The sequence below is a fragment of the Phodopus roborovskii genome, unplaced genomic scaffold, assembly GCF_943737965.1.
Source record: "Phodopus roborovskii unplaced genomic scaffold, PHOROB, whole genome shotgun sequence".
In the NCBI taxonomy this organism is placed as follows: domain Eukaryota; kingdom Metazoa; phylum Chordata; class Mammalia; order Rodentia; family Cricetidae; genus Phodopus; species Phodopus roborovskii.
The window spans coordinates 392,718-464,806 of NW_026126433.1; the positions used below are offsets into that span (position 1 = coordinate 392,718).

The window sequence follows — 72,089 nt, forward strand, 5'->3', positions numbered from 1 at the left end:
CAAAAACAAACAAACAAAAAGCCCAAGGAGGCCAGTGCCAGAGAAACAATAACCATGGTTGTCCTTTGACTTCTGCACACATGTATACACATGCACATACACACACTCACTCACTGACTCACTTGAGAGTAAGAGAGAGGGCAGAGAGAAACAAGAGAGAGAAAGGGCATCACTCTTTACTATGTGGGGTGTGAAGGTTAGTTCTGGTGCAGTAACAGGACAGGAGGGTTGGGGGGTATTAGCCCAGGAGAGATGGGTGGGGTAATGTTAGCTCAGGAGAGGCTAGGGGATGTTAGCCCAGAAAAAGTCACAGGAGAGTTGATTTTTGGCAACTATGTAATTTTTTTTTCCTGCTGTAAAGTGAGCTCACTCCATCAGTAAAGGAGGAGAATGGAGTAATAAAATATCCTGAGCAGAAAAGGTTTTAAACAGATGAAAAATGGGTCAGGGCCTAATTGAGAAGTCTCATGAACAACAGGAACCCAGTGAATAACTGAGTGTCTTCACCCCACTGGAGACCTGGCTTATGAGCTGTTGGCTTTGTAATTAAAATATTGTTCATAATATTAATGGGGACTGTTTCAATACAGGTGAAAAGCAAGTTCTAATTAAATAAGGAGTAATGGAGTGGAGGAAGACAAGGTAGAGAGGGGCTCAGGAACCATAGCCCCAATTCCTTCATCCATGCCCCATTCTACTTCTGGGAATCTTTCCTGAAATCTTTCAGGACTTACCTCTCATTCAATTTCCTTTACAAGTTCTGAGCCTACAGTCAGACACACCTGTGGAGTCAACCATCCATGGATGGGAAACATCTGAAAATAGTTCCTTGTCATAAATGATGGGCAGTACATAGAATCTACACTTACTTACTAGTGCTGTGGTGATGGTAAGGCACATAAAGTATATGGTTCCACTCAGGTTATGTGAAAACGCTATGACACTTCCACAACTTTTCCTTAGAGTCACCTAGGTCCTGTGTAGGTTAGGCACACATTCTGCCCTTAGCTACATTTCCAGGCCTATCCCCAAACTTCAGTAGCTGCAAGTGGCTCAGGAGCAAATCCCCACAGATACTTAAGAATGATTGGGCTTACCTCGGAGGTGGCAAAGGAAATGGAAAACCCACTTCAGAGTTTATACCACATATGATGTGATTGCCAGCATATAACTGCTTAGTACCATCTCAGCAGGAGAGCCTGTTGACTGTGGTAGAAAAAAAAAAAAAGATAAGCAGGTCCCTAGCTAAGCCCTGAACATACACTCTGTTCATAGTACATCAGCGTGCTATTTGTTTTTCTTGTCAGTAGAAACCTGGTGAATAACAACACACTTCACAGAAGCAATTTGAGGGTGAAAGGGTTGTTTTAACTCATGGTTCTGGACATACAGTCTGTCATGATGGAGAAGGAAGGCTTGATGGTAGAACTACCTCTTGTTGATGATGGTGGGATGCTGCTTGCTCACATACGGGGAAGCAGGAAACAGAGACAGCGCTTTTCTTTCCATCCTTTGCACTCTGTCAGGTACCCCAGTCCACGGCATAGAGCTGCTCACATTTATGGGTAGGTCTTTTCACCTCCATTTTCCTCTGTGGAGGGGCCTACCTGACACAGTTGCAGGCATATTCAATGTGTGCTTCCTTAGCTGTCATTGCACTCACTGTACTGAGGACCACAACTTCAGGGAGGGGAGATTTCATTGGTTTTGATTTCAGACCAAAATTAGCACAATGTCTGACACAATGTATATTCACTATGTATTAATTAAAGAACTCCAGAGAGTCAGACAGTATGAGAAGGCCAAAAGACTAACAACCAACAAGGACACAGCACTGTCAACCATATTTCCTTACAGACCATGCCAGCATCTGCTCTGATTAGTCAATTTCTACGTGGTAGACATCATTTAATAGTTTTAATTTTTCCCTTGGAGCAACAGTTAAAGCATGAAGTATCTCCCACAGCTGCTTAAGTTGAACATGTGCTCTGGCATGTTCTAAGAGGTCATAGAAACGTCAGGAGCTCAAGTCTAGCTGGAAGATGCTGGTCCCAGGGAGTGCCGCTTCAATGGTAAACAGCCTGCAGGTCTCCTCTGCAGAGCATGGACTCTGCTTCCCTTCTCCTTCCCCATGATGGACCAGCACCTCAGAAACCACCAAACTCCTCCAGGAGTTAATCACATTAGTTACATCCATAATTCTTACATCTGCAAAGCAGGGCATAAACTGAGCATAACCTTAGTTCTAATGGGGAAACTAAGATAATAACTCAAAGATAATAAGACTTACAGAGCTTCTTAGTTCTCTAGAATTTTCTGAGTGCTTTTTGTCATCTATAGTGTGGGAGTCACAGATTAAAATGTTGCCTAACTTAATTTATGCTGGGCCATAAAATATATAAATTATGGTATTTCTTAATATGATGTATTTTACTACATGCAAAGTTGAGTATATTGGGGGGAACAGATATAAAAAAAAGAGAGAGAAAACTTAGTTTGCCTTCAGAGTAGAGATTTCAAGGGCATTGGAATAATAATCACTCAGTTATTCCCATCACTGAAAAAGACCATCAATATGTTTTAGGCTGCCATATTTCAAAAGCACAAAACGTTCCATGCATTTTAAGTTTTGTGAAGTAATTGTTTTAATCACAGTGTGGAATTCTACATATGCGTTTGTTTCTCTTCTTATCTTTTAACTCTAGAAGGAGAAATCTGGCTGTGGCTACTGGCTTATGGACCATAATTTTCATTCATGGTTACCCTCTGCCATGAATGAAGGCAATGGTTATTACCCCCTTTTCCTCCTTTAAAGGTGATTTGATAATCACTGGGAATTGAATAAAGTATGACTTAGTACTTGGCAGCAGCAAGGCTTGTCTTTCCTGTAATTCATATTCATTCATTCATCAAATTGTTGAGTGGCCATGTGGAATAACTAGATCCCAATAGAGGAAATGTGGAAGAAAATGCAGTGTGTATAAGTTCCAGACTGCAGGGTCTGAAGTGCTGAGTGGGTTAGTGCATGTACAGTACATAGCAGATGAAGAAAGCAAGATGGAGTGGTTACTGGGTGGTGTTTCATCACCATCATGGGGTGGGGGCTTTCCAAGGAGCTTCACACACACACACACACACACACACACACACACACCAAAGGCAGCTAATGGCAGTAATGACCATCAGTTAGAAGATCGCTCTGTAGTAGTAGTATAGGTGACAGTGAGGCGTGGATGATCTGAACTGGTCATAAAGATGCTTAGGCCAGCAAGGTGGCACATGTCTTTAATCTCAGACAGCATGAGGAGAAAGCAGGAAGATTCAGAGTTCAAGACCAGTCCGAGCTATGAGGTGAGAACCTGCCTCAAAATAGCAAAGGATGGGGTGGGATGAATGTTACCAAAATACATTGTATGAATCAAAAGTATTCTACTAAAAAAAAAAAAAACATCAAATAAAAGGTATTTCAGTGACTAGAAAGATTTCATAGGAACAATAAAGAGAAAGAACGGAACTGTGTGGGGCAATGCCTAGTCTTGTGATTTGAGCAGCCAAAGGGAGAATGTACCCAAACAGTGATCAAAATCCAAGAGCAAGAACAGATTTGTGTGGGATGAGAAGATATGTTCACTGAGATTAAAATGAAAACACCGTGATGTGGCTATGTTACATGAGCGTGTTTCTAGAAAAGCAACTCTGCGGAACTCTGGCTGGGCTAGGCAGAGCATGTTTATTGATTCAACACAAGTTAGTGAGGAATAATAATTCAGGGCACAAGAGCAGGGGTGGTGAAGAACCACAAACACATCTGGCCTCTGCCCTGAAGGAGCTCACAGAGTATGTGAAGTGGAAAATCACCCACACAATTCCTGTTGATTACAGAAGATGAGAGATCAGGTAAGGAAAGCTCATATTGTACCTGCTGGCTCCAGTTCTCAGGGGTGAAAGCATTTGCATATGCTGGTGGTTTGGGAACCTATGGTGGAACTATGGGGCATTGGAGGGAGCCTGTCATTCATCTCAATGGCAGGATTAGAATCATACAGACTTTTTGTACCCTCATTAGAATGGCTGACTTTATCCTCCTAATGACAGGGGTTTAATAAAACATCAGCACTTCTGAAAGTTCTGAATGGCATGGTCATGAACGAACACCCCTGTGGCTGATACATTGGAGAATGCTGGATAAGGAAGAAACATTTGCATGGTTGTGATTCCTTGATAGAAGTAGAAACTCCAAACAGGGCAATAATGCTGAAAGAGAATTAAATTTGGAAATGCTCAAGGAAATCAGGATTAAAACATGGCTGGACCGAGTGCTCAGGTATGCTCAAGAGACCAGGGAGGCACAGAAGCTAGGCATGAGGACAGGTGATGCTATTTGAACTATACAAGCTAAAGGAGCTAATAATGAAATGTCCAAAGGCATATGGTGTAGTATGGGGGAAAGGGGCTATAAGACTCACACACCCAAGGCCAGGAATTCTGGGGGGGAAAAGTATGTTTTTCATGACTGGAAAAAACAGGGGTACCTCAGAAGGTTTAAGTGGGGGTGGGGGCAAACAGACAGACAACTTAACCTTTCTTGTTCTGACTCCAGTTCTTTAAATGGTGCCAAACACATCTAGGTTGATTCCCCTCTCCACAGCCTGCCAACTCACGCACCAGTCTCCTCTGGATGCCCTGTCACAGACACACAGAAAGAGATCTCAACTGCCATACACATTAACAGATAAAATGTATTTGGCTTGGTGTGGTGGCATATGCCTTTCAACCTAGCACTGGAGAGGCAGAGGCAAGTGGATCTCTGTGTGTCCAAGGCCAGCCAGGGCTACACAGTGAGACCCTATCTTAAGACAAAAATCCAATCAACCCCCTTGGGCAACTAATTGGAGTTTCTGTTCTTCTGCCATGGCCAATTGCTAATTGGTGACATTAATAAAGATGGTGACCACAGTTGAAGGTGGAGGAGGGACAGTAGGCAGACATACAAGTGTCTCTAAACCACATTAAAAGTCTCTAAGACACTAGTAAGAGATTCATGAGGCTAAAGAGATATTTATGAAACTAATAAAAAAGAAATTGGCCGTTTCTCTGTGCCAATGTTTTCTGGTGGTTCTAAGGGGTTGATGCCTCTCCAGACCCAGCTGGCAGGAGCACCTAGTGGGGTCATAAGTCGCTGCAGCTCACCACTGCAGGGCCAGAGTGTAGAAGCAAAAGCAGCTTGACTTAACACTGTCAAGAAGACCAGGGAGGTTATTTTTACTAAAATCTTACAGTTGAGTGCACTTCCTGCTGCATACCTGTGTGAACCCATTGTCGTTGTAAATGTTCAGTGTGCTCTGAGCAGTCCTTTGAACTAAACTGCTCTCACGAACACTGCCTTTAACTGACAGGACATCAGGGAGTCACACTTCCATCTCTAGCCAGGGATGTGTAGTGTCAGGTTGTCAGCAATGAAAGACATGCCTATCACCTTCAGGGAAACAAGTAGCAATGTTTATTGCCAATGACAAAATGTAGGCTTTCAATGTACAATAAAAATCTTGGACTAGGGCTGGAAAGATGGCTCAGTGGGCAGGAGCACTTTTGCTCTTCCTGAGGACCTGGGTTTGATTCCCAGCACACACATGAAGGCTCACAGGGGTCAGTAACTCCAGTACTAGGGGAGCTGGTGCCCTCTTCAGTCCCCAGGCATGCACTTGGTGCATAAATATGTAGGCAGGCAAAACATACGCATTATATTTATCTTAGGATGCTAGTGGCCATCTTTGTCTACTTGGCCAATATTTTTAAATTGTTTTTAATAAAAGGCTTCATGCAAAGCAAGGTATGAAATATGAAATAGGGGGCTTCTTTCTGATGTATTTACATGTACATGCCTCCATGCCTTGTTTCTTAATCTTTTCCCTTCTTGTTCCCTTGGCCACTTCCCTCCCTGCTCATACAACCTCCCCCCACTCTCTTTTGAATGAGTTTTGTAGAGATCTCAAGAATTGGGTTTTGTGTCTTGCTAGAATGGGTATTCTAACTGTCTCAGTGAATATTTGCCAAGCCAAATTATAAAAATTCAGTGTTATGCAACCATGTCTGGGAAAAAAAAAGTCCTTTTGCCATTTAAAATAGACCAAGTGGATTTATTATAATATGCCAATAAAATATATTGCTATGGTGCAAGACAGACCAATGAGAATTAACTGAATCAGTCAATTAATTGACATGAACTCAGATCCCATTTTGAAACTTAATGTTTAAGATGCTGCTGTTTGCCAAAATTTGGTTCAATATGAAGCTGAACCATTGATTATTATATGAAAAAACTGTTATAATTCTATGCCTTTTTCTAACTACATGTTGTGCTTGGCTTGGCTGTTCCGTGTATATGAGCCAGAACAGGTCAACACAAGAGTGGATTTCCCAGCAGGCAAACATCCCAGCTGTCTCCTATTATATCTTACATTAAAGAGATTTGTCAAAGGGGAGTGCTGAAGTCTTCTCACAGTCTTTACTATTACTGCTTTGAAAAAAAAAGCTTTTATAAAATTACATTATTTGTATCAGGGTGTAATTGGCGTATGGCCATTTAAACATAATATATTTACAGTCATTGTTTTAATAGGGCAAGTACATTCCCATATGAGCACAGTCTGTAAGCTACACAGACATGATTATTTAAGAACTATTAAAGTATAAATGTATGTTGAGGCAAAAGTAAAAAAACAAAAGTAAAAACTCGATGACCTGATGTAAACAATGAAGAGAGAAAAGCAAGTGACTGGCCTTAAGAACTTGCTCTTTAGAGTTCACTTCAAAATGTCTGCAGGTGTTGCTTTGACCTGTCTCCCTGATGGAGGACTCATGTCGTAAGTCCTGCCCCAGTGGCTTCCAGCCAAGAGTATAACAAACCTAGGGGCTTCTCACACTGGCAGACATCCAATCCTCCAGTTTCTTCCTTGAGGATTCAGCATGCACTGTTTTGTTTCACTCTTCTTTATCTCTAGCAAGATTGCACTACAAAAGTATTTACCCCAATTCTAAGATGTGCATTATCTCCGTTCTAAATTTCCTCTATTTCAAAGTTATCCTTGGCAGTCAGTGCCTAAACACATGAAATTCCAAACCTCTGTGAAACCTAAGAGGAAGTTAGTGTGTCGGGGAGTGTAATCCAGAAGAGGTAGACTAGGCAGGCCTGCTCAAGGCCGCCTTTGATACAGACAGGAGCTGAGGTCGAACATTTGAATGTGACTGTGTCCAGAGAAAACGAGAACATCACACCGAAGGGACCATGCATGAAGTGGGGCCAAAAGAAGATTACAGGAGAAATCTGCTCCCCAACAAGGCTCCGAACTCCCCTTCTGTTTCCTGATTCATGCCTCTGTTACTATACTTTCCCTGCTATGATGGACTCTAACTGCGAGACAAAATAAGCCATTTGTTCCTTAAATTGCTTTGGTCAGGTATATCATTACAACCAGGAAAGTAGCTAATATAAAGGCATCGTTTGTGACATCAAGACAAACTGAAAGAGGCCTAAAGATTGGCACAGGTCTTTAGAGACATCACTGATCGAAGTTTTTATCAGAAGTATAGCAGGGAAAGCTAGATGGCAAACTAAGGAGAACTTGAAAGCTGCAAACACTGAACTTGCCTTTCCCAAGTTTTTAAGTTAAGGGGGAAAGCCTGAAATCTTGTCCTCACAGGTCCAGCTGCACTTGTGAGTGTTTGATGATTTTGGTGTAGAATTTATTCTGTTACTGAGAGATAGCAGATGATCTGTGCAAGAAGAGCTGTGCAGTCCTTGAATTCCTTTACTAGGACTGCCACCAGAGAAAGCAGCAGACTGTGATATGACCTCAGAAATGCATCTTCTTATGGTTCTGGAAAGAGACTTGGGCACCAGCAGGCTTGGAATGTGGCCAGGCCTCAGCTTTTGGTTTGCCAACAATGGCCATGTTGGCCTGTGCCCTCACTTAGTCGTCCTCTGTCAAGCATCCCTGCCTCTTCTTTTGAGTCTTTAGCCCTACTGGATCAGAGCTTATAAACACATTTAACTTGAGTCACCACCTACAGCCTTATCTCCAAATACAGTTGGACATCAGGGCTCCAGATGAATGCATTTGGGAGTGAGGGAAAAAAATGCCATGTATAAGGACACCCAGTATTAAATGTAGTGTCAAAGGTGTGCCCTTCAGATTTCTAACCACAGAAAGAGCACAAGAGAAAATCCTCAGAGGAAGTTGGAGCTCAAGTCAGAGGAATGATGAACAATATGAGAAGACACCAGTTTTCCTGAGGGTCAGAGAGCTTTTTATGTTTGTGTGTGAATATGACTGAGTGTATGTGTATGCAGATGCCCTTGGAGGCCACAAGATGGTGTTGGATCCCCTGGAGCTATGGGACACTCTTTTCAAATGCTTTACATCATCATAGGTGTGGCAGGTTGTTATAGGGCAATTACAAACTGATTCAAACTGGGCATGGTGGCACACACCTGTAATCCCAAAAGCTAAGCTGGAGGAAGTTGATGAGTTAGAAGCCGACCTGGGCTACATAGTGAGAGCTTGTTTCAGAAAAAAAAAGAAAAGAAAGAAAGAAAGAAAGCGAGCCAGAGGAAGGGAGGGAGGGAGATGAGATAAGGAGAAGGGGGAGGGGGAAGAGGAATAATAGAGTTATAAACATCTTATCTAAAATTGGCAAGCTTAGAATGATTTAAAACAAAACCTATCTGGGAAAGGGCTGGGAACATCCTTTGTGGTTTTGGTCCAGACCCTCCAGAATGGAATCTTCACTCTGACCTTCTTCCTCTTCCATGAAAGGCGATTTGTGTCAGAGGCTAAGTGGTTCTGGTGGCCCTGACATCCTGCTGGGGTCTATGCCATTGTATAAAGCCTCTGTCCCTTTTAGGCGCAGGTGGATAACAAGTTCTCAAGCACTTACTGGGCTTCCTGTAGACGTCCCCAAATTTACTCCACTCTATGAGACACAAAGCTGTGCCCATCTTTCTGAGACAGACTCCTCTACTATCTAGGGGTGAGTGCTTGGGTTGGACAGGAGGCTACCTTCAGTCTCTGATGTTAAAGTCCTCTGAGGTCTTGCTCTTTCTGGTTTTCCCAAAGGGTACATCAACCACATGTTCAGTCTTTTTCTGAGGCCTAGTTCTGAAGCTGGGGAATTCCCAAGCTATGATGTCTGTGTTTGTCTCTCATAGCTCTCTCTCTCTCTCTCTCTCTCTCTCTCTCTCTCTCTCTCTCTCTCTCTCTCTCTCTCTCTCTCTCTCTCTACTAAAGCAAAGGACAAGGCTTCACCTTTGACACAGCAAGCTCCTCTGTTCTGCATTGAAGCTTACTGTGTCAAGGCTCATATTCTAAACAGCCACTGGGATTAATGTCCCTGAGCTGCCCCCTCCCTGAAGCAAGAATGTTCCTTCTTCCAGTCCTGATAACATGTTCCTCCTCAGGCCTAAGGCCTTCAGAGAACTTCTCTGGCAATGTTTTTTGTTTCTTTGTTTTTAATCTGTGTTTCTAGTAACCACTCTAAGGTTCTAACCCTTGTCTATTATTCTTAAAATTCTAGTGATTTTGGTTCACCCCGAGACAGCCAAAACCTCAGACATATCTGAGAATTTTCTGCGATGACCTTGTGGTACAGAGATCTATCAGTTTTCTTTGGCTAGCAAACAAGTTACCATAGACTCAGACTCCCAACATCTGCTTATCACCCCGTCCCCCACCCCAGTATCTTCACAGCAGAAAGGAAGGCAGACTCAGACGACTCTAGCCGGTGAGCCTAGGTTTAAGGTATCACAAAGTCCCAACCATGGCGCTAGCTATGGACCTCCAACTTCTGCTCCAGCCTCCTGCCTTCTGACTAGGAGACTTTGGTATCCTACAGCCTTTGCCTTCAGGTCCCATTTTCTGCTGGTAGCTAGCCGGGCTTCATTTCACATCTAGCTCCCTAAGTCATTGTCCCATCCCTTTCTGTGTCTATTGCTGTTTCCAAGCTCCTTCTGCAAATTAAGTTACTGTGTACCCAGAAGAGTACAGAATCAGAGAGGCTTTGTGAACTTGGGCTTCTATGACTGAAACCCCCTTGATGGGCACTCATTTGGTAACTCCTGTGATGGCTAATCTTGGACGATCATCCTCTTAACACACCTGGGAAGAGGGGACTTCAACTGCCTCCATCAGACTGGCCTGTGGCCGTAACTGCAGGGCATTTCTTGATTGCTCATTGATAAAAGAGGACCCAACCTACCATGCACAATACCATTCCAAGGCCGGGGGACCTGGGCTACATATAAGAGAGCTAAGTGAGGGCTGGAGAGGTGTTCAGAGAGGAAGAACATTGATTGCTCTTCTAGAGGATCTGGGTTCAATCCATAGCACGAACAGTTCCAAGGGATCTGATGCCCTCTTCTGGCTTTCTACCTGGGCTCTGCACAAACATGGTGAACAGACATACATGCAGGTAAACAGTCATACACATTAAAAAGAAAAAAAAATGAAGATTTATTTGAGAGAAACTAAATAGAACCAGAAATCAAATTAGTAAAAAGTGTTCCTCCATGGTTTCTGCCTCCAGGTTTTAGATTTCCCTGACTTCCCTTTGGAATGGTCTGTATGAAGTTATAAGTCATAAGCCGAATAAACCCTCCCCTCTCTAAACTGCTTTCGTTCAGTGTTTACCACAGCATCAGAAAGCAAATTAGTACAGTTCCCTGCAGTGAACTTTTGGTTTCTGCTTTGTCCTCAGGGCACAGTTTGACTGCAGTTTTCTCTCGCAGCTCAGGCTTGCCTTATCAAGTGGTAGCACCTTGCTCTTCTGGACATTCAGGAACTGTGTGAGAGTTTCTAGTCTGTGCTGTGTGGACACATGCAAAGCACAGCTTGTATCTTATCAATCACAGAAAGTGCCAGTCGTTTGTGCAAGTGACTTTTCTAAGATCTTCCGGAAACAAATAATGAAGGCATATACGGATATAAAGAATAAAATACTCTTCATTCATTTCACTTGAAACTCAGCCAAATTAAACTACCATGTGTTATAATACATGCTCACAGTACCAAGATCATATCAAATAACAAACTTCTCCGAACAAGATACAGTCAGTGCCAACAATTATGTCATATAGTAAATTACCTTTGGGAAACATTCATCTTAAGATAGGTTTCAGCACACACTGTTTAATTTTTAACAATATAAATTAAGAATCTGACTTTCGTGTTTTGGGGAATACCCCCTGTTCAATCAAAGCCTGTTGCAGGCTGTCTCTGTCATCTGCATCATCATCAGAGTGGACTTCTATCTGCATCAGCATCACAGCTCTCCTCCATGAGCTCTCGGTGTTGTGTAGCACAGGGACTGTAGGACCCACAGGAGCCTCTGAGACCTTAGGGAATTGTCTGCTTTAAGTTTTATCTTCTAATTGTGTAAGTGTGTGTGTGTGTGTGTGTGTGTGTGTGTAGGTATGTGCGTGTGACTGCAGGTGTCCCCAGAGGTGAGAGGTAAGATCCACTTGGAACTGGAGGTTATGGGCCAACCAATGTGGGTGTTAGAAACCAAACTCTGTTTCTCTACAAGCACTCTTAGCTCTTAACCTCAGAGCCATCTATCTCTGCAGCTCTTGAGGAGCATGTCTAATTAGATTTGTGACTTCCATAGTTTACCTTTGTGCTTTCTAGCACATGACATTAGTCTTCGCACTGAAGGTAAGCTACCAACCCGAAGTTATCAATGTGGCTCAGCAGATAAGAGTGGTTTGGAGAAAAAAGAAGTAAGGTGTGCTGTTGGGAGTGCAGACAGCCCGAGGACAAGTGATTAAACAGTGTCTTTCATTTCCCTGGGAACCTTCAAGTTAACAAATTTTATGCAAGCTAATGAAGTGATTAATTTAGCCAATGTTTCCTTGCCATCTCACTGGAGGATGTGTAGCAGACATAATAAAGTTACAAAAGCTCACCTTGACAGATGACATTTAACATCAGTTCCAAATTGGTGTAATTCTATGTGATCATTGCTTTGATTGCATATGAACATATGGCACAGACCATATATAAGGACTCATGAAGGTCACTTGTTACTAAGTTGGCTTCCAAGGTTCTCAGCTATTTACAGTGTGATTCACAGAACACCTGCTTCAAGTTCAATGACATTGTCAGAGGACCCTAACTTGCTGTTTATAAGTTCCTTTCTGTCTCTAGGAGTTAGACAAGGGTATAATTTGAAATTCATGCTACTAAGTCTATTGCCAGTGTAACACTGGAGTCTATTGACAATTTATGTTGTATCTCAAAGCCTAGAGAATAAAGGGAAAACATTGCAATCAGCAACTTAACCATAGCTTGGGCTGGCATTCTGCAAAACACAACTTATCTGGTGTTTCCCCTATCCTTTGAGAGAAAACACCTGTGCCTCATATGTTTTATAAGAAAAGACTATTGAAGGAATTTTTTCTAGAACAGAGAAGGTGATAAGTGCCTTCCATATGAAAAGCTCAAACAGGCACTCCTCCAAAAGGCACTAAAGAGGACAGGCACAACAAGATGTGCCCCATAGTCTCTCCCTGTCTTGGTCCTTTGAGGCAGGATCCTACGAAGCAGTCTAGACTGGCCTTGGACACTCAGTAATTCTCCTGTCTAGAGTTTTGGAGTGCTGGAATTCTAGGCGTGAGCTACCATATTCTTATATGGTAAAAATCTTTTCTATGCTCTCCATTTCTGTTAAGTTCAGTCAGTATAAGCAGCATGTCTCCTGTTTGTGTAAACAATGCCTGTATACTAATAGCACTTCATTACTGTGGCACCTTCATTACTTTCTGCTTCTGCCCTATTGAGTGGTGTGTGGCATAATCTGTGTAGAATTCTTTAAATTTGTGGGGAAATGGAAAAGGCCACCAAAGGCAACTTCTTCCCTAGCCCTTCCAGATGAAAAGCAAGCACTTTTCTTTCTAGGATGGTGATCTATCTCAAAACTCAAAATATAGCTTTATGGGAGTGACCAGTGTATTCTCTCTCTCTCTCTCTCTCTCTCTCTCTCTCTCTCTCTCTCTCTCTCTCTCTCTCTCTCTCTCTGCAGAGAAACAGGCAGAGTGGCTAGATACTTGTAGACTTGGTTCTGTGTGGTGGTTAGTCACTGCCTCCCACACTTAAGACCCCTGCAATATGTGCCTTCCTGAAATTCAGTGGGAATCAAATGTAAGCTCTCTGGAATATGTGCAGTGAAGACCATGTCATCTAGCAAGGAAGCACACAGCAAACAGAATTCTTGAAAGTCATGGCATAATTTGAAGATACTCAAGGCCTTAAAGTTTGGCTTTGTGAGCAAACCCAAGGTTGGCAGGAGTCCTCTACATTTCAAAGCGTCTTAAAATCCCTAGTCTCAGTTTTTGATGTTTGTAGCCTCTGCCTACTAAGTTGTACATAGAAATGGATATTTTTCTTTGTCAAAGGAGAGAACACACATCCTTTAATACCCCATTTTGAAATTTTATTTGTGCTTTTTAATACCTTTGTGGGGTGATTATTTTGGTTGGAGGTGCTGTTTCTAACTGGATGAAACTATTTTATACATAAATGATTAAAGTAAAAAAATATAACTTCGCAGTGTATAAATCTTAAAACATAAACATAAATTTTAGAAGTGTGATGCGTTTTCAACCATATTTGTTGAAAGATGTAGCCCTGAATATGAATCAAAAACGATCTAAGAAACTATATATACAGGATAAATTAAAACAAAGAAGCCTACATGCAAATTAAAATCTCTTCACGTACCGTCTTGCCCTATGCTGTAGGAGACACAGGCAAAGTAATGACTAAAGCTGTATACCCAAACTATAGCTTTATAAAAATCTGCTTTCAGGCAGCTCTGGAATATGTACTCATTTCTGCAGGTTTGCTGGCGACCTGGACAAGGTGCGTGGCACTACCGACAGGTGCAGGAGTTCAGCGTGCTCGAGATAACGCCCCGCCCCTCACTTTGGGCGGGCCTAACTAAGCCATCTCAGCTAGGCACTGGAGGCCAACGACAAGGCTTTCCACTGGAGAGCCCCAGGACCCACAGCACAAAGGCGGCCACCGAGCCGAGCTTGGGGACCAGGACGCCGCCCCACCCCAAGTCACCCGCCGCAGCACCGCCCGCTCTAACTCGAGTCGGTGCAGAGGACGGTGGGCGGGGTGGGGCGGGGCCGTGGCTCGTGGGTCTGTGGGGAATGGCTGAGCATATGGGGCGGGGCTATGAGGTGGGCGGGCCCTGTGGGGAAAGAAAGGTTGGGCAGGGCCTGCGATTGACGGGCCAATGGAGTGGGGCTTGAGTGGGAGGGGCGGGGCCTATGCGGGACGTGACCTATCGAGAGGGGTGTGGTCCGTGGAGGGCGTGGTCTGCGTGCAGCGGGGCGGGGCTGGGCGTGTCTTGCGGGGCGGGCCCTGCGCGGCGGGCGGGGCGGTGGCGCTGGCTGAGACAGTCTTTGCGCCGGCGGCGGTGGCGGCTGTGGGGGCTGGGCGGAGCGCCGCGGTGCGGGGCGGCCGGGCTGGCGGCGGCCGGGAGCCGCAGGCGGGAGCGAGGCGGAGAGCACCGGGAGCTGAGGCGGCGGAACGGCTGTTGGAGACCCCGGAGCGTGGAGCTGAAATGACTGAGGTAACGGCGGGCAGCGGGCCCAAAGAAGCGGCCTCTGCAAGCGGAGCGCTCGGGCCGGGCGGGTCAGACCCTCTCTGGATTCCCGGGGCTGGCGGCGGCGCCCGCGGCGGGACCTGGGCCGCGCCCTGCCCGCGCCGCACCGGGCTGCACCTCGTTCCGAGCCTTTGTCTGTCAGCCGAGCCGGGGCCGGAGCTGCGGTCGCGAGCTCGAAAGGAAGCTGGCGTCCTCCTGGGCCCGAGGGCTGACTGCCTGCCCCGAGCTCAGCAGACATTCTGCGGGAGCAGGTCCGGTGCAGCCTCAGTCCCGAGCTTCCCCTAGGGTCTGCAAACTATCAACAAAGAAGCCCCGTCGGACGGGGCAAGCCGGAGCTGCCTCAGTGGCGCTCTTGCAACAGCTACGCTGTGAGGGCTTTCGGGCTGAAATCCAGGGTGTTCTGTAGGTGGCATAAAGTACCATTTTGTTTCCGTTTCGACAGTGCGGCTTTCAAAATCTGGGTTAATTCTATTAAAGTCTGTCTCGGAAGCATACTCATAGGGGAAGGAAAAAAGTATAAAAAGGAAAATGGGTTTATTAAAGGGGTAATCATGTAACTTTTTGAAAGTGCTTTATGGGGTGAGTTGTAACAAATAGGTTTTAACGCGGTGTTTTGCACTAAAGATATTTTTGTTTGCTTCGTTTTAGTTTTGGGAATTGTTGACTGCCTGGACATGGGAACGGCAAGGAACCTACAAACAGGTCTATTAAGAATCTGTCATCTCGAAAATTTTATTCTATGAATGTTTTCCATTAAGAAGGTGTCAACAGAGGTTTGTGATTTCTGCCACATAAGAGGCTAATTTGAAACAGTTCCCTGGCAGTGGTCAGATGTCTGAAACTGGCAAGAACTAGACTCTAGGCTCGGAATGCTCATCCTTCATCGAGAGAGACACAGCGCTACCTACATACTGTCTAAATGCAATCTCTCTGGTGCCACTTAACATAATGGATGGCTTGTCTGCATCTCATTTTCAGATAGAGCACTGAGGCTTGCAGTGCTGTGGGGGCGTTTCCTACAGATCCAAGCACTGGCCATTCGCTTCTGTTTCCAGATGTGTTTTCTCATTTGTGTACTTGAAACATCTACCATCACATGAACTCCAGATTGAGCCACAGAGTTCTGTGAACAGGAAAGGTCCAGGAATGGTGTTGCCCAGCTTCGGGACAAGCCAGTTTTACATCTGCTTAACAATTAAATAAATAAATCCTTCGCTAATTAAGGCTATGGAACCAAATAAAGACATGCACATTCCTTTGCCAAATGAACTCTAGGGATGTTGAATTTCACTGTAACTGGTCATTCCCAGTTAACTAACATATAAGTTATGCACAAATGGACGTGATGCCCGTGGCACTATATCCGGGTTCTAGCTCATACTGAAGATCAAAAAAAACAAAAAACAAAACCTATTATGACTAATCCTTGGGAAGAGAAAGTCTGCAAAATGGCCCAAACGAGTCTACTGCAAGGGAAGCAGTTTTACTGTCGGGAATGGGTTTTCCACAAGCTTCAGCACTGCCTCCAGGAGAAGTCGAGCTGCTGTACTAGTGTAGCCAATGCACAGTCCCTGGTCGGGAATGCTGGGAATAATGCTAGTGCCATCTCTGGGAAGGGGGCCTCCTGGGGTGTGCTGCTGGTGGGAGGGCCTGGCAGTGGGAAAACAGCCCTGTGCACCGAGCTTTTGTGGCCCAGCTCACCAGCCAGCCTACAGAGAGGTCTGCATCGCCAGGCTTTGGCTTTCCACTTCTGCAAAGCCCAGGACTCAGACACTTTGTGTGTTGGAGGATTTATCAGAGGTCTGGTAGCCCAGATCTGCCAAAGTGGACTCCTTCAAGGTTATGAGGACAAGCTAAGAGATCCAGCCGTCCAAAGTCTCCTAGAGCCTGGAGAGTGTGAAAGAAACCCAGCGGAAGCATTTAAAAGGTAACCACTAGAAGGTAGCCATGCCTGCTCATCTCTGTATCCAAGTCATAGATACCTTGGCTACACTGCTCAGTTGTTGGATGTAAATCACTGTTCCTCACTATACCTCCTTAGTTTTAATAGAAAATTGAGGCTTTGCATTATTGCCTAGTGTGTGGCTTAGATGTGAAGCTTAATTTTAGGAAAAGAGAGCTCCTTTTGTCTATGGTATTGTTTATCGTTTCTGTAAATTCGAAAGGTACATTCTCTAAAACAGACACCTCAGGAAATTTGCTCATGTTGTGGGGTGTGTTCTGCTAACTGGCAGAAAAGTTGAGTGATCTATGGTGGTATTCAACAGCTAACATCTGAAGCATCTTAGTGCTTTGAATGATGAAGACATTGTTGAACTCGTTTAAGAATCTAAGATAGAAGGGTTGGTGCAAGGGAGCACGTTGCTTTTAAATGGTTTCAGATGCAAAACTGCATTCCAGGAAACACCATTCCTTGGAGAGAAGTTGTTTGTCAGTCTCTGCTCATGTATGCAGCAGCAGTCATCCTAGCTCATGTACCTGTTTCTCAGGTGCTCTCTGTGTACCTATTCCTCCTCCACACTATCTAGTTCCTCCACAACCTAGTCTGTATAAAGCATTGCACTATATCATACCTAAGAGGTTTGTGTGTCTGGAGGAGGGATTTGCAAAGGATGACAAAAGCAGTGTTTGTTTTCTGTCCCAAAATCTAAAACTTTTGCAGGTGACATTGAAAGTATTTCATAGTGATAGCAAACACTGTGGGAATTAAGTGTGTTACAGATATTAAACCATGTAATTTTTTTTTAGGAATTCTGTGACACAGGAACCTTTTTTTCAGTTTTCTTGGTGAGGAAACTGAAGGATTAGATAGCAGACGGAAATTACTTAAGGTTGAACCAGTTGGGACGTTGCATACTTGACATTTGAAATCTATCTATATAATTGTAACTAGAGGAGTCATTTGATGAACTTCAGAATAATAGAAGTTGTGAGTTGTGAAGGTGGAGAGCTGGGAGGTGCTGGCATGTGTTTAGTACCGTGTTCAGATGGCCCACAGAATGACTGACAGTAGGAGTGGTGTTTAAATGGGAGATGTTCCATAGACTCATGTGTTTGAAGCTTGGGCCACAGTTAGGTGCAGCCCTAGAGGTGGGGACCAACTGAAGGAAGTGGGTCCCTAGGGGCAGGCCTTGAAGTTCTTAGCCCCACCCCATATCCTGTCTGCTCTCTGCTTCCTGACTGTGACCATCTGCCTCAGGCTTCTGCCACCATGACATTCCCAGTCCAGTGGACTGTGTGCCCTCAAACTGTGTACCCAAAGCCCTCTTGTGAGGCATTTAGTCATAGTAATGGAAATTAGTCATATAGGTAGAGTCGCCTGAGGGTTGAAGGTGAATAGTTTAAATATGGCAGTCATCTTGGGGTAGGGCTTGAAAGACATGACATTCTTCTACACTTGTTAATGTATAAATACAGTCCAGTAAACACTGGACAAATCTTCTGTTTTGTTAGCCATCAATTTCAGGGCTACTGCCTGTAAGCCAGTGAGGAAATCAGTACAAGCATGTGGCACAGACTCAGGCGGGTGGCAGGTTTGGTGGAGGGCACCCTGTTTGGAAGCCCTGCATGCCTTACAGATGGTACATAAACACCCCCTCTTCTCCCTTACTGCCTGTTCTGAAGGAACTTAATAATTAAGGAGCCAGGTTTTAAATTATTCTGTAAGCTATCTGGGTGACATCTTAATTACTTCTAGAGTATCTCATCTAATATCTAAGAGTTCAAACTCTTGTTTGGTAATTGGTTTTCTTTCTCCCCCCCCCCCCCCGATATATTCTCATCCCAAGCAATTCGTTCTTCATAGTGTCATTAATTTTCCTTAAAAATTTCAGGAAATTTTCTCCTTTTCAGGCTTTAGTCTCTGTTTTTCTGCCTGATTTGAAGTTATTAACTAATGGAAGGGAAGGAAGCCAAGTTAGGGCCAAGGGTGAAAACTACACCCACTCTGTTCTTCTGATTGACAGAAGTGCCAGTCCCTTGGTGGTCTCTCCTGTACTTTCATGTGTCTGCTTGCTTGACTTTCCATTCAGTTGTTTAACAAGAAGTCCCTCCTGAACTGAGGCTCCATCTTGGCTTTCTCACCCTTTAGAACCTTAAGAACCCCCATAAGCTTATTGTTTATACCCATCCCACTCTGGTATTTTATTACAGCAGTGCAAAGTGGACTCAGGCAACCCACTTTAAGTGAGTTCTTCAGAAAAATTTATTAGGAACGTGTTTCATTTGAACATGAATAGACACCATTCAATAGGTCACCCAGGAGAGGGCTATTGTTTCCAAGTTGCTAGTTTATTTAGGGAGACAGTAGTAGACAGTTAAGGGGGTGTGTCCTACTTAGAGTTACTAGTGAGAGTTTCTGGGATGAAACACTATGATCAATGGCAACCTGGGGAGGAGAGGGTTTATTTGATTATGCTTTCACATCACTGTTCATCATCAAAGGAAGTCAAGCAGGGCAGGAACCTGGAGCTAATGCAGAGGCCATGGAGGGTGATGCTTACAGACTTGCTCCTCCTGGCTTGCTCAGCCTGCTTTCTTATAGAACCCTGGACCACCAGCCCAGGGGTGGCACCACTCACATTGAACTGTGCCCTTGCACATCAATCACTAATTAAGAAAATGTTCTACAGGCTTGCTTACAACCATCTTATGGAGGCATCTTCTTCTTCTCCTCCTCTTCCTCCTTCTCCTTCTCCTCCTTCTCCTCCTTCTTCTCCTTCTTTTTTAATTTTTTTCTTATTTTACATATCGATCCCAGTTCCCCTTCCCTCCAACCCTCCCATGCCTCCCCTCCCCCATCCTCCCCTATTTCCCATTCACTCCCCAGGGATGGTGAGGCCTTCCAGGAGGGATCATCAAAATCTGTCAAGTCATTTGGGATAGGCCCTCATGTCTCTAGGCTAAGGGGGTATCCCTCCACTGTCAGAGGGCCTCTAGATTGCCTAGGCCTTCTAACTGAGACCCACGTTAAAGGGGTCTGGGTTGGCCCTATGTTGTTTCCTAGGTATCAGTCTAGGGTCCATGAGCTCCCCCTTGTTCAGGTCAGCAGTTTCTATGGGTTTCTGTAGCCTGGTCTTGACCCCTCAATTCATCACTTCTCCCTCTCTGCAACTTGGTTCCAGGAGTTTGACTCAGTGTTTATTGAGGGTGTGGGTGTCTGCTTCTGCTTCCATTAGCTACTGGATGAGGGCTCTAGGATGGCATATAAGGTAGTCATCAATCTCATTATCAGGAAAGGGCATTTAAGGTAGCCTCTCAATTACTGCTCAGATTGTTAGTTGGGGTTATCCTTATAGGTCTCTGGACATTTCCCTACTGCCAGATTTCTGTTCAAACCTTTAATGGCTTCCTCTATTATGGTATCTCTTTTCTTGTTCTCCTCTATTCTGGAGGTATTTTCTTAATTGAAGTTCCTTCCTCTCAAATGACTATAGCTTGTGTCAAGTGGGCATAAAACAAGCCAGCACAGTGTGAGATTAGATAATTGATGCTGGATTAAATAAAATATAAATGTAAGCCTAGAAAAATAAATTCATCCTTTTTCCTTTCTATAATAATTTCAAACCAGCTTTGGTAGCATTACTTTTTTTAACATGTAAATCCTGATAATATTAGTGGTATTGTGAATACCATGGGAAACATCAGGGCAGCAGTCTATATTTGGTGAAGAAAAATCTTAGCTGGGGAACTGGCTGAGGGGAAATTCGATCACATCTTTTTCATCCACTTAACTTCCCCCCCTCAGTTTTATTTTTCAACTTCTTCCTTATGTTTCACTCTTAGACCATGGTAGACTGTGTAGTACCACTAGTTATATTCTTACATGACATGATGTTTGGCTGAGTTTATTGGAGTAACTTTTAATCTAGTTATACACAGCAGCCCTTTTCCCCTCAGAGGTGGCATGCTGCTTCTCAGAGGTAGTTGTCCAAAGTTCCCCGTTGAGCAGACAGTGAGAGTTGTGCTACTTCTGAGTCAAGGTGAGCTGAAGATAGAGCAGTGTGGGGGGCAACTGCAACCCTGCTGTCAGAGAGACTAGATTCTAAGTAATACCCATCCTGTTCCTATGAAGTGAGGTTAAGGATGGAAATGCATTAGAGTGTTCATGTGACACGTGAGCACTGTGCCATGCACACCATTATTTCACTTACTGAAGGACATAAAAATACACAATTGCTTGTTTCTTTTCAATTCCATTCAGTTTTCAATTAATTCTATACTTACAGGGTTTTAAAAACACATTTCTGTTACTCAAAGGAACTAAGTTTATAATGCTCTTTGTTTTATTTGTGCTGAGAACAGATGACTGATTTCTTTCTTTCTGTTCCCTCACATCCCCAGGTTTTCATTACAAAGCTGTGTGTTTTGTCTTCAACATGGCTTCTTCTCTAGTTAGAAAAAGAGTGGCAGGGCTTCCTGTCAGCCCTGTGACCACTAGCAAACCCCAGTTATTTCTGAGCAAATGATAACTGTGTCTGTGGTGAGGTGTTTGTGTCTGTAGTGAGGTGTTGGGGGCAGTGGCTTCAGATCTCTTGTGTGATTTAGAAGCAGGTCAGAAGATGCCGTTTAACTAGGCTACAAACTAGAACTTCCAGGTCCCTTTGATTGAGGTGGACACAGTGCCCAGAAACCCTCATCTCTATCCCTGCCTTTATTTCTGGATAACAGGTTTCCCTTTCCCTCTGGTATTAAGTTTAAGTGGAATAGAATTGTGATGAAATATTAAAGATGGGTGAATGGCTGTAGGGTACTGAGAGTTTAGCAGATAGTGTGTTATTGACAAGGGCAGTGGATTCAAAAAAGATGTCAAGCTGAGCGATCAATCCCCACCCCCCACTTAGCAGAACAGGAATCTGGGAAGGTCTGAATCTATGTGTTGATCGAGTCTGCCATCTCCTTGTTCTTACCTAGGGTCTCTTCCTCACAGGCATCCTTGGTTCCCACCACTCTTCACCATCTTCATGATGTCATTCATGCCCGAGGAGCTTTTCCTGCCTACTGTAGTGCTTAGTTAGCACATTGCATGATGTCAACAGCCGCTAAGTAATTATTATCATTTAATGAATGCATAATGTTCCTTGCCTATCTAAAATATTCCCTAACATAACTAAAAGGGCTTTAAATGAGTTAAAAAAAAAAAAAAAGAAAGAAAAGAAAAGAAAAAGAAAGAAAGAAAGAAAAGAAAATACTGTATTGTTAAGGCTAGTTTTAAATGTAGAACAGACTAATGTAGTGATTCTTAATTTATTAACATTCTATGTGAATTGGCATCAGGTAATTTAGTGGCTAGATACCCATTCTCCTCCTCTTTTGAGAACTCAGGGCACAAGGCCCACCTTTTTGTTCCCTTGTGTGTGCTCATGGCAGAATATTCTGTTTCTACTATGTAGGATAACTGTCATTTTCCATTCTTAAAATTCAAGAAAGTATTTTTGAAAATTAAGAATGTGTACATGTATTTGTGCATTGAAATAAGTCATCAAGTCTTTGGAGCTAGAGTAATAGATGCTCATGAACCACTAGATATGATGCTGAGAGTCAAACTTGGTTTCTCTGCAGAAACAGTAGTGTTCTAACTGCTGTGCCGTCCCTCCACCCTCTTCATTTTTCATCCTTAAGTATTTTTAAATTGAAGATCCCTATAAAAATGTTTAAACTCAGCAAAAACTATATTGCAGGTGTTTTTCAGGCCAAGACCATTTTCATTCAAAACACGTATTTATTTTTAAATGCATTTTATATATATATATATATATATATATATATATATATATATATATGGGTTTGTGAGTGCAGGTGTCCACAGAGACCAGAAGAGGGAGTTGGATCCTGTTGGGCTGGACTGACAGATGGTTGTAAACTGTCATGTAGGTGCTGGGAACTGAACTCAGGTCCTCTGGAAGATCAGTGAGTATCCTAACCCTTGAGCTATCTCTCCAGTCCCACTCTATGATTTTCCTCCAGGATGGGTTTCCATTCTTCGAGCCTCCTACTTTCTGTCCCTCTGCTCTGTTCTCTTGCTTCAAAAGGGTCTCTGAGAGCTGAACACCTGAAGTGGGGCTCTGTGTAGCTGCTAGCTGCTCTGCATCTTTGGCCTTCCAGCACTCTTGTAACACTGACACAACATACTGCTTCTGCATCCATATTTTTAATCCACTTTAGATAGCTTTTATTTTCCTTTCAGACCAGAGAGAAGAAAATCACATGCTCTACAAGATGGGATATTTTTACCCACTTCCGGAATTTAACATTTACATCCAGACTGTTGTTCATTCCTAGGGAAGGATCTCTCACAGTGATATGGAGACTGAGCCAGCTGCTGCCTGCATGTGAGCTGACATGCTCTGATTGATTCTGTCTGTACTGTTTTACATGCAGGCAGTTTCATTTGTTTGCATATGTCAGAAACACCCTGAGTGTTCGCTACAAGGTTGCACTCAGGTTGTCTTGAATTTGTGCCTCTAACTTGGCACTTGAACTTGGCACATCCTCCTCCTCTGTGTCAGTCAGTTCTTACTGAAATGTGACTTCTGTCAGGCATTCTCACAGGGAGGTTTGGGTGTATGATTGGTGCCCTCTGAGCTCGTAGCTCAGCCTGCCTTTTGCAGAGCTAATGTCATTGAGCAGTTTTCTTTACTTTTCTAGTGGAGTTCTACTTTGACTGTTCTTTGGTGGCTCTTCATCTGGTTTCTCTCGGATTTGCCCTACAAAGTACATTGTTCTATCTTATCTAGTGCCATGGTCAACAGTGCAAATCTACTTATCCTGATCTATACCTACCATTTCTCTTGGCCATCCCTCACTAACCTTTGTTCAAAATTACTTCTCTTCCAAGGTGTCTTTCCTTTTTCTTCTTTTTTTTTAACACTGTGTATATGTGTATTTGTGTGCACACTCATGCGTGTGCATACACATGCACATGTGTCACATACTTGTCACACATTTTTTTAACTAAATAAAAAAAAAATGGAAAAGATGTTGCAAATACAATCCAGAGATATCCTGACTTGATGCTTACACGCCAAGGAATGAAGTAGAAAAGCATGGAAAGACTTTGTTTTCCAAGTTGATGCAAGGTGATTGATTCATAATGCAAGTCCCAAATCTAAGCTGAAGTGTTTCAGGCCTTGGGTCTCACTGTGTGCTGTGTGGAGTATCCATGTGCCATGTTCAAAGCCAAGACTACAGCGAAGTCCTGTGACACAACAGAGGCCAGCTGCCAGACACAACCTGGATTCATTCCACATTTTATGTTGACCTAATTTTGGGTCTTGGTGTATTTGGAAATCTTAACTGTTGCAAAGTTATTTTTCAAAAGTTATGGGACCCCATATAGTGTTGCAACCCACAGTTGAAGCAGCCGAAGTCTCGAGCCATGTCTGTCTCTGATTTTCTCGAGATTGAGGCCTGAGCCGTGGTGGTAGATGTGGCCTTAACAGAGGCTTCATTGCGGCTTTTCCTCTGATATTTCTTGCCATCACCATGGTAACGGAACTGTGGCGAGAATGTGCTCTAGTTGGCCTGCTGGTCCAGAGATGATAACAGTTAAGGAGAGATAGGCCAGCTGCAACCTGACCCCAAGCCTGGAGTAGATAAAACAAGCACATAGACAAAAGGAGAGTATATGTAATTGTTATTGGGGGCAGGGTGTGTGATATAGACCACAGTTATGAAAATAACTGTAAAACTAAGAAAGGAATATTTCAAATGGGAAGTCATTGTTTTCATTGGGAATCTGGGAGTCATAGGTTAATCAGTTTCACTCATCCATATACTCATTCTGTCAGCAGCTTGTTTTACCTCCAAAATTAAGCCAACACCTCCTGTTTTCACTTCCCACCATGGCTAAATCCTTCTGTGTTGCCAGAACCATGGCAGACTTCCCTGGACCATCAGAGAAAGTGTCAGATCATGTTATCCCCCCCATTTATACCTGGCAGCACCTTTTACACCTTGAGAGGAAAACCTGAACTCTCCATGGTCTCCTGTTGGCCTTGGCCTTTGACCTTGCCCTGCAATGCTTTGATCCTCTTCCTTGCCTTTGAGTCACACTATCTTTATCCCATCCTGGAAGCACAGTGTCTATGGCTTTACCTTCTTAGAGACTTCAAGCAGCCTTTCTGCTCAGTTCTCCTGCATTCTTATTTACTCTGGTACTAGAGCTCACACTTAGGGGGCCATCACACAAGTTAGTAAGCAGCCCTCCCACTGTACTATGCTTCCCATCCTCAGTTGCCCCATATAGCTTATTCTTCTCTCTGTTTCTTACTGATCACGATCTAGAATTATTCTGTATATTTTTAACTGACGTTTTGCCTTCCTTTTTGAGCAAGTAGAGTATGTGATTGTTAGAGATAGACTATAGTAGAAGCAGTTACTATTAAACTAATAGCTAACTACTTAGTTTAATATAAAACTTTCTAATTTTGTCAGCATCGATATAATTTTTGTTGTTTTAACCACATTTGATTCTGAAATACCCCATATTCTTGTAAGAAACAGTTTACACATATATGTATTACAGAGTTGTATATGAGCAAATCTCTTTTATATCATCTCCCTGCCGTAGTCAGATTGCTCCCATATTCAGAGGGCCTAAAAGTGCGAACAACTAAGGAGGTCCTCCTTCATTTCACTGTGCCTCTCTAAGAGGTCCCAAGTTCTGGGATATCTGGAGTCCCAGAGAGATACTGTAAAGATAACATTGTACAGCCAGCATCATCGCTAGGCAACATTTTCCTGTGACATTTTTATTTTAAAGATTTACTTTATTTTTTTATGTATATGTGTTTTTGTCTGTGCGTGTATGTGCCACATGAGTGTAGATGTCCTAAAAGGCCAGAAGAGCAAGTCAGATCTCTTGGAGCTGGAATTACAGTAGTAAAACAGTTGATATGGATACTGGGAACTAAACTCGGGTCCTCTTGAGGTGTGCAGTGTTGCTGAGGCCACTTTGGTGCTTTGGTTCTTCCTTTGTTTGAATGCAGATTAGGGGTGAGGAATGCACCAGATGCACCAGGTCTTGTCTAGGATGTACAGTAAGCAGATGTGGCAAACATCCTGTGTGTTTATTGGCTTTGTTTGTTTGTTTTGATAGCTAGAGGAGGTGGTTGGTACAGACGTTAAGATGGCAGGTAACAGAGTTTTATAGAAAACTAAAACAGGTCAGGAGCAAGGGCTTGGAAAGTAGAGGGAGGGGTGCTCTTTCATGTAGGACTACTTAGGTTGTTTAGAAGGAAATTTGACAAGAGCCCTTCAGACCCAGGAGATACCAAGTACAAGATCATGGGAGTTGGTTTAAAGTCTAGGGACAGAGGTGTGCTTATGTGACAGGGACAGAGCTCCCAGTGGGAGGCATAGCTAGCCAGGAGCCTGAAAGAGCCTTAGATAGTTGTAAGGACATTCATTCTTTTCCTTGAGTAGACTGGAAGCCCTTGAAGCTCTTTAGACAAAGATAATCTGACTTCTGGTTTCATAAGGTCACGGTGACTGATGTCCTGAGAAGAGGGTGGATGAGCTAACACAAGTAAAGCAGTAAATAGCCAATGCAGTCATCTGTGTGCAGGTGCTTGGACTTGGAGAAGTAAAGGACCCAGTAGAAGTGTCTTCCGAGTTTGTTTTCAAATTGACATGAGAGCTTGCTGGATGTGAGTTATGTCAGAAATAAAGCAAGATTTGGCTCTTGGGATCTTGGCTGGGAAACTAGGAGGCTGGAGTTTTTGAGTTTACTGCAAAATAGAAGCTGAAGGGAAGAGCCCAGCGAGGCCTGAACAATGGAGGGTGAGTCCTGAAAAGCTGAACTCCCAACATCTAAGCATAGAAGGTGAGCAGGTGATTGAGATCCAGCCAAGGCTTGCATGGGACATTGCTGGCATCAACACCCACACATGAGTAGGCAGAGTAGGGACATGGGGCTCAGAACCTGGTGGGTTTCCTGATTAAGGGGTTTTTAAGGCACAAAGAAGGAATTGCTGCAATAGGAAGACCGGACCATGCACAGAGGTGTCGGTTGTAAAGCATTCCTTCGAGTTGAGGATGCTGTGTGGCAGCAAGTGACAAGTCTTGGGAATAGCCACAACATGATAAAGCTGGAGTCACTGGCATCATGAATGAATACTAGGGTTATGTACTTGGGAGACTGAAGCCTTTACTGTGATGCAGGAGGGTTGTCTAGCAGAAGCTGGAGAAGTTGTGGGCTTGTGGATGTTTGCAGAAGACAGGGTCAAAGTGGGGAGTAATAGAGAAGAGACACAAAGTCCCTTTCAAGGGAGACAGCAGAGTGTTGGGACTGTTGTTAAGGTGGGTGGAACCTGATGAATAAGCTGCCAGGATAAGGCAGCAAAGGGGACATCCCCAGTGAGAGAGTGAATTTGCCTCCCATGACCATGGTTAGAGGAAGCTGGAGCTGTGAGCTAGACTTGGTTAATGTGGGAGACTGTAATGATGATGTCTTCTGACACATGCCCATGTTTATATGGTATGCCATGAAGAATGGTATGGGAAATGACCAAAACCTGGAATTCTGAAAATACTTGGATTATCTAGCTATCTATTGTTTCTAGTAGGTTCCCAATCCATATTCCTAATTTTTAAAGCATGTATTTGTGTGTGTGTGTGTGTGTGTGCGCGCGCGTGCATGGCCATGCCCTGACACCTGGAATCAGGTCTTCAGACTTGGCTGCAGATGCATTTGCCCACTAGGCCATCTTTCCAGTTCCCATAATAATTATTTTAAATATCTTATCATGCTAAAGACATGACTCAGCAGCCAAGTGGTGGTTATGCATACCTTTAATCCCAGCACTTGGGAAGCAGAGGCAGGATGATTTCTGTGAAGCCAGCCTGGTCTATAAAGCTACGCAGAGAAATCCTGCCTCAAAAAACAAAAACAAAAAAAAAAAGGAAAGAAAAAAAAGATGACTCAGCAGTTGAGAGTTGAGCATACTCTCTGTGCTTTTAGAGGACTGTGATTCAATTCCCAGCATCCACCTGGCAGCTCACAACCATCTGTGACTCCAGTTCCAGGTGATCCAACACCCGAAACACACTCAATATGTGTGCTAGACCTGAACTCAGGTCCTTTGCAAGAGCAACAAGCACTTTTAACCACTGAGCCATCCCTTCAGCAACCCCCCCCCATAATACAATTTTAAGTGTGTGTCAGTGAGATAGCAGTGTCCTGATGGAGTCTCATCAGTGAGGACCTGTCCTTCCTTGGGGCCAGCAATGCCAATGGGAGGCTATCATCGGGACTTTGTGGTCTTTGCCAAACCCCTGATCCACTTGACAACTTTGGTATAGTGTGCCACCCTTTTGACCAGGTCCTGGAGACATCTCTGCTGCAGGGGATCAGAGGTTCAGTTCTTCCTTGGCCATGCTTAGATTAGCTCTGTCATGTCCTGTCCTTTTCAGCCTCAGATTCAGCCAGCTCTCTAGAGTTTTGTTTGTGTTTAAAGTAAGCAGAGTTCTCTTTTCAACATGCTGGCTGAGAGCTGGCCTGCTGGCCTGCAGACACACTTGGCCTACTTTCCCCAGCCTTGTAAACACCGGCCTGGACTTAGCAAACACACCTGGAGAAAACCAATCTGTGTGCAGACACTTCAGACTTGCTGCTCTGTAAAGCGGCCTGGCTGACCTCTACCAGGCCCTGTGGGCTTGCTTCCTGGCAATCAGGTGGTGGGCCCAGCTGCTTCCTGGTCTACACCTGTGACCACTCACACCTCCGGATCATCAGATGATCCTGAAATCAGCAGGCCTGCCTTTGAAAACACCCCTGTTCCCTGGAGTGTTGGTTCATCTAGGCTTCTTGTTGCCTGTCTTGATAGTTGCAGGTGTTGTAATCAGACAGTGATTTTTTTTTTTTCTGGTGGCCCAGGCAGCCCTGTGCTGTTGTCTGACTCTGCAAGTTACCATGGATGGAATGCCCTGGAACTTTCCCATTTATAGATTTGTGCTTTGTGTTGTTTCTTTAAAAATAAATCCATCCCTGCTTTTATTCCTGTGAATATTAATGTGGCTTTTCTAAGTCCTTGGCCTGGGTTGTGAATTATCAGTATTAGTTCTGGTCTAGAGTGGCCATTCTGGTCACCTGTCTTTTACACCCTGTTTCTATCTAGATCCCCAGACTCTCCATTCTGCTTGCTGCCTGACCTCCTGTCCATGCCTCACCACCACCATTACCTTTAAATGAGGATAGCAATGTGATACTTAAAGTCACTACCCCGAGTAGATGTTTTTTCTGTTCAGTTCCTGCCTTCTTGAGATTGTGTGTGTGTGCTCTCTGCATGTCTGGCAGGTTTCTGGCCATTATTGCACACCTTTAGGCAAGTTAGATCACTTAGTTCACTCGGGGCTAAACTTCTGGAGTGGCTTTTGCCTGCTGTATGTTTTTCTTTGTGTTATCATATTCTATGTTTGCTTTGGTTAAGATTTCAGAATCAGGGATTGGCCATACTCTGACCTTGTTTTAATTACCATCTGGTTGTTACTTTTGGTTAGGTGAACAAATAGATATAGCTACCATATCTTCCCCCCCCTCTTAAAAGTGCTTTAATTTATTGGATGGTTGATTTTCTTTTTAAGAAAAGAAAACACAGTGTAAGTTTGTTGTTCCAGGTGAAAACAAGATAAAAATTATTAGTATTTTAATCTTGTGTAAAAACCAAATAAACCCCCCAAAGAAAAAATGCTTTTATTAAAGCCTGGGTTTGTTGTTGTTGTTGGTTGTTTGTTTGTTTTGAATCATTTATTAATAAAATGACTGACAGATCTATCAGTGTATACTCTGAGATAATTTCAAGGATGCTAAATTTGGCATTGACCTTCAAGGTAAATGACCTTCACACGTGAGAGAATGGAAAGTGAGGCAGGCAAAAACTTTGGAGCTCACCCACCTAAGAGCAAGCTGTGTCTCAGTGTTAACTCTGCTTCCTATGTAATAGTATTACTGGCTTCTACTACATAAATATGCACTTCTGTTGTGGGCTCAGGCCTGTGGAGAAAACATGAAAAAGAAAAGGGATGAAGACAGGAATTGCCAGTGAGGTCCTGTGGATTATGAACATCATGCCTCTGTACTCTTTGTTACCTGCTGGTTTCACTGTGAGAATGTGCACATCTGTCTCTCTAAATACACGCATCCGAGCCATCCTTTCTCTGGGCTTCAGCATAGTATTCCTTCAGTGATGAGTGGTGCATGACTGAGGTTTTACAGATACTGTCCCACTTCTGTTTTAAATGTTACGGTCATAAATTCTGACTAATAGGGCTGAAGGGATAGCTCAATGGGAAAAGTACTTGCTGCACAGGTTGAGGCCCACAGTCAGAAACCCTGGAAACCAGTTAAAGTGTGTATCTTGAAACCCAAAACTCCCAATGAGAAATGGGATGTGAAGATAGGAGAATAAGTTCAAAGGCCAGCTAGTCTGGAGTGCTCAGTGGCAAACAAGAGGAAAACGAAAACAGACACCAAGGGTGTCCACTACCCTTCACATGCACAGCATGGTATCCATAACTTCTAAGCAGGCACTTAGCCACCTTGTTCTGATTCCAGGGGAGTGTAAAGAACCAAGATCCTCAAATATTTAACACTCAAAATCTCACACAAGACACGGAATTCAGGGCTGAAAGGTTTTCAGGTCACCGGGGCATGGATGCCCTTGAAGCCTCAGTATCTATTCATTCCAGTTCAGTAGAGGATTCTGGTATCCTATTGTGAATAAAAATACCAGGAATTGTTTAGCAGCACCAGGGCTGTGGGGATGAGGAGTGCCCTGGTTATGGTTACTATTGCTGTGATATAATACCATGGCCAAAGCCACTTGGGGAGGGAAGGGTTTATGTCAGCTTACACTTCCAGGTAACAGTCCATCACTGAGGGAAGTCAGGGCAGGAACCTGGAGGCAGGAGCTAATGCAGAGGCTATAGAGGGATGCTGCTCACTGGCTTGTTCACTGAGGCTTGCTCAGCCTGCTTTCCTACAGAACTCAGAACCACCAGCCCAGAGATAGTACTACCACATTGGGCTGGACCCTCCCTTGTCATTACTAATTTCCTACAGCCATCTTATGGAAGTATTTTTCTTAGTTGAGGTTCTTTCTTTTCAGATGACATTAGCTTGTGTCAAGTTGACATAAACTGTCCAGCACAGGGAGCCTTTGGTAGGTCACTGTTGGACTTGCCCTTTTTAAAATGTAATTGCAGTTAATGTAACCTACTGGAAATTGTTGTATTTTAGGTTTTTGTTTGCTTGTTTTGTTTCTTTGGTTGTTTGTTTGTCTTATCCCATTTTTAGGTTCTGCTGTTTTTTCACTTACTAGTTTTGAGTATGTATTTTTTTTTAAATGTCCTTTAAACTAAGTGTTTAAACAGGCAAGCTCATGTGTGTACACACATTCTCTCTCTCTCTCTCTCTCTCTCTCTCTCTCTCTCTCTCTCTCTCTCTTCCGGAATTTGCATTTCCCTCCTCAGCAGTGGGGCAGCGGGACTACTCAAGGTCGTGCCAGCCAAGGTTTGCACCAGCAGCCATGTCCTAACAGTGAGAATATGTGTTTATTTGTCAGAAATGGAGGGATCAGGTCACGCTGCTTCTACTTTATTGAGACTACACTCCCAGAGTTGGCATCAGGTATTCCTCAGGACATTTCTGGTGTCTGAGAAGGTTCAAGTCCCCACTGTTACATGGACTATAACAGCCCTACTGAATTTATGGATTACAGATGTCCTGCAGCTGGGTTACCTTCTTGTAATACGTGACACTGTGTATCTTTATAGGTCCAGTGTGTTCTCAGAATAGTTTCATTTGTTTATTCCAAGAACCTAAACCTAAAAGAAATCACAAAATGAGCCCTTCTTCAGTATGGTGGAATGAAGTGCCTTCCCAGCACCCTGTAGAAAGGGGCAGGTGGCAAAATGTGCTGTGTAGATCCAAGGTAAGGAATCTACATAGAAATCCTCAGAGTACATAGAAAGTAACATGTAAGCCCTCAAAATGTTCCATAGAAGTTGTAGTAAATGGATTAATTCTAAGGAAATTGCTTCCATGGTGATGTATGCTGAGAACTACAAGGTGTGAGTGTGCAGTTAGCAGTCTGGGGACCTAGGAAAGCTGACCTGAATCAGGGCAGTGAGTGGTGCAAGTTCTCAGTGCAAAGCTCATGTTCTCAAGACCCAAACAGCTGATGCTTTTGAACTTGAAGAAAAGAATAAACTGATGTCCCAACTCAGGCAGTTAGCTTCTGGCTGACTGGGTGAGAGCCACTCTTTTGAACCTTAGAAACACCCAGAAGAACAGAAGACCACATGTGGGTATTCTGTAGCCCAGTCAGGTTAACACATAAAGCCAATCACCACAAGCCCACAGGAGCCGAGTGGAAGCCAACAGTGAGTCGTTTATGTTCACTTTTGGGAATGAAGAACACTGTCCTGGCCGTACTGGAGTTGTAGTATTCCTATTCTTGAGTGTTGTGAATTTTTTATGTATTTGGGATAAAAATCTTTATATATCAGACCACTCATCCATTCACCCAGCAAACATAAGTAACTCTTAACAGGGTCCTGGGTGAGCTGTTGGTAGGGAAAAGGTGAGTTTTCCTGGCAACTCCTCCTCTTCCCTTAGAGATCAGGAAGGTAGATGCTATGCTACCACTTCCTTGGTGGTTTGATGAGTCCCAGTTATTGAGGGCTTTTGAGCAGTGTATGTTTGCAGCACTCTTCCTGTGTCGTGTTGCAGAGTGAGCAGTGCAATCCCACTCTTCTCTGGGTGTATTTGAACTGAGCTCTGAGGATGGAGAGGAGAGTGAGCATGGTAGCAGGCGTACAAGGAGGGTTCTGGCATGAGAGGGGGTCTGTTCAAAGGCCCACAGGCAGGCCCACAAAGTTGGGGGGAATGGATAAGTAACAATTATTGGTTAGAGCCTGGAAACAGAAACCTGTAGTTGACTCAGCATGCTGCCAGGGCAGGGTGGACCTTGGTAGCTTGAGGAGTAATGATGGGATTGAAGGTCCTGGCCAGGCTAGCCCATGAACAAAGGCTTTCTGTGTAATGGCTTGCTCAGCATTAGTGTGTAAAAAGCAGAGTCAGGCTACTGAGAATTCATACTCCCACACCAAGGGACACATTACCAGGAGAGGCTTACTATATTTTTCTTGAATATCTTATTATATACTGTGTTAATAACTTTAGTTTTCATGCAATAATAGTGGCTTTTGTACTTTTGTACAGTTCTATGATTTTGACAAATGTAGAATCAGTGATAATATGTAGTAGGACCTTCTTGTGTTGAACTTTTTCTTGGGAACTGCCAGCTCCCAAATAATGACACACGGAGACTTACTAATTATGAAAGCTTGGCTTTTAGCTTAGGCTTGTTCCCAACTAGCTCTTATAATTTTATAATCTACGTTTTGCCGCATGGCTTGTTACCTTTTTTTCCATAATGTGTGTCTGCTTTCCTTCATATCTCACTGGCGTCTCTTGACTCTTTTTCCCAGAGTTTCTTTCTTTCTCTGGATGTACCACCTATTCTCTCCTGCCTAGCTGTTGGACATTCAGCTCTATTAAACCAGGCAGGTGCCTTTGGCAGGCAAGATAAAACAATATTTCTTTACACAGTTTGAGGATCCTGTCACTCCTAGAATTACCCTCTGCACTCTTTATTGGGTACACTTTCCCACAGTCAGGTTCTAGATCACATCCCTGTAATCCTGCTTTCTTGGGAAACCATTTTGATACACTCAGACACAAAACTTTTTTAATCTTGGTCCATTCTCTTGGAAGGGAGGCTGTGTTAATCTCTTAGCCTGTTGTTTTCAGTTTTCCTTTCTGTTGCTGTGGCAGCCTCTTGTGTGATATGTGCAGTTTGTTCATCTAAGGTGGCATGCATCTTAGTGTTTCTATTATGGGTTCTAGATGAAACTGCAAACACTGAAGTTCATTCAAACTCATCTAGCTGTGAGTGGTAGCTACCAAGAACAGGGCTCTTTGGTTCATGTAAGAGATGTGTGTTTGGGGAATGCTGGACTAACCTGTGTAACTAGTCACTTGCTTGGTTGCTTGGTTGGTGGGTGGATGGGTGGGTTGGTTTGAATCAACCTTTGTGTTCACAGCAGACAAAATACTACGTAGGGTAAGGTGCAGTAGTAGGCGTACAGTAGGCTTGTTGAATGTCACTATTTTGTTTTCTCTTTGGAGTATAAGCATCAGGAGAACTGGGACTTTGTTCTTAACATCCCCCAAAGCCTGGCAGATGATTCCCCCAAATCTAAATAAATACAACATAGATAGAAAACAGATGGCTTCATTGTGGTGTGTGCTGTACAATGAAAAGTGGCAAAATTACTACTTCACAGTCTTTTAAAGTGAATATGGTTTAGACCTTCTCTATGTGCAGGTCCCCTGTGAGAAATGTTCATAAAACACTTGTAAATTCTGTAAAGCATTTGATAGGTCTATTAGCTGTTTTTCTGTTGCTGTGCTAAAAGTCCATAACCAAAGGCAGCCTAAGAAAGAAAGGGATTATTTCAGCCTACATTGTAGTTCATCATAGAGGGAACTCAGGGCAGGAATGGAAGCAATAGTGCAGCTTACTGGCTTGCTCAGTTTGCTTTCTCCCTGGACTACTGGGGCCTGGCCCAGGGGTAATACCTCTCACAGTGCTCTAGACTCTTTCACATGGCAATGGTAACCCTAACTAAGATAATCTATTAACTGTAGGTATGTGTAAAATTAAAAATAAGTTAGATACTTTCTTACCCCAAGAGGGAAGAATTAGGGCACAATCACAGGTCAAAACAAAGCCAACCTCCAGCAGTGCAGACAACTTAAAGTTCATCTGGGACTTGCAGTGTCCTAGGCTCCAGAGAGTGTAGGCATCTCCACTTTTCCAGCTCTGCCATGCACAGCACACCCAGCTTGTCCCCTCCTATAGCTGCTGCTGTCCTTGGTGGTCATCTCATGGTACTGGCATTTCAAAAAATGCTGAGGTCTCCATTGCAATTGGACTATCCTTTACTAGTAACCTCTGCTCTGCTCTGCTCTTTTCAGGGCCTTTGGCCCTGCCACATTGTACCAAGCCTCATCTCTACATGACCCCTTTAATCCTGGTGCAGCTGAGGCTGTATCTTCACCACTGGTCTCTCCTGGCCATACACAGTGCCAAGTCTCATCTGCTTTCCATGACCCCTTCATGCCTTCAAAACTAAAACCACACCAGTACCACTTGGGAAACTCTTACACATCACATAGTTCAACTGCCAGCACAAGGTACAGACTTGGCATCTCTGGACCACAGCTTCTGTGTGTCAATCCTGAGGAAATATTTTGTGGATTTCACCTCTTTATCAGAGCAGATTCTTCAGCCCCAGTTGACCAGTGTTGGTTGTCCCAGCAAAGTGAAGATTTCACTTGAGTAGTTATGCTCTCTTGTTAATCATGGCTGAGTATTTGGCTCCAGCTGACCACACAACAGATTTTTAATACAAAGTATCACACCATTGCCCCAGTAGAGTCTTTGCTTCCCTCTGAAACTTCACAAGGCAGGCCTCCATTGTCTGCACTGCTCTCTGTGTTATCTTCCAACTTCCCACAACAGTTCATTAAGCTCTGGGCACTCTGGTGTTTCCAGTCCATAGTTCCAAGCATTTCTACAATCCTCCCTAAAACAATATGGTCAGATCTAACACCACAGTACCCCACTCTTAGTGCTAATTTCTGACCTACTGAAGTTTGTATCATGACCATGACCAAAAGCAACTTGAAGAGGAAAGGGTTTATTTTATCTTATCTTATATTTCCAGGTAGCATCACTGAGGGGAATCAGGCTAGAACTCAAGGCAGGAACCTCGAAGCAGGACCTGACTCAGACCATAAAAGAGCTCTGCTTATTGGCTTGTTCATCATGGCTTTCTCAGCCTACTTTCTTATACGTCCCAGGACCACCTGCTCAGGGTGGCATTATTCACAGTGGGCTGGATCCTCCCACATCAGTGATTATCAAGAAAATGCAGTCCAGACTAGACTTGCCCACAGACCTGTATAATGGAGTCATTATTTTGAGCTGAAGCTCTTTCTTCCCAGATGACCCTAACTTGTGTCAAGTTGATCAAAAACCAAACCTAGACATTAGGTTTCTTCATGCTATTGTGTCCTCCAAGTTTGTATGTTTTCACCACATGGTCAGTCTAAGCATTTTATAAGTGACAAAGAACACTAGGAAGAGTGTTGAAACCTAGCTTCATGCAGTTCCTATGACCCTTAATTACATTGAGTCACAGCACATACACAGGCAAGTGCACAATACTCATTGTACTGTGGAAGTTGATACTATTGAGGAATAAGCTACTTAGAAGATACATTTTTTTTTATCTGAAGTGTCTTCATTTTTATAACATTATAACTAATAATGCCAACATGCAGACTGTGAATTCCAATGCTCTGTTGGTGACATTGACCTGCTCTGTGGCTGTCTTACAGGTGTGTGCTGCTCCCACTCCTGGGGATGAAGCCGCCCTCACAGAGCCTCTACCTGCTGGTTGACTCGGTGGACGAAGGCTGCAATTTGATGGAAGGGGAGCAGACATCGCCCAGCCTCTCTGGGACTGTGGCAGAGCTCTTGGCTGGTCACCACGAGTTCTTCCCCCCGTGGCTACTGCTTCTCTGCTCTGCCCGGAAACAGAGTAGGGCTGTCACTAAAATGTTCACTGGTAAGCAAGATTGTGATGCCCAGAGTGTTGTGTGCTCCAGAACTGGCTGGGTTTCTTCTAGGGAGCAGAATACGTGGGTGGAGGCCTAACTGCTGCATAAACCCTCTTAGCCTCTGGCCACCATACCTTAAGATCATATTAAAAATAAAACGTGGTGTGTTTTAAAAAATCACTTACATTGGCTTTTTCCCAAAATTCTTTCCGTGGACTCAGGCAGACAGATAGGCATAGAATTTGTCCCAAAGAAAATGGTGAATTGCTCTGAGAAAAAGAGTGATAGCCAAAGTTATTCCTTGGCCTCCAACACACATGAATGTGTGCACATAGAAAAACGATCTTTCCCTCTTCCCATGTAAGACTCAGTGATTAATTAGCTGTGTTCTTTTTCAGTACGTCCATTCACTTTACTGCTCATTAGTCATTAGTCAGGATCTCTCCCATGGCTCCTGAAGTCCTGCAAGAGGTTCTCATGTGCATTCCTTTCATCATGACAGGGCTAAGTAGAGCACTTCATATAATCTAAGGCCACACAGAAAGGTTCTGGTGTGACCATAGCCAGTGCTATGTGGCAGCCCCTGTGTATGGTATAGTCTCTTTTCTCCCTATCCAAGTTATCCAGTATCATCAGCTTGTTTTGTGTTCTGTATACATTATGAACTTTTACATTTCATTTTTAAGTGTGTGTGCATGTGTACACTTGAGTTCCACATATCCTCTAACTGGAGTTACAGACAGTTGTGAGCTGCCCAGTGGAGATGCTGGGAACCAAACTCAGCTCACTTGCAAAAGTAGCACATGCTATAACCCCTGAGCATCTCTCCAGCCCCAAGCTATAGTCTTCTGTTTGCATAAATGAGTCATTACAACGGGTACACATTGTACCCACTGTCTTTGTGACCTCAGGCAGCTTGCCTAACCTCCTGTTTCCTGTCTGTAAAATGGGGTCCTATGAGGTTAGATGTGCCTGAGGCATGGTAAGGGCTTCATACACATTGCTCTAATTCTAGTCATCTCATTTGTAAATAAAATTCCATTTTGACCTGAATTCCTATTGTTGCTGGGTCTTTGGTCTCATCCGCTGGGTAGTCTTTCTTATGAACAAGTGTGCTGGCTAGAGACACTCAGAAAGATGGAACCTCAGTTGTGAACAAGATTGGCCTGTGTGCAAGCCTGTGTGGCAGTTTCTTGAGTGACAATTGATGTTGGAGGTCCTAGCCCACTGTGGGCGGTGCCATTCCAGGCAGATGACCCTGGGTTGTATAAAGAAAGCAGGCTGAACAAACCAGGAAGAGCAAAGTAGCAAACAGTGTTGTTTGTTGATCTTTTGAGTCAGCCCCTGCCTCCAGCTTCCTACCCTAAGTTTCCTTGGATGACGGAGAACAAGATATACTATGAAATAAACCCTTTCCTTCCCAAGTTGCTTTTGGTCATAGTGTTTCATCACAGCAATAAGAACCCAAAGTAAGATGACAGGCCTCCTCTTCATCCTTTATTTTCCTTGTCCCTTGGCATCTAGATTATCCTTATGCTTTCATCTCAGACCTAAAACCCTAAATGCTCCAAAATCCAAAAACTGAGTTATCCAAGAACAATTCCGAGTCCAGATTTTGTTTTGTGAGATATTTAAAAGATCACCTGCGATTCCAGGCTGTGTGCATAATGTACATATGATACAGACGGGCTCTGTGCTTGGCGGTGGTTTCTGTTTTCCATATGTCTATACAGATATTACAGAATCTTCCCATTCCAGACATTTTGGATGAGATACTTAGCCTCAGTTGCCAGAATGGCATGGTCAACGATCCTCTGTCCTCCAGTCCACTTGGACTTGCTGAGTTAGGAATTGTGTCCATCATGGACCTGGGTTACTTCTACTTACAGTCTTTGTGCATGAGTGATTTCCATGCCTGCCTCAGCATGAGGGCTCCCTCTGCATCCTCTTCAGCCAGCGTTTGCAAAGTCAGGTTGCTTCATCTGGTTTACGGGTTTGCACATGATGTTCTGCTAAAGTGTTCATCTCCTGAACTTCTTGCCATCTTCCCACTTAGGTCACTACCCAAATAGGACATTCACACATAGACTGTTTCCCATTCTTGTTTATATGTGGCTCCCTCCTTCATAGTCACACACTCACCCCATCTGGTTTTATTGTCTTCATGGATCTAGCATCACTTAAATTTTGTCTGGATTTCATGTGAGTGTTTACTGACCATCCTCTCAATTATGATGCAGTCTCTGTGAAAACAGGGTGCTGACAGTGTGAGCACGTGTCTGTAAGCATGGGGTCAGGCCCTGTCAGGGTATGACTATGTGCCCTGATATGTGAGCAGAGACTCAAACCTGTTTGTTTAGGCAGCACCAGGAGTATCATACCCATTGAAATATTTTACTGAAATTAGAAAAGTGGTTCAGTGGGTCTGGGGAGATGGTCCGTTTGTCAGAGCACCTGCTCCAGGACCCACATAAAAAGCTGGGTGTGATAGGCTCCTTGGTAGAGAGGCAGACATGAGTGGTCCTCGGACTCCTTGGCCAGGCAGCCCAGCCTACGTGGTGAGTTCCAGGCCAGTGAGAGACCTGAACTCAAAGAGAAGGCTCTGTGGGAACTTCCCCATGTGAGTGTGGAGCTCAGTTCCAATATGAGTAACCCAATAAATAGTTATTGTCAGTGTTTAAGGTTGTTGGTCAGTGGATAATTCAGTTCTGTGCACGCCCGTGCCTGTGTGCGTGCATGTGTGTACTTGTGTGCGTGTATGTACTTTCTTCCTTAGGTGCTGCAGCTCAGTCCAGAGCTTTGTACTACTGTGCTAAACTAAACCTCTGCTCTTATTTCGGTTTTGTTTTTGCCACTAAGTCTTGCTCTGGCTGGAACAGGCCTTACTATGTGTACCTTAAACCTGTAACAGTCTTCCTGCTTCTGCCTCCCTAGGATTGTTGGCACAAGCTGCCTACCCTCTGCCCTAATCCTATCTTATTGAACATAACTGTTACAGGTGCTAAATATCAATTCTTCTTAAATCCACATCACTCTAGATTTGGGGAGAGATTGTGTTTCAAGTTGTAACCATTTTGTATCCATCTGCATAGTATGCATTCTGTGTTCCACCTCCTCCTCCTTCCATCTCACACAAAGCCTTGATGCTGACCCCTTCAGTCACATTGGGTGACTCGGGCAGTAATCTGTGCTTGGACTTGACTCATTTAATTAGGTAGGAAAACCTCCTTCACAGTGCACACGACAGGTGTGTGAGTGAAGACTTACAGTGCATGTAGCCAATGGGTAAGAGCCCTTTCCCAGCATTCAGTCCCCAGTACTACACACACACACAAGGAGAGCTGACTCAATACATTTTCTTTATCCCACTTTGAAGGCATCAGGCCTGGCCCTGTGGAGGCTTAGCCCAATTCTGTTTTTGTTATCTCAAGTTTTCATCAGATGATCTTAGTTAATTAGCTTAAATTATAGATATTTATGCATAATGGTTGTATAATCTTTCACATAGATCAGTCTGTGTGCACACAATCTTGGAAACTTTAAAACACTATTACATACCACTTTAGAGTTGTTTTATTTATTAGCCACAAGCCTAGACCTTGCTGTGTACCCTGGCCTGGCCTCAAATTCATAACCCTCCTGCCTCAGCTTCCTAATACTGGGATTACAGGCATGCACCACCTCCCTAAACTGTTTTAATGACTTTGTAAATCAAAAAGGAAATGAACATACAGGAAGAGGCCAGTCATCTCAAATGGCTGGGATCTGTGGAAAGTCAGACATTCCTAGGGGTTTGCTCAGCCTTTCTTTATGTTGTGAGGGTTTATTTTATGTTATCAAATTAAAATAATTAAATCTCCACTTATCGGTAAACAGCCCAAATCGAAGATGCCACTGGCCAAATTATGCTTATAAAACTTTTAGCACTTAAAATACAGCCATTAAATGAAAGCAAAATAAAGTGTGGCCTTTTGAGTCTTTTTGATTTCGGTTTTCAAGACAAGAGTTTTTCTGTATAACCCTGGCTATTCTGGTACTCTGGCTGTAGACCAGGCTGACCTCAAACTCATAGAATCCACCTGCCTCTGCCTCCCAAGTGCTGGGATTAAAGGTTCACACCACTGCCCAGCTTTTCCTTTTCTAATGTGCTTTGGTTGAAGTGTGTTTTCTAAAGGAACACAGCGTGAGGCACACACATGAATTCATTAGGCAGCTGAGTATTCACCTTATGGAAGAAAAGCTCAAGTGAATGCACACTAGGCAGTAACACGGCTAAGGCAGTGCTACGAAGTACATTTTAACATGGTCAAGAATGCAAGAGAGGCCAGACTCAATTCTAAACCTTCCTTTCAGAGTTCAGATAAACTTCTTTCAGAGTTTATCTTGTGATGTGGAGGATTGTGTGTGTGTGTGTGTGTGTGTGTGTGTGTGTGTGTGTGTGTGTGTGTGTTTATAGATTCTACTCTATAAAAGGGCTTGTATATGAGTTATTTCATCTTGTTGGTTGTTGGAAGATTGTGCTTTTTAAAAAAAATTTCTTCAGGTATTTCAAGCTTGGGTTCAGATAGTTGAAGTGGTCAGTCTTCTTCTGAGACATACTGCTTGTTTTTCAATGACGCCTTTTCAGTCCTGTTGGTCAAGACAGATGTCAGAATCACCTTTGACTTATCCACACTCACCAAGTGACCCACTGTTTATTCATAATCCCCAGCACAGCATGGGACTCTACCTGAGGCTGCTGCTGATGTCAAACACTCCGTGATCCTTTCTGGAGTGCCTTTTCTCTAAAGGTTACCTGCAGTCTTGCCTTGTGCTGCTCTTGAGTGATTTTGGGATGGCTGTTCCACACACACACCAGCCTTAATAAGTTTATTTGTAGCTTTTACTTCCATGAGACAAGTAGTTGTCTAACAAATCCAGGTCTGTACATTGATGTCCCTTTATAACAGTGGTTCTCAACTTCTCTAATGCTGTATTGTGACTCTTTAAAATAGTTCTTTGTGTTGTGATGACCCCCAACCATAAAATTATTTTATTGCTACTTCATAACTATAATTTTTCTGCTGTTATGAATCGTAATGTAAATATCTGATCTTCAGGATATCTGAAATGTGACCCTCAAAGGAGTCACAACCCACAGGTTGCGAACCACTGCTGTCATAGTCTGCTCTGAAGAACTCAGAGTAACCATCACTAGTGTAGTTTTAGTTTTGGTTGACTTGCAGTAAGTGGCTTTATTTTTACAGTGCTAGAGTTTTACAAATTTGCATCTTCATTGGTTCCAGCTATTTCTTGATAGTCTGAGATCTAATTGTTTTAATTTGGTACCATAAAGCAATGTAATATAAAGAGAGTGACTAGTGATGCCCTGTTTTGATATAAACCATTCACATTAATGCTGATGTGAAGTTAAACGGATGGGTGGAAATAGCTCTTACTTGTGAGAAAAAGGTCATCCTGTAAAAACTTTGATATTTAGAGTGTCTCTTCACAAGATGTAACTCTGTATGTCTGTCTGTTTCCACTTAATGCTTCTTGCAGAGGGCCTTAAGTAGTTATTGAGCTACAAGTACTAGCCAAATTTTTGGTAGGAAAATGAATTCACTGCTTTGTCATGTGTTTCCCCATGACAAAAGCGGCTTTACATCCTAGCAGGTATTGATGGATTCTCTTATTAATACTAACCCATGAGTCAGGTTATTTGCTTTGGTTCATTCTCATCACACGTGCCCACCTCTACATTCTACTTACTCTGCCTGGCCATCTTCTGCAGGTTTCCGGAAGATCAGTTTGGACGACCTTAGGAAGGCGTACATCGTGAAGGACGTACAGCAGTACATCCTCCATCGCCTGGATCAAGAGGAGGCACTCCGGCAGCACCTCACCAAGGAGACGGCGGAGACTCTGAACCAGCTGCACATCAAGAGCAGCGGGTGTTTCCTGTATCTAGAGCGCGTGCTGGACGGAGTCGTAGAGAATTTCATCATGCTTCGGGAGATCCGAGACATCCCAGGAACTCTGAACGGTCTCTATCTCTGGCTCTGCCAGAGACTTTTTGTCCGAAAACAGTTTGCCAAAGTCCAGCCCATTCTGAACGTGATCCTTGCGGCCTGCCGGCCCCTGACGATGACAGAGTTGTACCATGCAGTGTGGACCAAAAATATGTCTCTAACCTTGGAAGACTTTCAGCGCAAGCTGGATGTCCTCTCCAAGCTCTTGGTGGATGGGTTGGGCAGCACCAAGATTCTGTTTCACCACAGCTTTGCCGAGTGGCTCTTGGATGTGAAGCACTGTACCCAGAAGTACCTGTGCAATGCCGCAGAAGGTCACAGGATGCTGGCCATGAGCTACACCTGCCAGGCCCGGAACCTGACACCACTGGAGGCACAAGAATTTGCCTTGCACTTGATTAATTCAAATCTGCAGTTGGAACCAGCTGAACTGGCACTGTGGATGATCTGGAATGGCACCCCGGTCAAAGACTCTCTGTCCACCTTAATACCCAAGGAGCAAGAGGTGCTGCAGCTGCTGATCCGAGCCGGTGCTCATGTCAACAGCGAGGACGATCGCACTTCTTGTATCGTCCGGCAAGCCCTCGAGAGAGAGGACTCCATTAGAACATTACTGGATAACGGGGCTTCTGTCAATCAGTGTGATTCCAATGGGAGAACTCTGCTGGCCAATGCTGCATACAGTGGCAGTCTGGATGTTGTGAATTTGCTTGTCTCCAGGGGAGCAGATTTAGAGATTGAAGACTCCCATGGACACACACCACTCACTCTCGCTGCTAGACAAGGGCACACAAAGGTTGTTAACTGCTTGATTGGGTGTGGAGCCAATATCAATCATACCGATCAGGACGGTTGGACAGCCCTGAGGTCTGCTGCGTGGGGAGGCCACACCGAGGTTGTGTCTGCCCTGCTTTACGCTGGCGTAAAGGTAGACTGTGCGGATGCAGACAGCCGGACGGCTCTGCGTGCAGCAGCCTGGGGTGGCCACGAGGACATCGTCCTGAACCTGCTACAGCATGGTGCCGAGGTCAACAAAGCTGACAATGAAGGGAGAACTGCACTGATAGCTGCAGCGTACATGGGTCACAGAGAGATCGTAGAGCACCTGCTGGACCATGGTGCAGAGGTAAACCACGAGGATGTGGATGGCAGAACCGCTCTCTCTGTGGCTGCACTGTGTGTGCCTGCAAGCAAAGGACACGCGTCAGTTGTAAGCCTTTTGATTGATCGAGGGGCTGAGGTAGATCACTGTGACAAGGATGGCATGACCCCCTTGCTGGTGGCAGCCTACGAAGGCCATGTGGATGTGGTAGACCTGCTTCTAGAAGGAGGAGCAGATGTTGATCACACGGATAACAATGGGCGGACGCCCCTGCTGGCTGCAGCTTCCATGGGGCATGCTTCTGTAGTCAACACACTTCTGTTCTGGGGCGCAGCTGTGGACAGCATCGACAGTGAAGGCCGGACAGTCCTCAGCATAGCTTCGGCACAGGGGAATGTGGAAGTAGTGCGCACTCTCCTGGACAGAGGCTTAGACGAGAGCCACCGAGATGATGCTGGCTGGACACCTCTCCACATGGCAGCTTTTGAGGGTCACAGGTTAATATGTGAAGCTCTCATCGAACAAGGTGCTAGAACAAATGAGATTGACAATGACGGGCGCATTCCCTTCATTTTGGCCTCACAGGAGGGCCATTATGACTGTGTCCAAATCCTGCTGGAGAACAAATCCAACATAGACCAGAGAGGCTATGATGGGAGAAATGCCTTGCGTGTTGCTGCCCTGGAAGGACACCGGGACATTGTGGAATTACTCTTTAGCCATGGGGCCGATGTGAACTACAAAGATGCCGATGGGCGGCCCACGCTTTACATATTGGCCTTAGAGAACCAGCTTACGATGGCCGAGTATTTTTTGGAAAATGGTGCAAACGTGGAGGCCAGCGATGCGGAGGGAAGGACAGCACTGCACGTCTCCTGCTGGCAGGGTCATGTGGAGATGGTTCGGGTGCTTATTGCCTGCCATGCTGATGTCAATGCAGCAGACAATGAGAAGCGCTCAGCCTTGCAGTCTGCGGCCTGGCAGGGCCATGTCAAAGTGGTCCAGCTTCTGATAGAACACGGCGCTGTGGTGGACCACACGTGCAACCAAGGCGCCACAGCCCTCTGCATCGCGGCCCAGGAGGGACATGTGGACGTGGTGCAGGTGTTGCTAGAGCATGGCGCTGACCCCAATCACGCCGACCAATTTGGACGTACCGCCATGAGAGTGGCAGCCAAAAATGGGCATTCTCAAATCATTAAGTTGTTGGAAAAATACGGTGCTTCCAGTCTGAATGGCTGCTCCCCTTCCCCTGTCCACACAATGGAGCAGAAGCCTCCACAGTCAGCTCCGTCCAAGATGCAGTCACTGACCATCAGGTCCAACAGCTCTGGGGGTACTGGTGGAGGGGACTTGCAGCCTTCCCTCCGGGGCCTGCCCAATGGGCCAGCTCATGCCTTCAGCTCTCCGTCAGAGTCTCCAGACTCAACTGTGGATCGGCAGAAGTCATCTCTGTCTAACAATTCCCTGAAAAGCTCCAAAAATTCATCTCTGAGAACAACTTCCTCCACAGCCACAGCTCAAACGGTGCCCATTGACAGTTTCCATAGCCTGTCGTTCACGGAGCAAATCCAACAGCATTCACTGCCTCGAAGCAGGAGCAGGCAGTCGGTCGTGTCCCCCTCCTCCACAACCCAGTCCTTAGGACACAGCCATAATTCTCCCAGTAGTGAGTTTGAATGGAGCCAAGTAAAACCAAGTTTGAAGTCAACAAAATCAAATAAAGGAGGCAAATCAGAAAACTCCAGCAAGTCTGGGTCAGCTGGGAAGAAAGCTAAACAAAACAATTCCTCACAGCCAAAGGTTCTAGAATATGAAATGACTCAGTTTGACAAAAGAGGCCCTGTCACTAAGTCTGGGAGTAGCCCACCTAAACAGACACTGGGTGAATCTCAGTGTAAGATTGTGGTCCCTTCGTCTCAGGACGGCAGCCGCGTCCAGCCGCAGTTTCTCATCCACCAGCAGAGCGGTGAGCAGAAGAAGAGGAATGGGATAATGACCAACCCCAATTACCATCTGCAGAGCAATCAGGTGTTCCTGGGCAGGGTCTCTGTCCCTCGAACAGTGCAGGAGCGAGGGCATCAGGAGGTGCTGGAGGGGTTCCCTCCCTCAGAGACTGAGCTGAATCTTAAACAAGCCCTGAAGCTCCAAATTGAGGGCTCTGATCCCAGCTTCAACTACAAGAAGGAAACGCCCTTGTGAGAGGTAAGAATGCAGAGGAAAGGATAAAGGGGCCAAAGGGGCATTCCTGTTCCTTAAAATATCATTTTCCTGGTGCTCATAAAGCCTTTCAGGCACCTTCCCTCTATGTGTGTGGGATCTCATCCCAGCCAGTCTGCTCAGTGTGAGTTCTCCAAACTCTAGCTCCTATCCAAAGCACGTAAGTGACATAGGAATGATACAGATGCATAGACAGATGATAGGATAGCTAATCGGTAATAGACAGTAGATAAATGATAGATATGTTGATGTGTACATAGGTAATAGATACAAATAGATGATAGATTGGTAATGGATACATACATACATGGATGATAAGATAGATAATAGGTAATAGACATAGATAAGTAAGAGATATGTAGCTATATAAATAATGAGAAGATAATAGAATATAGAAATAGAAACAATGAGTGACATGATATTCAGTTGATGATACATACATACATACATACATACATACATACATACATAGATACTTATTTACTATTTACTCTCTACTCCCCTTTCCCTTCCCCCTACCCCTCAAAATGTTAAACTGAAGGGTTGTGTTTGTATTCGGTGCTGAGTTCATATGCTTGGACTACTGTTTGAACCTGTGGCAGTGTTTCAGTAAAAACATACTGGATAAGTAGATGAACAGATGAATATATCATCTATCAATTCTATATTAAGAGTTTTTTCCTGTATTACTATTCCCCTCTACCAGGAGATTTCTGGTAGGAACATTGCTGTTTTCTAAGCATTCATTATTTGCTTTTGAAGCACTGGGCTGTGCCTAGTAGGTAGTTGGCCCAAATGTTAGTTTCGATGTTTCATCCAGAAACAGATCACAGATTTAAATTGGTAATCAAATCTTATTATAGTAACTCTCATAGAAATCTATTGGTGTTTGCGTGTAAAATGAACAGGTGTGGACCATGGAAGGGTATGGGTTAGCATTTACTTATTAACATATTTAGGGGCAAGATATGGAGAGCATATATTAGGTTCAGATCATTAAGGTTTTTTTTTGTTTTGGTTTGGTTTTTTTTTTTTTTTTTTTTTTTTTTAACTAAATAAGAATCTTTTTTATTCTTTATCTCAAAAGAGACTTCACTGTATAGGTAAAAGTGGGTAGAGAAGTAGCAGGAGCTCAAGTTCACACCTTGGGTGCTCCTCAGAGGCATATTTCCATGTTAAAAATAAACTGAAGATTTCATTAAGCATGTTGTCTGATGTTCAGCAACTTTACAAAAGACCTGACTTCTGGTGATGGCCACACACAGGCAAGCTGGTATCTCCATCCCTGCTCCTCTTGTCTCTGGTGACACAGTTTAGGAATTTAAAAAATTAACTATCATTACAAATATCTCCTAACACTAAACATCATTATGTGAAGACAGATGGATGGCCAATCCAAGGTCATTCAAAAATACTCCTCTAAATACTTGGTTCTGACTGTATAACACCCCCTCCCTGCACGTGCAAGCAAACTCATAATATCTCCTATGAAAATAAAGTATTACATCTGTGTCAATTAGTAAAAACATGATAGAAGAAAAATATTTGGTAGAATAATTTTCTTTTATAAGGTCTTACAACTGTCATTACAAGAAAAGTTTAGTAATTTTTTTTTTCTTTCTTTTTCCAGTTTCCCCTTCTGTGAAACAGAAGGCCTTGTGGTCAGAATGGCCATCCAGCTGCCATATGGAAGCAAGACACCTGAGGATGTGCTGGCCAGACTGTGACTCCCTCGGTACTGTTTCCTGACGTACTGTCATGTGCCTACCCAGTAAGGCTGCCATTCGCAGCGTAATTCCCATGCTGACACAGTTTCCACCACACTGAATAAATAGATATGTAAACTGTGGTTCCTCAATACAACCAAGCCCAGTTTGGAGTATTTTCCCATTTGGTAAATGTGCATGTGCCACAGTCAGGTGTCTCCGCAAAGGCAGTGTTCCGTATTTATTGTTTTTTTGCGTTGTGGCGTGTACTCAGTCCCATCGCATTGTCTGGTGTTCCTGGTTCTTGTGTATTTAAAAATGTTACTCAATAAAGCAATTCTTGCAACTGTTTTCTGTCTGCTAACCTTCAGCATTGGAGAAAAATGAGTTTCTTTGTTAATGCCACATGGAGGTGAAAAAAAAAAAAAAATGACTGTGACAAGTTTTCCACGAGCATCAATTCTGGTGATGTAAAGAGTCTGGTAGTTTAGATCCAGTCAAGTACCATCTATGTAAGGCTGAATGACAGAGCAGGCAAACTCTGGCCACTCTGACAACAGGCAGAAGAGCTCTGTGCATTCACAGAGGCTCTGAGCCAGCTTCTGCCTGCCTGTCATCCCAATTGCAAGTAGATAGACCATCATTCCTGAAGCTTAGACATTCTCAGGAACAGAGTAGTTAGTACCTAGGGCACATGTGCAGACAGAGGCTCCAGGTCCAGCTAAGGATGACTCTGATCCCTGTATCATCCACCGGCTGCCTTCACCTCCTTCAGCTGAATGAATCTATGTAATCTATCGTTGTGATTGAATGCTCACTGCTCTGAGCTGTTTCCACTTGCCAGTTACTGCATAACCAAATTAGCCCCAATCAGAACCAATTGGGTACATTTAAATGACTTGGTGGGATGGATGTTCTTGAATGTATGATGTGCTATCCACAAGTGATACCAGTAACCATTAGTCATAGCACATATGTTTTATAATTTGATAGAAGTGATGGGCTTGCATTTTTCTGGACACATTTCTCTTACCTGTTTTCATCTCTGCACAACTGTACATAAGATGGCTGGATGCCATGATTAAGGGATGCATTGGCACCAGGAACATGGAGCAGGTTAGATGGATTGTGCAAATGTTTAACAGGATGATTTAAAAGCCAAGGGCGGTTTGACCATTGAGCACTATAGTCCTGTTCATCTCCCAGGCCTTGGAGATTCTCTGCTCTCCTCATGCTGTTGCTAAGGGGGAATTGGGAAAGAAAATTTGGAAATTAAGCACAAAACCATTGCTACTACTGAAAACTTTGGAATGTTTTAATGAGAGGCCAGTAATGGTCATCATGTGTGAAGGGCACAAGTGGTGCTGTTCGTGGAAGGCCAGCTGTGTAACTGCTTGTGATGAGTGATTCTCATTTCAGTCTTTGTGCTAGCTTTTCCTTGCTTTGTTTTTCAATGTCAGCCAAATTCATTTCCTGTGTGTCATCTTGTCAGTCATAACCAGGATGAAGGACAGCTGATGGATGAACTCACTCAAAGTTTAGGTGATGGCATGGTTGATACTGTCGAGTCAAATGTGAATGTCTCATGGATTGAATTCTTGTCCCTATGGGACGTTGATTAATGACACTTAACAGGACTCTTGCAAGGCAGCCTTAAAAGTGTTTCTGAATCTGTTGATAAGTGTGATCACACCCTATTACTAGGACCAGTGTGACTCCATCTCTCACACACACTACATTTACCATAGAAGAGGACCCTCTGACTTCTTATTAGGTGTATCTTTTATTGTTTTTTGTTTGGTTGGTTGTTTTTTGGGGGGAAGAGAACCCTGAAAGCTGCCAGTTTTCTATTAATCTTGAATTATTGAAATCATATTTATTTAATTTTATTGCTTTTACAAAATTGCACCTTGTGACCAAAGGGCAAAGACAGCTCATTGCAGTAGGGATCTGTATTTTCCAGGTGTTTTTGTAGCCATCTTTACATACATGGACCAGCTGGTAGGAGGAGAGCCTGCTGGAAAAATAGGGTTCTCATAAGTATTCCTCAAGGTGGGTTTTTGTTTATTTGTTTTGTTTTCAGTTATGATTTAGAATAGAACAAAAATGGCTTCTGGTGAGAGTCAGTCTAACCAGAGTGCTGCAGCCACTCCACTGTGTTCAATTTGGAATAGGGAGGGGGATAGTACCACAACTGGGGAGAAACAATGGCTTCTGCTCTATTACAAAGATAAGAGACAGTCCCACAAGTAAATAATAAATAGCTATTTTTAAAATTCAAATATTTAAATTTTATAAATCCAGCTGTGTGCGATGTCATGTGTTTATAACTTTTTGTAACGTTCCTTCACACCCCTTCCTTAAGGTTAGTGTCACTGGTATGACAAGTGGTAAAATGTCAGAAAAGTAAACATCTGGAGAGGGGGTCCAGGAAAGTTTGGGGGAAAAGAGGACCAGAAATCAGCACCCTGTGGTGTACAGCAAATATCGTTTGTTCCTTTCTCTCCCACCCCTACCAGATTCCTCAGCCAAAAACAGTCCCTTACTTCAGAGACAGGAGCGAGTCATTATGCTGTTTGGCTATGCAACTGTTAGTTTTGCTTTGTGTCAACACTTTCCACAAATGTCTTCTTTCTATTGTTCGCGCTGTGTGGGGTGTGTAAATAACCTGAAATGTACATTGAATTTCACAGTGTAAAGTTTTATTTTATTCCTTGTATTATACTATGCGAAAACTTCCCAATGTACATGAAGTGCATAATAAATCTATTTGCTTTACACAAAATGCCTTGTTTTAATTTATCCTTTAAGTAGCAACACGTGCATGAGGTGCCTGCAGTAAGAACTTGTTCTAAGTTTATAATTAAAAAAACAAACAAACATGGGTGAGAGAACACTGGTCGAAGGAAGCCAGAAGACCAAGATGGAGACTCTCTTGTGCAGCTTTGATAAATGGTGGCTTTTCTGTGTCTCCTCCCTTCCCTTTGACATGTGCACTCCTTGTCATTGTCTTTTCTCTACTGTAACCAGATGTGCCCTATACATGCATGCCTCTTAGTTTTACTACAGTCTTACCCTAGATAGTTTTTTAATGTTCTGGGGAAACGGGTTGTTTTCTAAGTGAAAGATGTGTGCTCCTCCTTCAATAAGCCTGAGTCCCTTCTCTGAACACTGCTTTCCCTGCCAAAGGCCAGCAATGACCATAACATCAAGCCCAAGTGTTTATGTATGTTCCGTTCCTTCCAGGGAAAGCCAAGAGTTATTTCTCCTAGATGACTTTATGGTTTAATGTAGTTCCCTAGAACTCGCCATTTCCTGCAATCGTTCACTTACTCATATGCTGTGGAACAATCTTTGTACACTGTAAATGTGTGTCTCTTTCATTGTTAATAAAAAGCTAACTTGCCAATAGCCAGGCAGGAATTATAGGTGGGACAACCAAAACAAGGATGCAGGGATAAAGAAGGGTGGACCCAGAAAGTTGCCAGCCAGATGAAGAACTAGTCAGACACACAAAATGGCCATTAACCTCAGGGCAGCATGTAGATTAATAGAAGTGGGCTAAGTTGTAAAACCTAGTTAATAACAAGCCTGAGCTATTGGCTGAGTATTTGTAATTAGTATTGATCCTCTGAGTGATTATTTGAGAGTAGCTATGGGACAGGAAAACTCTGCCTCCACTCATTTTTATGCACTTGATGGGTTAATAAAAACAACAAAAAAAATATATTCTAAGTAATTTTAATGTAGGAGATGTTTGGGTGATATATGCAAATATGTTCTCAGACTCTGCCCTCTAGATCTAAGTGGCATATGTTAACAAAAAGAGATTCTTATTTTTTTTCCATCCCAAGGTCATGATGATGGTGTTGTCCTCTGTTTTCTTCTAATATCTTAGTTGATTTGAATCAGTGATGTAACTGGCATCGCCTGCTAGAGTGCCCACTTTCCTCACTGTGTTTAATGTGTAGCTTTGTACCAGCATCATCTGTTGGGAGTTACCACCATCAATATCTCCTTACATTTTCGTAGGGTGTTGAGAGTCCGCAGGTCTTCTCCTGGAAGCTTGCCTTACTTTCTGTTGTGTAATGCATCTCCCAAGAGCTTTAGAGAGGTTTAAGCTTTGATTGCTTAAAAGTCTGGTTTAGAGCTGGCAAGATGGTTCGGAGAGTATATGTCCTTAGCCAAGCCTGGGGTCAATGAACCCACAGAGTGGAAGGAAGAAAGGCTCCCATAGAGGCTGTGACCTCCATATGTATGAGAGAGAGACAGAGACAGAGAGAGAGAAGAGAGAATGTAATGTCTAGAAATTCTGGCTTTGTTTCAGATATTGACTCTGCAGGTGAGCTTTCACTAACTGAATTGTTTATATATTTTATTCTCTTCGTTTCCTTCATTGTTTATATCCTTACTTGAGTGATGTGTCTTAGTTTTCCACAAAAAGCAGTGGACAATGATTAGCAGGACTCCCCAGTGCTTTGTTGGCTACTGACATTTTAAGTTTAATTTTCCCCTGTTAACATACAGAAATACAGTATTCTTTGGCACAAGCCTCCTATTAGATGTATTTTAAAGCATGATCTGCCAGTATTCACACTGGTGTATAATTGAATAAATTTTGATTTTTTGTTATTCTTTTAGATAGGTTCTTGAACCCCGATGTTGCCTTGAACTCACTTTATAAGAGAGGATGACCTTGATCCTCCTGTTTCAGCCTTCCAATGCCACTGTGCCCAGCAGGTCTGAGATGCTTTGATGAGTCGGATAGAGTCACTAGCATAATTGAGTTGGGAAATGTTTTGTGAGCCTCTCGAGGCTCATTACCTCCTCCCAATCAGTTTCCCCCTCTCATCCCCACCTCTAAGAACCATTAATTAGATTTCTTAATAGTTCTACCTTTCTAGGCTTACCATGAGTGAAATAATAATACAAGTACCTGACTTAGTATTTTGTTTGGTTTGGATTGGTTTGGTTTTGAGGCAGTCTTGCTATGTATCCCAGGACAGACTGGTTCACTGTGTAGCTCAGACTGGCCTCAAGCTAGCAATCATCTTGTCTCAACCTTGTGACTGAGACTCATTGTGTAGCATGCAGGGGTCCTGTGTGAAATTCTCAAAGAGTTTTCTCAGTATCTTACCTTCGGGCTTTCTTAACATTGTAAGAACAAAAGTTCACATTTTTGCTGGGAGTGTGGCTCTGGGGTGAGTGTGCATTTAGCATATGCCCTGGGTTCAGAAACAGAAAAGACAAATGTGCTAACAGCTAAGACTTTAGATTGTTTGTTAGGTACATACGCTGCAGCCCCTAAAGTATGCACAGCAGAGCCATATGCCATTGTTGGCATGGTACCTGCTTACACTTCTTTGCAGACACAGATTAAGGTAGCCTGGTCTTTCCCAATGTAATCCTCCTTATGTCTTTAGAAAGCAATATACATGTGAAAAAACTAAGTTAATCACGTGATTTTTCCACATTTGATTGTGCTTCAATAGTTTGGCTATAATGTTTCATAGGGAGACAGAGTCAGGCAGGCTTACCAGCCAACCTAACCTCATTCAGGAGCTCTGTGAGGGACCCTGTCTCAAAACACAGGAAGAGCATCTGAGGAATGACAACCCAGGCTGCGTTCCAGTTTTCACACACGTGAACATATACAGGCACACACACACACACACACACACACACACACACACACACATAATCCTACTACCATATTTCAGTAATATAAGCATACCAGGCACACACGTAATGTAAACAAAGTGTTGCCATTGCCACTATTTCTCATAAAACTGAAAGCTTCCTGTGTGTGTCTTGTAAGGACACTGCAAAGACTGTCAGTTCAAACTGGAGACTGTCAGCTTTCCCCTGCAGCCAGCCAGAAGTCACATTGATGCCTGTGAAGAGGCTGGCCTCAGACTCACAGAGATCCGCCTGCCTCTGCCTCCCAAGCGTTGGGATTAAAGGTGTGCACCACCAACACCCTGCTCTGTTCTATTTTCTCCCAGAGAAACAAATACCCTTCTGGTTGGGTCAACCAGAGTTCAATCTGTGCACTTCATTCTAGCAGATGCTTGAGCATCAAACGTGCAATCTACCTTCACTGGACTTTGTTTCCATGTTGTGTTAGTAGGTCTAAAATAGATATTTGTTACTCTACAACTACTAATTGCTACAGCAGGATTCTCTTTTGAAGGATCATACCAATGCATGTTGATATATTAAAGGTCTATTAAGAAAAAAGATTAGACACTAACTTAATGTAGGGGGCTGTAGGAGCTCTCATTTCTAAGACAGTGTCAAAATTAAGGCACCCAGGCTCTCCTCAGACTTACCCACCTTTCCAGTTATTTCTTCCAACACATTCCCTTCCACCAACCCCCACAAGATTTAGCAAGCCCCATCCTTCCCCTCCCCTTTCTAAAATTCCCTGCTCTTTCTCTTAATCCACCTCTCTAGCCAGGGGCCCCTCCCCCCAGGGACCCCCCCCTCCTTTTCTTTTTAATCCTGCTGCAGTGTATTTTGTCTTTGCTGGTTCCTTTTCTGTGTTAGCTGGAGTAGACTTTCCTCTTGCTGACACTGGAATCTGCTGATAGATAGAAATTGAGCCTTCCTTATCCCAGTGTGTCTGGATTATCTTCACGGAGTTAAGTGTTAAGTTACTTTCTGTGGTGTTTTCTTTTTATTCAGAAACAGCTGTGTGCTGTGAGACGAATTTAAATCCTGCTAGTTTAGGCCACCTGTCAGAACATATTCTCGGTTTAGCCATGCTCAAACAGGAGCCCAACTCATAGTGCAAGCAAGTGTATGTTTTCTATCCCTGCCTTCCCATCTGCTCTATTCAGATCATATTGAGTGCAGCAAAGTAGCACACTAGTTACTCATCACTTATTCATCTAAACATCCGTGCCTGGCTGCTTAATTGCTTCTTAACAGATACCAGGCCCCAAACTCTTTGAGCTGGCTCACAACCATTAAGTTGACTTCAGTTGACTTTTTAATAGAGAAGAATTAGAAGCTACTGATAATGTTGGGTAAGATGATTCATTTGCTCTTTATCCTGCAAGCAGAGAGAACAAACACAGTCATGGATGCAGTAAGACTGAGTATAGGCATTCAGCCCTCTCCCGATCAAGGACAAGAGCTTCCTAATAAACCAGCCCTTTCTCCATATGTTTACTAGAAGCTTTGTTTGCCAATAATCTAGGTGTGTATCCAGGACCAGGTAATAACTCCTTTGACAGTCAGACATCTAAATAGAAACTGAAATGGAAACATTAGAAATGAAATAATATTAATGAAAAAAGAGAAAAGACGTATCAGGATAGAAAACAAAAAGAAGTGTAATCTTGAAATAAAGAAAGGAAGGAAGAAAGAAAGAGTAGAACCCCATAAAAGGCAAAAATGAGACGGTGAAGCCCATCAAAGAAGATTGATTTTACTTTATCTTAAAGTCTCAGCCCTATGCCATTTGCTCTGTGTAAGACTACTCTCTACATTTTCTTTGTGCATTTATTATTGTCCTTGGTTTTTATTTGCATTTCTAACCCTTAGGACTTTTTTTGATTAGCTGTCATCATATTTACAATCTAATAAAATTCTTAATTCACACAGTGATTTTTGAGACCTATGAGGCATTGACAATTTGGCAAAGAAATAACCATGCAAACAGATTAGCCTTAGTCACTTCATATATTCTCATATTCTCCCCTCCTAATGCTCTGATCTTAATTGTGAACAGTCAGTTTGTGGCCAGCAATGCATTTATTGCAATGTCAGCATCTTTCCCTGGAAGGTTGATCCATGTATTCAGTCCATAAATACTGACTAAACACTTACAGCTACTAGATATCTTGCTAAAAAGTGACAACCGGAGTACTGTCATTTCTTGGCTGGCAAAATGTCTCAGTAGGTAAAGTGGCTTGCTGCCAAGGCTGACACCTTGAGTTCAATCCCCGGTACTCACGTGGTAGGAGAGACCTGGCTTCTTGTAAGTTGTTCTCTGACTCCCACATGCACACCTCAGGACATGCAACTCCACATGTGTGTCTCTACATAAGGCAAGTAAATCAATCTAATAAGGAAAAGTTTAATTCTGACTGCAGCAGGATAGGATTTTGTATACTGCCTTGCTTGTAGATATGCTTGTTAGAGTAGAATCATCAACACTACACACATTTTCTGTCTTATTCTCTAGACTCTTTCCAGTAGCTTTTAGCATAAAGGACATGTTCATTAAATATCAGCCAGTGAGTGAATGAATGATCTCACAAAGATTTCTAATTAGAAAGGAGATCCACAAGGTCTACAAATGACGAGTATTTTATTGTCTTATCTATGCCTTCAGCGGTGTCTTGTTTCTAATCCCTAAGTTGTAGAGAGGATAACCATGTTACAGGAAAAAGTTGTTCATACCACACACAACCTACATTTTGACCACAGGAAGTGGTCCTCAGAGGGCTTGGAGTACTGGCTGTCTGTGTTAGAGTTCTTTGGGTGAAGGAAACAGAAACCAATTTAGGCCAGAAGGAATGCATTTGAGGCTGACAGGAACTCTCACACAATTCATAGGAAATGAGGAGAATCTGTCTGAACACAAGCTGAGTTCAAGTTATCTACAGATCCAGAGAAAGGACACTCAGAAATAGCAGGAAGGATTTGTTTAGGGAGTCACTGCACCATTAATGGGCACCCATTGTCTAGCCTTGTCTTGGCTACTTTGTTAATTCCATCCACATTAGCTGAGGTCATGCCTCTGTCCCTTAACTAGGAGAGGAAAGAACACCTAATAATTAAATTCCTGAAGATAGCGTTCAATGCTGAGTATACAATATTTAAGAGGGAGTCAAAGTTCTATGAGTAACAAAAAAAAATGAATGCTAAAAAAATGCAAAATAGAAGCTAACTATATTGTTCAAGTCAAGTAAGGCATCTCAAGAAATATGAATGATCTGAACTTACACTCTTATCTGAAGACTATGAGATAGCCTGCTATATCTTCACGGATGCCAGAAGGCTCAAGGCTGGTTTGGAAACAAGGGACCTTACTGCTCACAGCCAACCAGTCCTTGTGAGCTTGGACCAGTCAGTTCTATGGAGTCAATCAGGATGCAGGCTAGAAGGATGCTGTATCCATTATTCATGGTGGCTACAGAGGGTCACAGCTCCACAACCTGGAGTGGGAGGCCCCCATCTTATAAGCAGCTACCAGTGAACTTACTGTAACTGGGTCCTAGAGAAAGTGCTATTGTAGAAGTGCCTGCTTTATCTCCAACATGCTATTTCCCAAACAATCATCTTCCAAAGGAAAGCTCAGAATAAGCAACATAAGATGGGCAGAAACATGAGGAAAGAGTTATCTCCCAAGCAAGGTGAGAGGATGCCTTAGGGTGGGTGAATAGACAGTGGTTCCTGACCATCCCATTTAAATAAAAGATGAAAGAGAAAGCCGGTGTGGAAAACATAACTAAGCCAGGCTCAAAGGATAAGCGTAAAATCAGGGACACAGAATGAAGAGATCTGGAGTGAGTGGACAAAGAGAGAAGCAGGTGCTGATGCTGTGACTAGCAGTAGAGCCGTTCTCAAATGCCAGTTGCCAGGCTGGCTTAATCTAGCAAGAAAAGAGCAGGCATTCCACAAGCCCATCTGTTTGGCAGAGTGTGAGGAAGCACGTGGCCACTGGCCGCATCTCTGAGGTGCGGGTGGGGGAATCACATGGAGAGACCAGAGGAGCTTTACTGGGACTGCACTTGGAGGTCAGCTTCACTCTGTTGCCTAGTGACAGAACACTCACTTCTGATGTTGCTGAGTGAGGAAGCCCTGACCTCTGAGGCTATTCTCAGTGCAATGCCCTGAGGTATTTGTCAGGGAGTTTCATAGGATTATGAAGAGGGAGGAAAATGTCACTGTCATGCTTTGAAATATTTTCTGTATCAAGCCTTACTGTGTATGGGAATTGTCTGCCTTCAAGTTCCCAGCTACTTCCTGGGAGGATAGAAGCCACATTCTAGCTTTGCAGAAGATCCCAGCCCTTCCCCTAGGCCAGTAATGATCTTACAGATGCCGGCTGTGAACCAACAGTGACACCCCAGAGCGCTAATGGGAGAAGGGCAAGTGTGGGCAAGGCCCCTGGATCCCCTGCCTGCAGCTATTTCTCATGCAACCTGTTTCTCCGGGAAACTTCAAGACTCCGGGTCTCTGCTTGAAAAGGAAACTAGTCTTGGAGGGTAAATCATTAGTACTGAGGGAAAAGTGCTTGCTGTGAATGCACTCTATAACTTAATCCTGAGGTAATATGGGTGGAGCTGTGGGCCCCTGTGTGTGTGGCTCTATTGAGAACACGTTTTAGATATTTTCATACTGAAGAAAAAACTGCTAAATCTTTGTGAAATTTAAGCCCTGCAGAGCTAGTGGGAATATAAAAATAAAGCTTATATCAAATAAGAGAGAGATTATCGCCTATAAAGGCATACTACAAACTATCTGAAGTGCCTCCTTTTGTATGTATACCCCTGTTCAAATCTTGAATGACAATAGCACCTTCTAATACCTGAGAGAAAACTTTGACAGTGTTGCCAAAGCTTGGGAGCTGATTCAGAATTGTCAGGATGAAAAGCAATTTACAAATAAGAGTGCTCATCTATGGATGCTTAAGGCAGGTATGGGGGTAAAGTTTATATCCCAACTTTTTCATCTTGTCAGTCACTTGGTTACTCAGTTGAGAATATGATCTATCGCTTCAGTGGAGGTAGTGGTCCTGCTTGACACAGGTGTTTTCCATGTGAACTTTGTCTTGGATCAGTGAATCCCAAAGCCATTGGTGATCAGTCTCCCCCAACCTATCCTCCCCAGTGTTTCCTGAGTTACACTGTGAAACTCTGCTCTGCCAACTGACTCCACTTCCTCAGGGGACAGAATGACTCAGAACAGAGTCTCGGGGTAAGACAGGTCTTAATCCATGCTCAGTGATTTTCCATTCCCATCTGAAATTCTGTGTCCCTACCTTTCATGTGACTTTTCTGACAGCCTTCCTTCCTTCAGGGCGTCCTTGGTGACTTTCAATTATTTTAAAGGTGAGAGGATGACGTTATTTTCTTCTCCCTGTCACTTGGAGTACAACATTATTTCACCATCAGAGACAGGACACATCACACTGGAGTTATATTGCTATTGTTATTATTATTATTATTTACCAAACCATGAGGTAGAGAATCTAGCCACAGCACACAAGACACATAGCCCTAAATAGGATCATCTAAAAACCTTGTTGGTTTTTCTATTGTTAACATATATCTAAAATTTCAAGTCAATTTCCTTTTCTTGCCCCCCCCCCTTGCCCTGGTGGTTTTGTTGATACAAGTTCTTACACTCTAACCCAAACTGGCCTGGAGGTCACTATGTAGTCTAGGTAGCCTCAGTTTGCAGCAAGCCTACTTACTGCCTTAGCCTCCTGAGCACTGGGATTATGCCTCTCTGTGGCAAAAACTGGAGCTCTGTGAGAAGAAACTGACCCAGGAGATTAAAAGTCTGCTTGGCTGTCAACAGTTACTTTACATGCAGAAGTGATTCTGAGACCCAGAATGTTCTTAACTCCAATTTTTTCAGTGAACTGTTATGTTTACCATCCACTTACTGAATCCAAGGAACTGACTCTGAAGCCTGCTATGAAAGATTACAGACTGGATTTATATGTCACAAATTCTTATTCTTACCCCAGTTCCATGTACAGTTCCATATACAGAATCATAAAGCTCCCCACTCTAGAAACAGAGATGGTCCCTCACTCAGAACCTGCCTGTCCACAGTAGTTGGGACCTGACCCTCATTAGGTACAGTGTCTGGTAACTACAATAGGAGAATCTACAAGCCACCGAACATCAAATCTGCAGTTTACAGGGCTTAAATGTAAAAGCTAAAGGTCTCGTTCACTTTATATTGTAAAGTTGGCAAGTCTAGAATGATCAAGTGGAATCCCCCCCAATTTTTGACATAGTAAATTGAACACCAGGTAAACATGGGCACAGTGCTTTTGGCAAGCACAGACATAACCATAGGCTCAAACACAAAGGTCAGGTCTGCAGGAGCCTCTTGGGTGAAAAACAGTAGGCCTCACCTCAAGGGAAGTGACAAAAGAGACAATTGCAGATCTGAAACAAAATGTACTTTCTTTTGGTAACACACACACATACATACAGTGACCAACCCATCATCTGTGGAGGAACATTGGATGACACTTTGATGCCTTTCAGGGACACTAGAGTACTTTGAGATGGACAGCTTTCTAGGGAAATGTAATTTCCTCCTACTGACCCAAGAATGGAATCATTGCATTTTACTGTTGGTTGTGTGTTGGAGGCATTGTGGGTAGAGCTCTGGGCCTCACATATTCCAGATCAACCCTCTACCCAGGAATGACACCCCCAGATAAAAAGGAACTTAGGAAAATCTGAACGTTTACTTCCTGCAAAAGACAAAGTCTCTACATAATGGAACGTTCTATAACTTTAAAAAGGGTTGTTCCATTTTTTTTTTTTTTTTTTTTTTTTTTTTTTTGGAAGTGAAGAAAATTTTTAAAGATGGAGTGCGGGCATTCTGAAAGACACTCTTTCATAGGAGGAAAAAAAGTTGGTGTAGGGACATGTGTGCTGTTGTGTAAGAAAGGAACAAAAACATCTGCAGCCAAAGTGGCTGCAGTCACCAACCACCAGGCTCCCCTGTAGGAGGAAGAGGGATGGGAGCTGAGCTGGCCAAGATGGACATCAGCGTTCTCAGCCAACATCTCGTAGATATTAACCTCCTGAATTGACTCCCAGTTTAAAAAGCAAAGTGAAGCAGCTGACAGCTCTCTGGACTTGTGTTGGTGTCCATCTGTTTAAATATTGTTGGCTGGTTGGCTGCCCTCTTTATCTTGCTCCAGATAGTAAATTGGCCCATCTGCCTCCTTGACCACCAGCTGGAGTGGTTCTTGTGTGACTCAGAAGTCAGCTTAGGCTGAGAAAGCTCATCCCCACCCCAGCTGCAAGAACTCTTTCAGTCAGACCTAATGGTAAATCTAGTTCATATTGCTTTTGTATCATGTGACCTCTGGAAAATGACTTAACTTCTCCCAGCTTCCTTTTTACAAAATGAAGATCAGACATTCACTAGAAAGTTCTGAACCACAGGAGTTGAATATATCAGACACCTGCTGTGGCCCTAAACACATATTCCTGCTGTTTTTGTCATCTCGTTTCCTGCATCATTTGCTGCCTTAGCCAAAAGCATTTTAGTTTAAATGCTCAAATAAAAAGAGTGTCTTGGTGCACTAGCTAAGTTTATGTCAACGTGATACAGGCTAGAGCAGTGGCTCTTAACCTGTGGGTAGTGACTCCTTTGGATGTTGAAATGACCCTTTCACAGGGTTGGATATCAAATACCTTGCACATCAGATATTTACATTACAATTCATAACATTAGTGAAATTACAATGAAGTAGCAACAAAAATAATTTTATGATTAGGAGTGACCACAACATGAGAAACTGCACTAAAGGGTCACAAGCATTAGGAAGGCTGAGAACCACTGAGCTAGAGTCATCAGAGAGGAGGGAGCCTCAATTGAGAAAACGCCTACTACAATAAGATCAGGCTGTAGGCAAGACTGTAAGGCATTTTCTTAATTAGTGAAAGATGGGGAAGGGCCAGCCCATTTTACAGGGTGCCATCCCTAGGCTGGTGTTTCTGGGTTCTATAAAAAAAAAAAAAAAGAAAAAAAAAGCAGGTTAAGCAAGCCATGAGGAGCAAGCCAGTAGGCATCACCCCTCTAAGGCCTCTGCATCAGCTCCTGCCTCCAGGTTTCTGCCCTGTGTGAGTTCCTGCACTCACAGCTTTTGTTAATGAACTGCTATAGTGAACTATAAATGAAATAAACCCTTTCCTCCCCAAGTTCTTTCGGTCATGGTGCTTCTTCATAGCAATGGTAACCCTAACTAACACAATTATGTAGTTCTGATTTAACTCTTCAGTTACATCAGGTTTTCAATTGACCCCAACCTCTTTTTTTTTTTTTTTTTTTTTTTTTTCTTTTCTTTTCCTAAGACAGGATTTCTCTGTATAACAAACAGTTCTACGTGTCCTGGAACTGGCTCTATAGCTTTATAGATCAGGCTGGCCTCGAACTCACAGTGATCCACCAGGCTCTGCCTCCTGAGTGCAGGAATTAAAGGCATGCAACCACCACTGCCCAGCTTTCTGATGTAATAGTTTTGACCACAAAACTATCATCCCTTCATAAAACACTAACTTCTGTGGCAGATTTGATAGGAATGGCCCTCATAGGCTCACATATTTGGATGCTTGGTCATTAGGGAGTGGTAGTACTTGACAGGGATTAGGAGGTGTGGCTTTGTTGGAGTAGATGTGGCCTTGTTGGGCGAAGTGTGTCACTGGGATGGGCTTTGGGAGTTTTAAATGCTCAAGCCAGGCCCAGTGTCTCCTTTTTCCTGCTGCCTGCCAATCTGAATGTAGAACTCTCAGCTACTCTCCAGCACTATGCCTGCCTGAGTAGTGCTGCCCTGCTTTCCATCATGCTGATGATAAACTAACCTTCTGAATTGTAAACAAGCCCCAATAAATGGGTTTTTTTGTTTCTTGTTTTTGTTTTTGTTTTGTGTGTGTGTGTGTGTTTTTTTTTAATAATAGTTGCCATAGTCATGGTGTCTGTTCACAGCAATAGAACACTGACTAAGACAACGGATTTCATGGATAAAGGTAATTCCATGGAAATGCTAAAGTTTTTCTTTGCTAATTAGAATTGCTTTTAGGGTGCATTATCGCATGATGTATGCTTTAGAAATTAAAGGGAGAAGAATGCCATGCTGATTATCTTAGTTAGGGGTACTCTTGCTATGATGAAACACCATGACCAAAAGCAAGTTGTGGGAAAAGGGTTTATTTGGCTGGCTTCCATTTCTTGTATTCTGTTGGTTATGCTTGCACTTGCAATTCCTGTTCATTTACCCAGATTTTCCATTTCCAGAATCCCCTTGGTTTGTGTTTTCTTTATTGCCTCTATTTCAGTTTTCAAAGTCTTGAACTGTTTCCTTCACCTGTTTGATTGTTTATTCCTGGCTTTCTTTACGGGATTTATTGATTTCTTCCAGTTTTTTGTTTGTATTTTCCTGGATTTCTTTAAGGAAAATTTCTTTAAGAGCTCTATCATCTTCATAAAGTTATTTTAAGGTTATTTTCTTCTGCTTCGTCTGTGTCAGGATGTTCGGGTCTTGCTGTTGTAGAACCAGGAGGTTCTGGTGGTGCCATATTGCTCTTGATGTTGTTGAGTGTATTCTTACACTGCCATTTACCCATCTGAGTTTGGGACAATTATAGGTATGGGTGTTGATTCTTGTAATGTCTTTGTTGGATGGGTCTTTTGTTTCTTTATTGTTTCCTTCATTGCCTTTTGGCCTGAATGGCCAAGGTTCTGGTGACTGGCTGGTGGTCAGTCTCAGCTGAGGTTTGTGGGGGTTTGGGTGCCTAGATCCAGTGTACTGTCCAATTCTTCAGGCTAGTGTGGGCTTTACTTGTGCCTATGGGGTCTGTTCTTCCAACCTGTGTTGAAGGTGGTGCCCCACTTTTCAAATTGGTATGAATGGCACTGCTGATGTTGCTGGAGAGGGCTGTTCACGGGGAAGGCTGCTCTTTTTCCAAATGGTGCAGGTGGTGCTTGTGCCTCTAGGGGTTGCTGATCTTGAGGGGGATAGTTGGTTGGGGGGATGATTAGTTCAGTGGGTTTGGGCAGTGAAGTGGGTCTCCTAGGTTCCAGAGTCCAGTAAGTGGCAATGGTGGTGGACCAGCCTGCCTTCAGGACTCTTACCTGTGGACTGGCTGCTGATGCTGAGATGGAAGGGGGAGGGCACTGTGCCTTAGGATTTAGGTCCTAGAGATTGGGGCAGATCAGCTGGGAGACCAGTCCCTCACCTCTTCTTCCAACTGATGCAGGTGGTGCTTGTCTTAGGCCTGATCTTATGGAGGCATTTCCTCAGTTGAGGTTCCTCAGATGATCTAGCTTTTGTCAAGCTAGAGTTTTCTGACATAAAACTAGCCAGCTCACTGGTGAGGAAGGCAACATGGGTGAAATAAGAATGGGATGAAAGAAGATTAAAAGCCACTTTAACTTTGATCTTAAGCTTTCTCTTAAAGAATTCTGCTTGGGAAAATGAAGGCACAGGTAACCGTTAGGAGGCTGAGTTGAGAGTTCTCGTAAATGGATCACCAAGGCTTGGCAAACTAAAGAATGCCTAAGGAAAAAGAGTGGGTGGGTGTCAGCTATATAGCTCAGTGGTGGAGCAATTGCTCAGAGTATGTGAGGCCCTGGCTCTGTCCCTAGCGGCACCCTTGTTAGGAGGGTAAAAGGATCTTTGGGTACTGCTTTAGGGGGACTGATGTTTGAGGTTGAAAATCGAAAACCATTGTGTAATCCTCGGGGTATAAGAACACCAGTAACACTGACAGCCAAGTAGTGACTGAGTAGGGATTCAAGATGGTGGCTAAGGAGTGACTAAGATGAAAAAATATGGAGGATAGGGAAACCTGAATTAGTAAGTTTTGCTTCAGACAGGCCAAAGTGATGAGGTCTGAGGATCAGAGTTTACAGTTGATGAGGTAATTTAATTAGAACCCATGTCTAATTTCAGGGGTAGGAGGTTTATCCCTGTAGTACCTTGGATCTGCATTTTCTGGCTATCTCTGTAGTTCCTTCCCACCCGCACACTAGAGCTCTGTGGAAGAGGTTCTGTCCCTGGCTTGCCACAGTGAGGAGGCAGTGGCAGCATTAAGAGGCTTCCTGTCATTGAGGGTACACCCTTGAAGGGATTCTGGGCCCCATTCTTTTCTCCTTGACTTCCTAACTGTAGTGGGGTAGCAGTATTGGGGTACCCGTGCTCCCCATCATGAACCTCTACCTCTTCTCCAGCCCAAGAGCAGGCAAGCCAACTGTCCTAGAGGCTTCTCTGTTGCTGTGCTAAAACATCATGACTAAAGCAACATATAAAAGAAGCATTTAATTTGGCTTCCAGCTTCAGAGTATCAGAGTCCACAGCAGCAAAATAAAGGAACAGTTGAGAGCTCACGTCTTAAACCACTGCCTCAAAGCAGACCTCCCAATCCTTCCCAAACAGTCCCACCAACTGGGCACCAAACATTCAAATATGTGAGCCTATAGGGGCCATTCTCATTCAGACACCAAGTCAACCAAATGAAATCTCCAAAACTGAGCCAAAGAAAACCTGTTCTCCATTCAAGTTCATCCCCTGGGCACTTGTTAACAGAGTGAGAAAGCCTACTAAGGCACTACCCCTCAGGAACTCAAGAATACAGCTAGGAAAATTAGGTTTACCTTAAGCCATACTAAGGAGATGGGAGGAGTAATTAGTTCTTCAATAAGATAGAATGCACTTTTCCTTCCCAGAATTCCCAGGTGCAGTCCCTACAAGCCACCACGAGGCTGGCTACTTTTCTGGGTCTTGATTCAGAAAGGTGGAACTTTTCCCTCTTCTTTTCTGTCTCCTCCTTTCGGGTGCTGGCAAGATGTAGGCCTTTTATGGTACTTTGGGTTTCCTTACTTTTGTTAAAACTCCTCTTCCCTGCCAAGTGGCTACCTGCTGCCTAACCTCCATGGAAGCTTAACTAGGAAGGCCTGGCCTTTTCCTTCTCTACCAGTCTCTTCCTCAGCCTCTTCCTCTGGGCACCTGCTGAGATTTATAGCTTGTCTACCCTGGGGTTTTTCCTTTAAACTCCCTGAACTTCTGATTGAGCCAGTTTTAAATTATTTTACTAATGAAACTACAAACCCTGGTACCTACTACTGGGCAATCATGAAAGGACTCCCAAATTTTTCCGTAATGGAAGCAAGCGTTTAGAACTATATGTTAGGCAATAACCACACCTTCCTATTGCTATCCCTAAAGACAAACTCAGAGAAGAATATAAGGGACAGTTATTTTCTGTTTCCTCTCTAAAGTCACTTTCTGAGCACATCATGTAAGCATTGGGAAACACATACAAATTCTGTTTGCTTTATCAAATGGAAGACAGAAGGGCATGGGCAGAGAGGAGCACAGACAGGAGTTTCTGGTGGTGTTAGCTGTGGCTATGGAGACTCCCATATTCTCTTCTGCATCTCAGATGTAAAGTGTCAATTCTTCAGGATTATAGGGAAGAAAACCACAAAATGTCCAAATTGTACAACAAGGAAACCTATTTAGTCCCTCCATTGATCATTTTAATACATTTTATTATTCCTTTCCAAAGAGGGGATGCATGGGAGTGGGGGTGGGGTGGAGAGTCATCAAGCAGGAGCTACCACCCTGGGGCTTCAGGTTGAGGGAAGTTAACCCTGAATGGTGGGCCATTGAACCATCTGCTTTTCCAGCTCATTTCCCTTTGCTCTCAGCAACAGCACTTATGGAAGGAGCTACTCACTGCTTGCGAGCAGTTTAGAATGCAAACTAATGACAACAGGATTAAATTCATTCTGCCTCCCTGCAGGTTTCCATCCTCAGGGTGCCCTGGATTTGAAGAAGGGGAACATTGGCTCAGGAACAGGGGAAATGAGAACAGCAGGCAGAAGGCAGGGGTGCGAGGCAATCAGGGGCTCTCTCTGTAAGGAATGGGCCTACTTAGGCTAAGGCCTGAGGTGGCACCAGACCTAGGCAACACAGCCAGGTCACCCAGAAGGAGCTAAGCCCCTGAGGATCGCCAAGGTGGCCAGAAATTGCTTCTTTAGAAAAGCCTGAGTCCCGGTAAAAAGCTGACATAGTGACCTTGCTATTTTTCTACCCTCCCCCTTTTCATAAAGGAGAAATCTCCTGTCTGCACTTGTGTTAGCCTAGGAGCATAGACAGAAGGTAATTTATCAAGGGCTGCGTTCCCGGTGTCATGCTGAGGGTGCACTGCACAACCCTTATACATTTAACCCTTGCAAAATGACATCAAAGGGCCTACTAGCAATGGTCTAGAACAAATTAAGGAGTGGTGGTGCACACCTTTGACTCCAGTAGAGGCAGGCAGGCAGACCTGTGTGAGTTTGAGGCCAATCTGATCTATCAGAGTGAGTTCCAGGACAGCTGGTGTTACACATTGAGAAATCCTATTGGGGGGGGGGGTTGTCTTAAGGAGTGAGGTAGTTTGTTCCTTGCAGATAAAGTAAGTAAAAATCAGAGACCAGATTCTGTCTGCACATGTCGTTCCTGAATACTTGGTTGGACAACTGGCAGAACAAAGCCATGGGCTATTAACTGATGATCCCACCAAGGTCTGGTTTCTATCACTGGTATTAACCTGACATGGTGACAAGTCCTCAAATCTCAGCACTGGAGAGGTGGACAGGAGGCTCTGAGGTTCATGGTCACCCTTAGCTACAAAGTAAATTTAAGGTCAGTCTGGGATACATGACACCCTGCCTGAAGGAGCCATGCAGCAAAATGTAAGAAGAAAAGATGAAGAAAATTTATATTCCCTCTGAATGAATAAAGTCAACTAAAAAGTTACAGTTCTTGTGAATCTTATATATAAAAGAAAGAAATGGTCACAGTTGATTTTTTTTTTCTTTTTTTAAGCTTTGTCACAGTGAGGGACTTGTGTGATGGCTCAGTGAACAATGGCACTTGGTGTGAGGCCTGGTAGCCTGAGTTCAATCCCAGTTTCTCTTTGGAATCCAGGAAACTGAAATCAGGGCACTGTGCAAGCTAGGAAAGTGTTCTTCCACAGTAGCCCCAGCCCTGACAGTTGTTTAAAGAAATTACTCAGGGGGTAATATCCCCACAGGACAAATGATGCATTTGGTTCCCATGCTTTTGAAAGACCCGTGGAGGGTATGAACCCTCATGCCCCGACTCAGGAAAGGTGCCCCCCCCAAATCACTCACAAAAAGTGGTCTTGATGCAAAAGCATGAGGTCTTTTATATTCCAGTGCACTGGAGTCCACAGCCATATTCTACATGGGGTAGAGGACTGGGAATCCTGGGCACAGGGTTCAGACAGCTTTTATAGGCTTACAACAAAGCCCGCGCATCACAAACCAATCATCTCATAGCATCCAGTGTGGACCAATCAATTTGAACTATCCAAGCCCTTGCTTAGCCCAGGAAGTCTGCTTTCGCTAGGGCTTCTGGGTAGTGTGACATGGTTCATTTCCTGTTCTCATTCCTTCACAAGTGCTGTCGGTAAAGAATGATCTTTTGCCTACTCACTGCTAGGGGACAGAGTCTAGGGAGAATTAGGCTAAATTTTTCCATCCTTACACTTTCTGTAAAACCGCATCCAGGAAGAAGCAAGGACCTAATCGGGGCAGATGTGGGATCTCATGTAAAACAGAAGGCTGAAGGCTGGGGATCTAGCTCAGTGAGGAAAGTGTTTGCTGTACAAACAAGAGGCTCCAAGTTCAGATCCTCAGCAGCAATGTGCTCTAAAATGGCAAGTGCTAGAGATTAACCTTACAGCGATGTGGATATAACTCTAGCTAGACTGCACTTATTTGAACTTAAAACTAATATAATAAACTGATCATTTAGGAAAAAAAATTAATGGTAACAGGGTTTTTAGAGAATAAAGAAAATACATTTTAAGCAGAGTTTAAAGAAATCATAATTGATTATGTTTCCAGATACATCAGCTAGGCTGGGCCTTACAATTAGAAAGCTAATTAAGTTGAAAATTCAATTTTGACTTTTCCCCTTAGGCTTGTTCACTAGTTCTGAGCTCCACCTGAGACATGCAAGGGTTTTCTTGCCGCTAGGCAGCACCTGAAGAAAATATTTAAGTACATGCAAGGACAGTTGTATGCCTATGAAGGAATGCATGAATCATTTTCTATGAAGGAGATGGCTATCTGTTTGAAAAATTGAACCATTGTCCTTGATTTTGATAAATTTCTGTTATACGCAGGTGATACAGTTCTTACCAAAATGTAGGGTGCCCAAACATGAGATTTCGAAGAGTTGGGGCTGGGGTGGGGGTGGGGTGGAAAGAGGTCGTTTGCATTTGCATATGGGGAGGAACAGGTGCCACCATTATTGGGAATACAAGGCAAGGTGCCACAGCAGCCAGGGGCAGATCTCATGGTGAGGGACAAACACACAGGCAGATCTTAACATGTGAAGGAAGTTTTTTTTTTTTTTGGGGGGGGGGAGGAAAGAGGTTGGGGTAAGGAAGAGAGGAGGGGGAGAGAAAAGAGAGAGACAGAGACAGAGACAAAAGAGACAGAAAGACAGATAGATCTGTCTGCCTCCTCAGAGAAATGGTGGAAAGAGAGGAGGTAGGCAGAGTTTGCCTCTTAGAGAAAACTTTGCACCTGCATACAGATGGAGTAGTGACATTCCTGATAGTGTGGAGTTGGGTTTTGATTCTTGATGACCTAGAAAAACAGAATCTCTGTTGCAGAGAAGCCAGCAAACTTCCTTAAGTCCAGTGTCTTCAAGCAAGACACAAACAACATCAATCACAAAATAAAACTTGTCTGGATATTTCACCCAAAAGATTTTATGATTTTGTATTTTTGGAAAGGATCTCACCAGAAATCCACTGTGAACCGAGCCTGGTCTCAAACTGCTGGTCCTCCTTTCTCCATCTCTCCAGAGTCTAGGATGGCAGGCATGCACCACTGGCCTGACTTGAGAGTAGCCCTTGAATGCCAGGCAAGGATGGAAGGAACTGATTTCTTCACAGTATTCAGGAGTTGGTGCTAGCCAGTGTACAGTAGAAGAGAAGAGGTCTTCCCACTGGAGTAATAGGCTTTTCTGTAGGTGAGACTCTCTTCCCCTGAAACAGCTTTAATGAAAGTGTTCTTATCATTTAGTTTGATGTTGGCTCTTGGTTTACTGTATATTGCTTTTATTATGTTTAAGTATGTTCCTGTTATCCCTGATCTCTCCAAGACCTTTATCGTGAAGGGGTGTTGAATTTTGTTGAAGGCTTTTTCAGCATCTAGTGAGATGATCATATGAGTTTTCTTTTTCAATTTGTTTATACGGTGGATTACATTGATAGATTTTCATATGTTGAACCATCCCTGCATCCCTGGGATGAAGCTTACTTCTGGTGTGTTCTTGGATTTGATTTGCCAGTATTTTATTGAGTATTTTTGCATCAATGTTCATGAGGGATATTGGTCTATAGTTTTCTTTCTTAGTTGTGTCTTTATATGGCTTAGGTACCAAGGTAATTGTGGCCTTGTAAAAAGAGTTTGGCAATGAACCTTCTGCTTCTATTGCATGGAACAATTTGAAATTGAGAAGCTTCTGTAAGGCAAAGGACACAGTCAACAAGACAAAACAGCAGCCCACAGAGTAGGAAAAGATCTTCACCAACCCCATATCTGACAGAGGGCTGATCCCCAAAATATACAAAGAACTAAAGAAGCTAGTCACTAAAACACCAAATAATCCAATTAAAAAGTGGGGTAATAACTGAATAGAGAATTCTCAATAAGGGAATCCAAAATGGCTGAAAGACATTTAAGGAAGTGTCCTTAGCCATCAGGAAAATTCAAATCAAGGCAACTCTGAGATACCATCTTATTCCTGTCAGAATGTCTAAAATTAGGAACATCAATGGCAACTTATGCTGGGGAGGATGTGGAGAAAGGGGAACACTCCTCCACTGCTGGTGGGAGTGCAAACCTGTATAGCCATTTTGGAGATCAGTATGGCAGTTCTTCAGGAAAATGGGAATCAGTCTACCACAAGACCTGGCAATCTCACTCAGGCATATACCCAAAAGATGCACATCCATGCAACAAAGACATCTGTTCAACTATGTTCATAGCAGCATTATTTGTAATAGCTATGTCCCACAACTGTGAATAGATAAAGAAAATATGGTACATTTACACAATGGAATAGTACTCAGTGGAAAAAAACAATGGACTCTTGAAATTCTTCACAGGCAAATAGATGGAAGTAGAAGAAACCAACCTGAGTGAGGTAACCCAGTCATAAAAAGACAAACATGGTATGTACTCACTCATATATGGATTTTAGACATAGAGCAAAGGATTACCAGCCTACAGTTCACACCACCAGAGAAGCTAGGATACAAGGAGGACCCTAAGAGAGACATACAAGGTTCCCCACAGAAGGGGAAAGGGACAAGATCTCCTGAGCATATTGGGAGCAGGGGAGCTGGCACTGAATGGAGAGGGAGTTAGGAAAAAGAGAGGGGGAGAAGAGGAGGGGAAAGAAGAACAGGAAGGACCAGGAAGATTGAGTCTGGGGAGAAAAAGAGGAGAGTAAGAAAAAAGATACCATAATAAAGGGAGCCTTTATAGGTTTGAAGAAAAAATTGGCACAGGGAAACATCCAGAGACCTACATGGATGACCCCAACTAACAATCTGAACAATAGTGGAGAGGCTACCTTAAATGTCCTTCCCTGATAATGAGATTGATAAGTACCTTATATGCCAGCATAGAGCCCTCATCTCTAGTAGCTGATGGAAACAGAAGCAGACACCAACAGCTAAACACTGTGCTGAACTCCTGGAATCCAGTTGCAGAAAGGGAGGAGTGATGAGCAAAGAGGTCATGACCAGGCTGGAGAAACCCATTGAAACAGCTGACCTGAACAAGGGGGAGCTCATGTACCCCAGTCTGATAGCTGGGAGACAAGCATAGGACCAACCCAGGTCCCCTGAACATGGGTCTCAGTTAGAAGGTGTGGGCAGTCTATGGGACCTCTGACAGTGGAACCAGGATGCATCCCTGATGCACAAAAGGACTTTGGGAGCATATTCCCCAGGAGGGATACTCCCTTAGCCTAGAGACAGGAGGAAGGGCCTAGGTCCTACCCCAAATGACTTGACAGATTTTGATGATCCCTCCTGGAAGGCCTCACCATCCCTGGGGAGCAGGTGGAGAATGGGGCAGGAGGGGGGTTTAGGGGGAAGTATAGGAGGATGGGAGGGAGAGGGAACTGGGATAGATATGTAAAATAAGAAAAAATAAAAAATAAATTTAAAAAAATTGTTCTTACAGCAGATACAGCAAAGTGACACTTGAGCTTAGGTCTGTGAACTTCTACATAAACTTGATGCCTTCGTTTCTCTGTTTTCAAAAATTAGAAAACAGAAATTGGGTGCATGTATTGTTTTGCCAATGTGGAGAGAGAAACACTCCTTGCCCCACCCTGTCCCCCCTCCTTCCTTAAGGGCACAACAGTTTTACAGAAAAGATGACAAGGAAACCAGGAGGTAGGCAGATCTAACCACCAGTAGAGTGTGGAGTCTTCCTGGGAGGTAACTTCCCCTCCCCCCCCCCCACACACAGGATAGCTGGGGAATCAAAATTCTTTGGGGTCCATTGTTCTCCAGATCCTGTTCCACAGGAGAATGATTAATACAAAACAAAGTGTATACATGAGATTCAAACAAGTAAGTGGGTTTGTTGTTGTTGTTGTTAACTATGGACAAAGTAAGCAGTGATTGAATTTCTGGGGCAAGCACTCCACATTCTAGAGCATTATTTAGCCCTGTGCCCCTGGTGTCTCCTTGCATGGTCCCCATGGGATTGTTTAGTCCATACAGGTTGGTAGTTTTGAATACGGTATTTCAGACAAACAAAGCTATTAGATCAAAAGGATAGCCTGTGCTTCTTATATGAAACACAGTCTTCTCCAGTTCTCTGATTGAAGAGTATTTCTCCTTCCACACTTCTGCTCATTG

At 43.6% G+C, this 72,089-nt stretch overlaps 1 protein-coding gene across 1 annotated transcript; it reads left to right on the plus strand.

The window, feature by feature from the left end:
* The first annotated feature begins 14,454 nt into the window (after positions 1 to 14,454).
* Positions 14,455 to 47,751, plus strand: Ankrd50 (ankyrin repeat domain containing 50). Its single transcript, XM_051185779.1, has 6 exons — positions 14,455 to 14,634; positions 15,316 to 15,440; positions 15,646 to 16,594; positions 36,140 to 36,369; positions 42,135 to 45,679; positions 47,325 to 47,751. The coding sequence occupies exons 3-5, from the start codon at positions 16,083 to 16,085 to the stop codon at positions 45,674 to 45,676; spliced, it is 4,284 nt and encodes a 1,427-aa protein (XP_051041736.1). The 5' UTR covers positions 14,455 to 14,634; positions 15,316 to 15,440; positions 15,646 to 16,082; the 3' UTR covers positions 45,677 to 45,679; positions 47,325 to 47,751.
* Positions 47,752 to 72,089: the final 24,338 nt, after the last annotated feature.

Excerpts from the sequence above, each read along its gene's own strand:
- Ankrd50 (XM_051185779.1), top strand. The coding sequence starts at position 16,083 with ATGACTAATCCTTGGGAAGAGAAAGTCTGCAAAATGGCCCAAACGAGT. Across the intron at positions 16,595-36,139 it reads CCAGCGGAAGCATTTAAAAG|GTGTGTGCTGCTCCCACTCC; the intron begins GTAACCACTAGA and ends GCTGTCTTACAG. Across the intron at positions 36,370-42,134 it reads TGTCACTAAAATGTTCACTG|GTTTCCGGAAGATCAGTTTG; the intron begins GTAAGCAAGATT and ends CATCTTCTGCAG.